We start from the raw sequence: 72,089 nt of genomic DNA on the forward strand, positions 1-72,089 counted from the left end.
GAAAACCACTTTCACCTGCCCTTTCGGTACCTTTTCTTATAGATGTATGCCTTTTGGCCTATGTAATGCACCTGCCACCTTTCAAAGATGTATGATGGCTATATTCTCTGACTTTTGTGAAAAGATTGTCGAGGTTTTCATGGATGACTTCTCCGTTTATGGGTCTTCCTTTGATGATTGCCTTAGCAACCTTGATCGAGTCTTACAGAGATGTAAAGACACCAATCTTGTCTTCAATTGGTAGAAGTGCCACTTTATGGTTAATGACGGCATCGTCTTAGGACATAAAATTTCTGAAAGAGGTATTGCAGTCGATAAGGCCATGATTGATGCAATCGAGAAAATGCCATACCCCACAGATATCAAAGGTATAAGAAGTTTCCTTGGTCATGCTGGTTTCTATAGAAGGTTCATTAAAGACTTCTCTAAGATTTCTAGGCCTCTTACCAATCTCTTTCAAAAGGATATTCCTTTTGTTTTTAACGAAGATTGTGAGGAAGCCTTCGAAAAACTTAAGAGGGCTTTGATAACTGCACCTATTGTTCAACCACCTGATTGGAACTTACATTTTGAGATCATGTGTGACGCTAGTGATTATGCTGTTGGTGCTGTTCTAGGACAAAGAGTTGATAAGAAGTTGAATGTTATTCACTACGCTAGTAAAACTCTAGACAGTGCCCAAAGAAACTATGCCACTACGGAGAAGGAATTTTTAGCAGTCGTGTTTGCATGTGAAAAGTTCAGGTCTTACATAGTTGATTCCAAAGTCACTATTCACACTGATCATGCTGCTATTAAGTAGCTCATGGAGAAGAAAGACGCTAAACCTAGACTTATAAGATGGGTTCTCTTGCTACAAGAATTTGATTTGCACGTTGTCGACAGGAAAAGTGCTGATAACCCAATAGCAGATAACTTGCCTAGGTTGCAGAACATTCTTGATGACCCACAACCTATTGATGATAGCTTTCCCGATGAGCAACTCAATGTCATCAATGCTTCACGTAGTGCACCGTGGTATGCTGATTATGCAAACTATATTGTTGCCAAATACATACCACCTAGTTTCACGTACCAGCAAAAGAAGAAATTCTTCTTTGACTTGAGACACTACTTTTGGGATGATCCTCACCTTTATAAGGAAGGAGTAGATGGTGTTATTAGATGTTGTGTACCTGAACATGAACAGGGACAGATCCTACAGAAGTGTCACTCCGAGGCCTACGGAGGACACCATGCGGGAGATAGAACTGCACACAAGGTATTGCAATCAGGTTTCTATTGGCCCACTCTCTTCAAGGATGCCCGTAAGTTTGTCTTGTCTTCTGACGAATGTCAAAGAATAGGTAATATTAGCAAACATCAGGAAACGCCTATGAACTATTCACTTGTCATTGAACCATTTGATGTCTGGGGCTTTGATTATATGGGACTTTTTCCAAAATCCAACGGGCATACTCACATCTTAGTTGCTGTTGATTACGTCACTAAGTGGGTAGAAGCTATCCCCACTAGTAGTGCTGATCACAACACCTCTATCAAGATGCTGAAAGAAGTTATCTTCCCTAGATATCTAATGACCGACGGTGGTTCACACTTCATTCATGGTGCTTTCCGTAAAATTCTTGCTAAGTACGATGTCAACCATAGAATTGCGTCTCCCTATCACCCTCATTCCAGTGGTCAAGTAGAGCTAAGCAACAGAGAGATTAAACTAATTCTGCAAAAGACTGTCAACAGGTCTAGAAAGAATTGGTCTAAGAAGCTCGATGATGCACTGTGGGCTTATAGAACTGCCTATAAGAATCCCATGAGCATGTCTCCGTACAAAATGGTGTACGGTAAAGCATGTCATTTACCTCTTGAGCTAGAGCATAAAGCTTATTGGGCAATCAAAGAGCTCAACTTTGATTCCAAACTTGCCAGTGAGAAGAGGTTGTTTGACATTAGCTCGCTTGATGAATGGAGAACTCAGGCATATGAGAATGCCAAATTGTTCAAAGAAAAGGTTAAGAGGTGGCATGATAAGAGGATACAAAAGTGTGAGTTCATTGTAGCTGATTATGTCTTGCTATATAACTCTCGTTTAAGATTCTTTGCAGGCAAGCTTCTCTCTAAATGGGAAGGTCCCTATGTTGCTGAGGAAGTATATCGTTCCGGTGCTATCAAGATCAACAACACGAAAGGTAATTGTCGGAGAGTTGTAAATGGGTAGAGAATCAAGCATTATATCTCAGGTACTCCCATAAATGTTGAAAGCAATATCATCAATACCATAACTCTGAAGGAATACCTAAGGGATGTTTATCAGCTTGTTTCAGACTACGAAAACGAAGAGGTATGTGTTTCGGTAAGAAAACAGAGTCCAAAACTTTTCCATTAAGATTTTTTCTCTGTTTTGGAATATTGGAAAAAATACATAAATTGGAAGTAGTCCGGAAAGTGCGCGAGGAGGCGACAAGCATGCACGGCGCGGGCCCACCCCCTGGCCGCGCCGTGAGGGCTTGTGGCCGCCTCGTGCGCCTCCCGGACTCCGTTTTCGTGCAAGGTACTCCTTCTGGTCTGAAAAAAATCATTATATATACTTCCGTTTGGTCTGACCCCTGCATCACGCAGATTTCCTCTGTTTTTCGTTTCGAGCCTGTTTTTGTTGCAGATCTAGATCGCCATGACTTCCCCAAAAGCTCCGGAGGACAAGATCTTAGAGAAGGTCATCAATCCCTACCTCACGGGAGTGCTGCAACACCCTCAATCTATCGAGATGCGTGAGGGGATGTTGCACATCCGTGATGCTGAGGGGCCCAAGAAGACCGGAAGCATGGAGACGAGGCTCGAAGCAATGGAGCAACAAGTCTTCAAGTGCCAAGGGATGGTGGAGCGTGGACTCAAGGCCAACCACATGATGATCACGGAGTTCACCAACAAGCACATGATTGATGCCAATGGAAGCATCTCTCCAGGCTCTATGACAGGATTGATCAACTCTAGGGCCAGATCTATGACCTGCAAAACCAAAACTGTGAGTATGAGTATATATTTAAATCAATACGGTTGGCTGCACATCTGAGGATTTCGGAGACTCATTCATCTTTCCATGATGGAGCACCTATGCCTTGGAAGACGGAGGATCAAACTCATGTTGCAAAAACTCCTCCACCATTGTCAGCAAAGGAAGACAACTGAGCATTGGTATGGACAATCCCCTTGGCTTGTGCCAAGCTTGGGGGAGTTCCCCGGTATAGTATCACCATCACATATTTTTCCTTTACCTTTGGTTTAGTTTTCCTTTTTCAGTTTTCTCTTTCTCTAGTAGAGTAAAAGTCTTAGTGTTTTAGTCTTGAGTTTGGCTTTGTGTCACCCCCGATGTATTCGAGCTCGTGAGCCATATAATAAAGAGTATCTTAGTTGAAGGGCTTTGCCTCCTTCCATGATCAAAAGAGTGAGAATAGAACAAAAGCATGAAAGATCATGTAATGATCTTATGGGAAGTGATGGCTTCACATATAAAAAGAATGAGGATTGAAACTTGTTGAGGGTAGGCAAACGTAGACCTTGGTCATTGTTGCAATTAATAGGAAGTGATAAAGACGGAGAGGTTCACATATAAATATATCATCTGTGACACTATCTATGATTGTGAACACTCACTAAACTATTGCATGCCTAGAAGTAGATGTTGGACAAGAAAGACAACGTAGTGAATCGTGTTTGCTTGGCTCTGAACAATGTTATATGTTTAGAGATCCCTTAGCATGTGACGATTGCTTCCACCTCACCTTAGCCAAACCTCCCACACTAAGTAGAGATACTACTTGTGCATCCATAAACCATCAACCCAGTTTTGCCATGAGAGTCCACCATACCTACCTATGGACTGAATAAGATCCCTCAAGTAAGTTATCATCGGTGCAAGCAATAAAAATTTCTCTCTAATATGTATGATCTATTAGTGTGTGGAAAATAAGCTTTATACGAACCTGTGATGAGGAAGACATAAAAGCAACAGACTGCATAATAAAGTTCTTTATCAAAGGGGGCAATATAAAGTGATGTTCCTCCGCACTAAGAGGACACGCATCCAAACCTCAAAAGCGCATGACAACCTCTGCTTCCCTCTACGAAGGGCCTATCTTGTACCTTTACGTTTTTGCCCTTGAAAGAGTCATGGTGATCTTCACCAATTCCGTATCTCGCCTTTATCTTGGCTACCGTCATATGCTTGGGAAAGATCTATATTCATATGTCAACTTGGAGGCAAGTATTCATGAATTATTATTGTTGACATTACCCTTGAGGTAAGCAGTTGGGAGGCAAAACTGTAAGCCCCTATCTTTCTCTGTGTCTAGCTGAAACTTTGATCTCATGAGTACCACGTGAGTTGTAGCAATTGTAGAGAACGAAAGAACGATTGAGTATGTGGATTTGCTTTACAAGCTCTTATTTGACTCTTTCTGGTGTTTTGATAAATTTCAATTGCTTCAATGACTATAGGCTATCGGTTGTTACTTCTCGGTAAGGTTCTTGATCCATGCTTTACTTTGTGAAGGAATTATCACTTTGAGATTATATGTTGGTATTCCTGTTCTGATCATGATCATGATGCATCCATGTTCGTATCTTGTTTTGTCGACACCTCTCTCCCTAAACATGTGGACATACTTATTGAGCTAGGCTTTCGCTTGAGACAAGCGAGGTCTAAGCTTGGGGGAGTTGATACGTCCATTCTGCATCATGTTTTCATGTTGATATTTATTGCTTCTTGGGCTGTTATTTCACTTCACGGTACTATACTTATGCCTTTTGTCTCTTATTTTGCAAGGTTTACATGAAGAGGGAGAATACCGGCAACTGGAATTCTAGCCTGAAAGTGGAGCAAGTTTGAGATACCTATTCTGCGCAACTCCAAACACCGTAAAAATCAACGAGGATTTTTTCCCGATTTATCAAAAATACTGGGCCGAAGAAGTACTAGAGGGGCGCCACGGGGTGGCCACAAGCCTGCACGGCGCGACCACCCCCCAGGCTGCGCCATGGGGGCTTGTGGGCACCCTGCTGGCCCACTTGCCCCCCTCTTTTGCTATATGGAGGGTTTCTTCCAGGAAAAAATGAGAGAGGAGCTTTTTCGTGGTTTCGCCGCCGCCACGAGGCGGAACTTGAGAAGAACCAATCTAGAGCTCGAGCAGGACGATCCTGCCGGGGAAACTTCCCTCCCGGAGGGGGAAATCGTTGCCATCATCATCACCAACACTCCTCTCATCGGAGGGGACTCATCACCATCAACATCTTCATCAGCACCATCTCCTCTCCAAACCCTAGTTCATCTCTTGTAACCAATCTCCGTCTCGCGACTCCGATTGGTACTTGTAAGGTTGCTAGTAGTGTTGATTACTCTTTGTAGTTGATGCTAGTTGGATTACTTGGTGGAAGATTTTATGTTCAGATCCTTGATGCTACTCATTACCTCTCTGGTCATGAATATGATTATGCTTTGTGAGTAGTTACTTTTGTTCCTGAGGACATGGAATAAGTCGTGCTAATAGTAGTCATGTGAATTTGTATTCGTTCGGTAATTTGATATGTTGTATGTTGTTTTTCCTCTAGTGGTGTTATGTGAACGTCGACTACATAACACTTCACCATTATTTGGGCCTAGAGGAAGGCATTGGGAAGTAGTAAGTACATGATGGGTTGCTAGAGTGACAGAAGCTTAAACCCTAGTTTATGTGTTGCTTCGTAAGGGGCTGATTTGGATCCACTAGTTTAATGCTATGGTTAGACTTTGTCTTAATTCTTATTTCGTAGTTGCGGATGCCTACGAGAGGGGTTAATCATAAGTGGGATGCTTGTCCAAGCAAGGGCAGTACCCAAGCGCCGGTCCACCCACATATCAAACTATCAAAGTAACGAACGTGAATCATATGAACATGATGAAAACTAGCATGGCAGAAATTCCCGTGTGTCCTGGGAGCGTTTTTCCTCCTATAAGACTTTGTCCAGGCTTGTCCCTTGCTACAAAATGGATTGGGCCACTTTGCTGCACCGTTGCTACTTTTGTTACTTGTTTCTTGCTACGAATCATATCACCACACAATCACTTGTTACCGACAATTTCAGTGCCTGCAGATTTTATCTTGCTGAAATCCACTTGTCAGATCCTTCTGCTACTCATTGCGTTCGACACTCTTACTTATCGAAAGGACTACGATTGATCCCCTATACTTGTGGGTCATCACAGGACGGCCTTGCTAGAGCTCTAGATTGGTTCTGCTCAAGTTCCGCCTCGTGGCGGCGGCGACTCTTCCCGAAAGCCTCTTTTTGATTTTTTTTTCTGGAACGAAACCCTCGATATAGCAAAAGATTAGCGCCGAAGGGGCAACAGGGGGCCCACAAGCCACCTAGGCCCGGCCAGGGGGGTAGGCCGGGCCTGACAGGCTTGTGGCCTCCTGGTGGCTCCTTTCCGATACTTCTTCCGCCTAGTATTTTTCATAAAATCCAAAATAATTCCTCGTTGATTTTCACGGCTTTTGGAGTTGTGCAGAATAGGTATCGCAAACTTGCTCCCTTTTCAGAGCAGAATTCCAGCTGCCACATTCTCCCTCTTCATGTAAACCTTATAAAATAAGAGAGAAAAGGCATAAGAATTGTACCGTAAAGTGTAATAACAGCCCACAAAGCGATAAATATCAACATAAAAGCATGATGCAAAATGGACGTATCAGACTCCTGCCTGCACGTACTACTATTACTCCACCCATCGACCGCTATCCAGCATGCATCTAGAGTATTAAGTAAAACGACGTAATGCTTGGAGAATGATGACATGATCTAGACAAAGTAAACTCAATCAATATGAATAAACCCCATCATTTTATCCTTAGTGGCAGCAACACAAAGAGGCAACTTGTCCTATTATGTCACTGGGATAAACTCACCAGGTTGAACCCACTATAATGTACCCCTCTCACTGAAGAAAGACCAAACTACTTGGCCAAACAAATTCAATATATTAGACAGAATTCCGAAGCTATGATGATCATGCAAATAAGAATCAGGAAACTCAGAAAAGACTCGGATATTATTCGTGAATAATATGAACACAAAACCACAATTCATTGAATCCCAACAAACACACCATACAAAAGAATTGCATCAGATATATCAAAGTGAAGATGCGATGATCGTTGCATTGAAGATCAAGAGAGAGAGATAGCTATCTAGATACTAACCACAGACTCGTAGGTCTGTGGTGAACTACTCACACATCATCATGAGGGCACCAAGGTTGATGAAGAGGCCCTCCGTGTTTGATCCCCCCTCTGACAGGGTGCTAGAACGAAGATCTAGATGGGGTTGTCGTGGAATAAAGACTTGTCACGGCGTAAAAAGTGTTTGGCATCTTTCTTTAGTGTTTATGGAATATTCGTGAATTTATAGTCCAAATAATGAGGCAAGAGGGGCCAGAGGGGAACGCCAAGGCATCAGGGTGCGACCACCCCCTGACCGCACCTTGGTGCCTTGTGGTCCCCACGTGTGGCTTCAAGTCTCCTCCCGAAGCTTGCAGGTCTTCTTTTGGTCCAGTAAAAATCATAAAATAGTTCCATGGCAATTGGACCTTGTTTGGTACTGAAAACCTGAAAAAAGAAAAACACGCTGAAAAGAGCAACTGGTACTGGGCACTCGGTTAATAGGTTAGTGCTAAAAAATAATATAAATTGGTGAATTATGACCAAAAAATATCATAGGATGGTAATGCAGGAACTTGGAACGATAAAAAATTATAGATATGTTGGAGATGTATCAAGCATCCCCAAGCTTAACTCCCGCTCGTCCACGAGTAGGTAAATGATAAAAAAAGAATTTTTGATGTAACAAACTATCCAAGATGTAATATTTTGCATGTATGCTCATTAAGAAACAATGAATTAACAAACATCAACATAGTAATAATTATAAGCACAAGCAACAAAATCATCAATCTTTCAGAGTATATGATCCTAAGAGAATGTTTACCCCCATTAATCTTTCATATTAGCAAAGCATGGCTTCATCTTCACCACATTAATCCAAATTTTAAGCACCATGGTGTCCAAGTCGTGGTAATTGGACTTTGTTTGGTACTGGAAACTTGAAAAAAGAAAAAACACGCAAAAAATGGCAACCGGCACTAGGCACTGGGTTAATAGGTTAGTGCTAAAAAATAATATAGATTGGTGAACTATGACCCAAAAAGTATCCTAGGATGACAATATAACATCATGGAACAATAAATAATGATGGATACTTTGGAGACTTATCACCTACCTATCATAACATTTCCATAGCCATTCTGAGATATACCACCATGCAAGTTCCATCGTTATATCACATGACTTGTGTGTTCATCATCATATTACTTTGCATGATCATTTAGCAAATATAGTATTGGTGGAAAAGCCATCGTTCATCATTATTTAGTTGTTACACTAGATCATTGCACATCCTAGTACACTGCCAGAGGCATTCATACAAAGTCATTTATTTCATCACCATTGAGTCGTTATATCGAGTTGTAAGAAGATAAAAGTGTGATGTGATCATTATTAGAGAACTTTTTAACTGAGGAAAGGATGATGGAGACTATGATTCCCCCACAAGTCGGGATGAGACTCCGGACAAAAAATGAGGAAAAAAAGAAAAAAAAGAAAAAAGAGAAAGAAAGAGAAAAATTAAATAAATGAGAGAAGGGGCGGTGCTATTACTTCCTTTTCCACACTTGTGCTTAGAAAGAGCACCATGTTCTTCATATATAGAGCCCCATGAGTTGTCATTTTTGTATGCTAGTGGAATTTTCATTATAGAACTTGGCTTGCATAATCCAATGGAGGGTTTCCTCAAATTCCGAGTTCTTCATGAGCAAGAAAGTTGGATTCACACCCACTTAGTTTTCGTTGAGCTTTCGTAAAGTTATGGCACTAGTGCATACGTTGCATGGGAATCCCTACTCCATAGCCCATTCATCCGCCTAGTTGATGCGAGACATTCTTTCCACTTCTACTCCTTTTAATCTCTACCATGATACTCTATTCCACCCATATGTTATATCCATGGTTCACGCTCATCTATTGAGTGAAGTTGAAAATGTTGAAGAGCGTTAGAAGTACGATCCAGTTGCTTGAATTACTACCGTGGTGTTCATCATTTGTACTTATGTGGTGAAGACGGAGCCATGCCATGCTAATATGATAAAATAAGTGGGGAGTAACAATCTTTTGGGATCACATATTTTGAAAGTTAATGATTGTGTTATTTATGTTTATGGATATCTCTGTTGATGTTTATTACTTCATCGTTTCTCAATGATCAAAACTGGAAAATATTACATGTTAGGTAGCATGACACATTAAAAATTCTTTTTTTATCATTTAGCTACTCGAGGATGAGCATAAATTAAGCTTGGGGATGCTGATATGTTTCGAACGTATCTATATATTTTAATTGTTCCATGCTATTATATTATCATTATTGGATACTTTGTATGCATTTATAGTTGTATTATATCATTTTGGGAACTAACATATTAACCCAATGCCTAGTGCTAGTTACTATTTTCTGCGTGTTTTTGGTTTTTGAGGAAATGAGTAACAAATGAAGTCCAATTGCAACAAAACTTTTTAACATATTTTCTGGATAAAAATAAGACGTGGAAGCTTCAGGGGGAGGCGAGGCACCACACGAGGTGGTGCCAAGCCAACAGGGTGTCCCAAGAGGGTAGGCGCTCCCTATTGGCTTAGGGCCACCTCATCACGTGAGATGAGCTGGTTTCAATGGTGAACATCTTCATGTTGATCATATCTACTATATGACTCATGTTGGACCATTAGGTCTCTTGTGTTCCGAGTCCATGTCTGTACATGCTAGGCTCGTCAAGTTTAACCCGAGTGTTCCGCATGTGCAAAACTGTCTTGCACCCGTTGTATGTGAACGTAGAGTCTATCACACCTGATCATCACGTGGTGTCTCGAAACGATGAACTTTCGCAATGGTGCACACTCGGGGAGAACAAAATTTTATCTTGAAATTTTAGTGAGGGATCACCTTATAATGCTACCTCGTCCTAAGAAAAACAAGGTGCATAAAAAGGATTAACATCTCATGCAAATCATAAGTGACATGATATGGCCATGAACTTGGGCTTTTTGATCTCCATCTTCAAAGGACCGGCATGATCTCCATTGTCACCGGCACAACACCATGATATCCATCATCGTGTTGCCATCAAGTTTATCGCACCAACCATGCTTGTACTACTATTGCTACCATTTAGCGATAAAGTAAAGCATTACATAGCACTCAATGATTGACAGGCAGGTGTACAATAATTAAAGACAACCCTATGGCTTCTGCCGGTTGCCGTAGAGTCAATATGCAAGTCGATATTAACTATTACAACATGATCATCTCATACATCAAATATATATCATCATGTATTTGGCCATATCACATCACAACATACCGTGCAAAAACAAGTTATACGTCCTCTATTTTGTTGTTGCATGTTTTACGTGGCTGCTATGGGTATCTAGTAAGAACGTTTCTTACCTATGCAAAACCACAACGGTGCTACGCAATTTTCTATTTAACATTCTACAAGTACCACCCCTGTCGAATCCAATTAAACTAAAGTGAGAGAGACAGACACCCGTCAGCCATCTTTATGCAACAAGTAGCATGTCAGTCCATGGAACCGGTCTCTCGTACGTGGACAAGGAAGGTTGATCCGGGCCGCTTCATCCTACAATACCGCTGAATCAAGAAAACACTAAGGAGTGAAGCAATTTTAATATCAACACCCACAAACTCCTTTGTGTTCTACTCGTGATGTCATCTACGCATAGACCTAGCTCATGATGCCACTGTTGGGGAATGTTGCATGGGAAACAAAAAATTTCCTACGCTCACCAAGATCTATCTATGGATACTAACATCTACAAGAGGGGTAGTGCATCTACATACCCTTGTAGATCACTAAGAGGAAGCGTATATAACGTGGTTGATGTAGTTGAATGTCTTCGTGATCCAAATTGCAATCCGTCCCACGATCCCATCACGATCCGTCCCGGTCTAGTGTCGAACAGACGACACCTCCGCATTCAGTACACGTACAACTTGATGATATTCTCCACCTCCTTGATCCAACAAGCAGGGTTGGAGAGGTAGATGAGTTCTCCGTTAGCATGATGGCATGACGGTGGTGATGGTGTAGCTATCCCGGCAGGGCTTCGCCAAGCACTGCTGGAATATCTAGAGGAGGAGACAATCTAGAGGGAGAGAGAGGCTTGATGACGAGTTGATGGATATACTTCTCGCCCCTCGTTGGTTACCCCAAGTGGAAGGTGGAGATATAGTCAGCAGCAAGTTTCCCTTACACGGAGACTGTAAGGTTTATCGAACAAGGAGGACTCCAAGGATCAACAAGTAGGTGTCCACTACTTTGGTGCTAGCAGAAGACGTGGACCTGCACACACAACAAATAAATTTGCTCCCAACGAGTACATAGAGGTTGTCAATCTCTCCGTCCTTGTAGTTTGCAAAGGATCAAAACACAAGCGGGAAAGTGACAGTGATTGCAACGGAAAAGTAAATGAAAGCAGTAAATGATGGAGGTGTAAGCAATGGTGGTGATATGGACCGGAGTCACATGATGTTCACTAGTGATGTCTCTCTCCAAAAAGACGATAAACAACTATGCTTGGTGATGACGAGATGATGTATATACTTCTCGCTCCTCGTTGGTTACACCAAGTGGAATATTGAGATGTAGTCAGCAGCAAGTTTTCCCTAACACGGAAACTGTAAGGTTTATCGAACCAGAAGGACTCCTAGGATCAACAAGTACATCTCTCTTGTCCAGGTCAGCACAAGACATGGACCTTCACACACAACAAATAACTTTGCTCCCAACAAGTACAGAGAGGTTGTCAATCTCTCCGTCCTTGTAGTTTGCAAAGGATCAAAACACAAGCGGCAAAGTAATAGTGATTGCAACGGAAGAGTAAATGAAAGCGGTAAATGATGGAGGTGTAAACAATGATGGTGATATGGACCGGAGGCACATGATGTTCACTAGTGATGTCCCTCTCCCGAAAGACGATAAACAACTATGCTTGGGTAAACAAATCACAGTTGGGCAATTGACATAATTATGAACGCACTGCAATGCTAATTATGCTACTTGATAGTTAGAGGTTCAATAGTAATGGGCAGTACGCCAAGACAAGTAGACCGTTTATTCATCAGATCTACTTACTAATCATCCACCTTGAGATATCTATCCAGAACATCTCGCCGGTATTAAGTTGCGAGCCCCACCCAAAGCGTAAAATCAAAGAAACGGACAACTGCATTATCGAATTATGCGTAAGGTAAACAATCCTTGCAACTGTGGTCACAAGCACCGTTGTTTTCTCCCTGGGGGCAACAACACATCCCCTAGTCTCATGTTTCTGTCACTCAAGCTAGACATCGAGGGGGATGAACCCCCAATCATGCATAACGTTCCCTCTTGGAGTTACAATCTACTACTCGGCCAAAGCAATAAATAGCAATGGGGAACATGCATGAATCACTAAGGAACATAATATAAAAGGATAATCAAATATATAACTCATAACAATCTGAACATCATCTCATAATCCATTGGATCCCAACAAACCGAGCATAGCAATAGTAAGAGAATTACATAGATGCCTTGATCATGTAGGGCAGCTCACAAGGACTAACCATTGAAGCAGACGATTGGAGAGAAGACATCACATAGCTACTGGTCATGGACCCATGGTCCAACGAGGACTACTCACGACACGTCCGGGAAGCGTCCATGGCGGTGGAGAAGCTCCGGGAGGTCAATCCTCCCTCCCGCAAGGTGCCGAGAAGGGGTCTCATAATGCTCCCGATCTCGGAAGCGCTGCGGCGGTGGAACGATGGATAAATTCGTGATTCTGGAAGTTGTGGAAGGGTTTCCTCGCGGAGGAGTAAATATAGGCCAAAGGAGGGCACCGGAGGGTAGGCCGCGCCAGCAGGTCGCCTCGACGGCCTCTGGCCCATCTTCGGTGATCTGGAAGCTTCCGTTACGCTAATTTTTTATATATTTTTCCTGGAATTTTTCGGGCTTCGGAAAATTGGGTAAAAGCCCCTGCAAAATAGACATCAGCAGGCAGAAACTCGCACTGGGTGCACCGAGTTAGTATGTTAGTCCAAATATGTGTAAAATGATATAAAAGTGTAGCAAAACATATAACATTGTCACCCAAAAGATCATGGAACAAGCAGAAATTATAAATACGTTTGGGACGTATCAACATCCCCAAGCATAACTTTTGCTCGTCCTCGAGTAGATAAATGATAACATAATAATTTCTATGGTGACATGCTAACACACATATAAGAACATCAAAGTAAAGCACGTAAGATATGCAATTCAAGTGAAGACAATAACAAGCAAGAGTTTATATCTAGTATTGAGTTTAGCAAAGTAAGAACTTAAAGGTGCAAGAGCTCTTGCTGTCTGTGACTCGAATGTCTCCAAATGGTGTTTGCGTGCAAGAAGTGGGAGATGGGTTGAGATCATAAAATAGTTTTTAATTGAGAACTCAATCTACTTAAATTTCACACTTGGTATCCTTCGGAATCTTATTTTGACTCATCCCTAGACCACTAGTCAGGCACAAGTCAAAATGATGCTCTCCCTTTCGACTTTGAGCACTCATGCAATGGATGAGCGTAAGGAAGATATGTTGGCACTTAGGATGGCAAATAGAATAATGATGGGGAAGGAAGACAAAAAGGTGTGAAAGGCTCACATCAATGAGGACAACCATAGGCGAGATAAAGCCAAATGATAGATATGATGTGAGGAGTAGGGATTTCCATTTAACGGATGCACATATGAGCTAAGGTAAGCTCTCCAATGGAACTAGTGGGGGTGCATCCAACTTGTTTGATCATGAAGACCTAGAGCTCATTTGAGGAGGCTCAATATTGGAATATGCAAACCAAGTTCTATAGTGTAAGGGTCCCCACATAGTTATGCATGAATGATAATCTCTATGTAGTACAAATATAGCAATGGAGTACGAGTGTGGATCTTTCAAAGGAATAGTATTGTTGCCACTTCTCTTTTTTTTCTCTTTTTTGTGTCCTCTTTGGATCTTTCTTTTTACCTCTCATTTGTCCTCTTTGGGATCTTCTGTTTTGTCCTCTTTGGGATCTTTTCCTCACTTAAGGGCAACACTCTATGTTCTACATGAATAAAAATAAGATCATCACACTTTATAAGAAGTACTCAACATAAAGACAAGTGAAAACTATCATCATGTATGCAAATGTATGCCTCTGCCAGTGTAGCAGGATATGCAATGATACTAGCACGTCATGTAGCAGTAATAAGGGCAAGGCCCGACTATCATGCTGCTCTACGATCAAGCAAAAGCATGTATGACATGAAGATCAAGTCATGAGACGGTGGATGTTGCATGGCAATGTATATCGGAAAGGCTATGGAAATGCCTTAATAGGTAGGTATGGTGGCTGTTTTGAGGAAAGATATAATGAGGCTTATGTATTAGAGAGTGATACTCTCCAACGTATCTATAATTTTTGATGGTTTCATCCTATTATATTGTCAAACTTTGGATGTTTTGCATGCTTTTTATTTATTTTCTGGGACTAACTTATTAACTCAGTGCCAAGTGCATGTTCCTATTTTTCCATGTTTTTGACCCCTTTCAAAGGTGATATTGAAACGGAGTCCAAACGGAAGAAAATCCTGGAAAAGATTTTTTCTGGAATGGAAGAAGATCGGAGAACTTGGGAGCCAAGCCAGAAGAGCCCTAGGGGCCCCACAAGCCCCCACCCCCCGCGACCAGGGGTGCGCCATCGAGGCTTGTGGGCCCCCTTGAGGTCCCCTGACCTAGATATTGCGCCTATATATTCCCAAATATTCCCAAGACAATCAAGAGACGATCACAATCAATTTTCCGCCGCCAGAAGCTTCTATCTCCGCAAGATCCCATTTGGGGCACGTCCTGGTGCCCTACCGGAGGGGGATTCGGATATGGAGGGCTTCTTCATCAACACCATGACCTCTCCGATGATGCGTGAGTAGTTCACCATAGACCTACGGGTCCATAGCTAGTAGCTACATGGCTTCTTATCTCTATTGGATCTTCAATACAAAGTTCTCCATGATCTTCATGGAGATCTATCCGCTGTAATCTTCTTTTGCGGTGTGTTTGTCGAGATCCGATGAATTGTGGATTTATGATCAGATTATCTATGGATCTTATTTGAGTTTCTTCTGATCTCTCTTATGCATGATTACATATCCTTGTAATTCTCTTCGAGTTGTGGGTTTTGTTTGGCCAACTAGATCTATGATTCTTGCAATGGGAGAAGTGCTTGGTTTTGGGTTCATACCGTGCAGTGACCTCACCCAGTGACCGAAGGGGTAGCGAGGCACGCATCATGTTGTTGCCATCAAGGGTAAAAAGATGGGGTTTTCATCATTGGTTTGAGATTATCCCTCTACATCATGTCATCTTGCTTAAAGCGTTACTCTGTTCGTCATGAACTCAATACACTAGATGCATGCTGGATTGCGGTCGATGTATGGAGTAATAGTAGTAGATGCAGAAAGTATCGGTCTACTTGTCTCAGACGTGATGCCTATATGCATGATCATTGCCTTAGATATCGTCATGACTTTGCGTGGTTCTATCAATTGCTCGACAGTAATTTGTTCACCCACCGTGATATTTGCTATTATGAGAGAAGCCTCTAGTGAACACTATGGCCCCCAGGGTCTACTCCAGACCATATTTTCAGCGTTACACTTTTACTTCGTTGCACTTTTCGCCTTCAGATCTCAATTTGCAAACAATCTTGAAGGGATTGACAACCCCTTTGAAGGGTTGGGTGCAAGCTTGTTTGTGTTTGCGCACATAGTTTGGACTTGACGAGGCCCTCCTTCTGGATCGATACCTTGGTTCTCAAACTGAGGGAAATACTTACTGCTCCTATGCTGCATCACCCTTTCCTCTTCAAGGGAAAAACCGACGCAAATCAGAGAAGTAACAAGAAGAATTCCTACGCGCCAGGGAAGGACTTTTGTTGCTGCAGCACAAGAATTTCTGGCGCCGTTGCTGGGGAGGAAGATCAAGTCAAGAACTCATCCAAGTAGGTGTCGCAAACTCATCTCTTGCATTTACTTTATTTGCCAGTTGCCTCTCGTTTTCCTCTCCCCCACTTCACCAATTTGCCTTTTTCGTTCGCCTTTTCATTTGCCTTTTTTCTCGCCTGCTTTTTGTTTGCTTGTGTGCTTGCTTGCTTTCTGAAGTCACCATGAACGAAAACACCAAACTTTGTGACTTCTCGAATACTAATAATAATGATTTTATTAGTACTCCGATTGCTCCCGCCACTAGTGCGGAGTCATACGAAATCAATGCCGCTTTGCTGAATCTTGTTATGAAAGAGCAATTCTCTGGCCTTCCTAGTGAAGATGTCGCATCCCATCACAATACCTTCATTGAGCTTTGCGATATGCAAAAGAAAAAAGATGTGGATAATGACGTGATTAAATGGAAGCTTTTTCCTTTCTCGTTGCAAGATCGCGCAAAAACATGGTTTTCTTCTTTGCCCAAAAATAGTATCGATTCTTGGGATAAGTGCAAAGATGGTTATATATCCAAGTATTTTCCGCTAGCTAAGATCATCTCTCTCCGTAATGATATCATGAATTTCAAGCAACTTGATCATGAACATGTTGCACAAGCTTGGGAGAGAATGAAATTAATGATTAGAAATTGTCCCGCTCATGGCTTGAGTCTTTGGATGATTATCCAAATCTTTTACGCTGGCTTGAATTTTGCTTCTAGAAATATCTTGGACTCCACCTCAGGTGGAACGTTCATGGAAATCACGTTAGGAGAAGCCACAAAGCTCTTAGACAACATCATGACAAACTACTCTCAGTGGCACACTGAAAGGTCACCTACTAGTAAGAAGGTACACGCTATAGAAGAAATTAACTCGTTGAGTGCTAAGATGGATGAGTTAATGAATTTGGTTGCTAGTAGAAGTGCTCCTTTGGATCCTAATGATATATCTTTGTCTTCTTTGATTGAGAGTAGCAACGCTAGCTTGGACGTTAATTTTGTTGGTAGGAATAACTTTGGCAACAACAACGCTTTTAGAGGAAACTATGTTCCTAGGCCTTTTCCTAGTAAATCCTCTAATAACTTTGGCAACTCCTACAACAATACTCATGGAAATTACAATAGATTACCCTCTGATCTAGAGAGTAATATCAAAGAGTTCATCAACTCTGAAAAGATTTTCAATGCGTCCATAGAGGAAAAACTACTCAAAATTGACGATTTGGCTAAAAGCGTTGATAGGATTTCTTGTGTTGTTGATGCTTTGAAAGTTAGATGTTCTCCTACCAAAATCAGCATGGATGAAACTTTGAAAGCTATGCGTGTTTCCATGATTGAGAGCCAAGAAAGAACCGCCCAAATTCGTGCTAGACATGAATGGCTTAAAAAGGCATGTTCTCGTGATGAGAATCACGAAGATCTTAAAGTGATTGGTGTGACTCCCATTCAATCTTTGTTTTCTTGTGTCAAACCTAATTATTATGGGGCTGGATATGAATCCACTTTGGTTGAAAAGTGCCCCAAGGATTCGGAGTCCATCTATCTTGATGCTAAAAGCATTAAAAGTGGAGTAGAAGACGTTAAAACTTTGAGTAGTAATGAAATTACTACCGGGGATTTCAAGGAATTCAATTACGATAGTTGCTCCTTGATTGAATGCATTTCTTTGATGCAATCCATGTTGAACTCTCCACACGCTTATAGCCAAAACAAATCCTTTACCGATCATATTGTCGAAGCTATGATAAAAGCTCTTGAAGAGAAACTTGAATTTGAAGTTTCATGATGAGTGGGAACCTACCATCAAAATCAAAATTAAAAACTATGAGTGCAATGCTTTGTGTGATTTGGGTTCTAGTGTTTCTGCGATTCCAAAGTCTTTATGTGATGTTCTGGGTTTTAATGAGATTGAAGAGTATTCTCTTAATTTGCATCTTGCTGATACTACTATCAAGAAACCCATGGGAAGGATCAATGATATTCTTATTATTGCAAATAGGAACTATGTACCCGTGGATTTCATTGTGCTTGACATTGATTGCAATCCTAGATGCCCTATTATTCTTGGTACACCTTTCCTAAGGACTATTGGTGATATCATCGATATGAAGGAAGGGAATATTAGATTTCAATTTCCTTTAAGGAAGGGCATGGAACACTTTCCTAGAAAGAAAATAAGATTGCCTTATGAATCCATGATGAGGGCCACTTATGGTTTGAGCACCAAAGACGACGATACGTGATTCTATCGCTCATATGCCTAGCTAAGGGCGTTAAACAATAGCGCTTGTTGGGAGGCAACCCAATGAATTTATCTTTTTCTTTATATTTTTTTGCATCCACACTTTCATAATTCTGTTGTGATTGTGTTTTTTTGTCTTTCTTTTTGTGTTTGATCCAAGCAAAACCTTTATGACTAGTCTTGGTAATGGTTGCTCGATCCTGCTGGAAAAAGACAAAAACTTTTTGTTCACGACATGATTTTTCATTTTTATTCAGAAAGATATTTTGAGTTGATTCTTTTTTATGCTGATGGATATGCTTTGTCCCCAGACCTTCGTAATTTTTCAGATTTTTTGAGGTAACATAAGTATACGAAGTATACAGATTTCTACAGACTGGTCTGTTTTTGACAGATTTTGTTTTTGTTGACTTGGTTGCTTGTTTTGATGAAACTATGGTTAGTATCGGGGGTACTAGCCATGGAAAAGTGAGAATACAGTATCCCATCATCAATATAGATGAAATTCAAGTTTGCTACAGTACCAAAAAGAAGTGGTAGTTTGTTTTCTTGTACTAATGTTATCACAAGTTTCTGTTTAAGTTTTGTGTTGTGAAGTTTTCAAGTTTTGGGTGATGTTCTCATGGACAAAGATATAAGGAGTGGAAAGAGCTCAAGCTTGGGTATTCCCAAGGCATCCCAAGCTAAATTCAAGGACACCAAAAAGCCTAAGCTTGGGGATGCCCCGGGAAGGCATCCCCTCTTTCATCTTCAATCCATCGATAACATTACTTGGAGCTATATTTTTATTCACCACATGATATGTGTTTTGCTTGGAGCATATTGTATCTTAGGAGCCTTTTCTTTTTGTTGTGTCACAATCATCCTTGATGCACACCTTTTTGAGAGAGAGAGACATGCACTCATCGTGATTTTGCTTGAATGCTCATAGTGCTTCACTTATATCTTTTGAGCTAGATACTTTTGCTCTAGTGCTTCACTCATATCTTTTGAGCTAGATACTTTTGCTCTTTTGCTTCACTTATATCTTTAGAGCATGGCGGTGTGTGATTTGGTAGTTGGCTTATGCTATGAAAGTAGTCCCAAATGTGCTAGGTACCCAAAGAGGATGCAAAAACCTCCATCTTCATGTGCATTGAGTAGAAAGAGAAGTTTCGATTCGTCTCAATTAGTTTTGAGACGTGGATTCGGTAATATTAAGAGTTATGTTAGTAGGGTGTTCTGAATCTAGAAATACTTGTGTTGAAGTTAGTGATTCCCGTAGCATGCACGTATGGTGAACCTCTATGTTAGGAAGTCGGAGCATGATTGATCTATTGATTGTCATCCTTTGTGTTGAGGTTGGGATCGCGCGATGGTTTACACCTACCAACCCTTCCCCTCGGAGTATGCGTTTAGCACTTTGTTTTGATTGCTAATAAGAACTTTTGCAATAAGTTTGTGAGTTCTTCATGACTAATGTGAGCCCATGGTATAGATGCACTTGCACCTTCCACCATTGCTAGCCTCTCTAGTGCCATGCAATTCTCGCCGGTGCACAAACCCACCAAATTCCTTCCTCAAAACAGCCACCATACCTACCTACTATGGCATTCTCATAGCCATTCCGAGATATATTGCCATGCAACTCCCACCGTTCCGTCTCATGACTTGTGCCGTCACTCTCATATTGCAATTGCATGATCGTAAGATAGCTACAGAGATGTTTCAACGTCATACGCCATGCTAGATCGTTGCACATCCCGGTACACTGCCGGAGGCATTTCCTATGGAGTCATCATCATTGTGATCTTTGAGGTGTGAGTAAATAAAAGTGTGATGATCATCATTATTAGAGCATTGTCCCATGTGAGTAAATAAAAAAAAGAGGCCAAAGATCCCAAAAACAAAAAAAAGAGAAAAGAAAAGAAAAGAAAAAAAGAGGCCTAAGAGCCCAAATAAAAAAAGAGAAGGGACAATGCTACTATCTTTTTCCACACTTGTGCTTCATGATAGCACCATTTTCTTCATGATTGAGAGCTTCCTGCTTTGTCACTACCATATGCTAGTGGGAATCTTTGTTTTATAACTTGGCTTGTGTATTCCAATGATGGGCTTCCTCAAAATTGCCCTAGGTCTTCGTGAGCAAGCAAGTTGGATGCACACGCACTAGTTTTCCTCTTGAGATTTCACATACTTATAGCTCTAGTGCATCTCTTGTATGGCAATCCCTACTCATTCACATTGATATCTATTAATGGGCATCTCCATAGCCTATTGATATGCCGAGTCAATGTGACCATCTCCTCCTTTTTGTCTCACAACAACCACACTCTATTCCACCTATAGTGCTATATCCATAGCTCGCGCTCTTGTATTGCGTGATAGTTATAAAAGGTTTGAGAAAGTAAGACTGCGAAAACAATTACTTGGCCAATTCCGGGGTTGTGCATGATTTACATTAGTTGTGTGAGGATGATGGAGCATAGCCAGACTATATGATTTTGTAGGGATAACTTTCTTTGGCCTTGTTATTTAAAAAGTTCATGATTACTTTGCTAGTTTGCTTGAAGTATTACTATTTTCGTGTCAATTGCAAACTATTGTTTTGAATCTTACGGATCTGAACATTCATGTCACGTGAAAGAACTTGCAAAGGACAACTATGATAGGTAGCATTCCACATCAAAAATTCATTCTTTATCACTTCCCTACTCGAGGACGAGCAGGAGTTAAGCTTGGGGATGCTTGATACGTCTCCAACGTATCTATAATTTTTTATGGTTTCATGTTATTATCTTGTCAAACTTTGGATGTTTTGCATGCTTTTTATTTATTTTCTGGGACCAACTTATTAACTCAGTGCCAAGTGCCAGTTCCTGTTTTTCCATGTTTTTGACCCCTTTCAGAGGAGATTTTGAAATGGAGTCCAAACGGAAGAAAATCCCCGAAAAGATTTTTTTCTGGAACGGAAGAAGATCGGAGAACTTGGGAGCCAAGCCAGAAGAGCCCCAGGGGCCTCACAAGCCCCCACCCCGCGGCCAGGGGGCCGCGCAATACAGGCTTGTGAGCCCCCTGACCTAGATCTTGCTCCTATATATTCCCAAATATTCCCAAAAAATCAAGAGACGATCACAATCACTTTTCCGCCGCCGCAAGCTTCTGTCTCCACAAGATCCCATCTGGGGCACGTCCTGGTGTCCTACCGGAGGGGGGATTCGGATACGGAGGGCTTCTTCATCAACACCATGACCTCTCCGATGATGCGTGAGTAGTTCACCATAGACCTATGGGTCCATAGCTAGTAGCTAGATGGCTTCTTCTTCTCTCTTGGATCTTCAATACAAAGTTCTCCATGATCTTCATGGAGATCTATCCGATGTAATCTTCTTTTGTGGTGTGTTTGTCAAGATCCGAGGAATTGTGGATTTATGATCAGATTATCTATGAATCTTATTTGAGTTTCTTCTGATCTCTCTTATGCATGATTTCATATCCTTGTAATTCTCTTCGAGTTGTGGGTTTTGTTTGGCCAACTAGATCTATGATTCTTGCAATGGGAGAAGTGCTTGGTTTTGGGTTCATACCATGCGGTGACCTCACCCAGTGACAGAAGGGGTAACGAGGCACACATCATGTTGTTGCCATCAAGGGTAAAAAGATGGGGTTTGCATCATTGGTTTGAGATTATCCCTCTACATCATGTCTTCTTGCTTAAAGCGTTACTCTGCTCGTCATGAACTCAATACACTAGATGCATGCTGGATAGCGGTCAATGTGTGGACTAATAGTAGTAGATGCAGAAAGTATCGGTCTACTTGTCTCAGACGTGATGCCTATATGCATGATCATTGCCTTAGATATCGTCATGACTTTGCGCGGTTCTATCAATTGCTCGACAGTAATTTGTTCACCCACCGTAATAGCTATTATGAGAGAAGCCTCTAGTGAACACTATGGCCCCCAGGGTCTACTCCACACCATATTTTCAGCCTTACACTTTTACTTCGTTGCATTTTCCACCTTCAGATCTCACTTTGCAAACAATCTTGAAGGGATTGACAGCCCCTTTGAAGCGTTGGGTGCAAGCTTGTTTGTGTTTGCGCACGTACTTTGGACTTGACGAGGCCCTCCTTCTGGATCGATACCTTGGTTCTCAAACTGAGGGAAATACTTACTGCTCCTGTGCTGCATCACCCTTTCCTCTTCAAAGGAAAAACCGACACAAATCAGAGAAGTAACAAGAAGAATTCCTACGCGCCAGGGAAGGACTTTTGTTGCCGCAGCAGAGAGCGTATCATGTCATGGGTTTGGATGCACCGGAGGAGTTTGCACCAACTCTCAATGTGAGAAAGGGCAATGCACGGTACTGAAGAGGCTAGCAAAATATGGATGGTGGAAGTGCCAACAATCAAATACTCACATTAGTCTGAAGAACACATGCACTTATTATCGGTAACTATCTATCTAGTTAGGAAATTCACAAAGAGACAAGTACCCCGAGGAGGAGTGTTTGGGGGTTTCGTTATCCTTGCGCATCCTCGACTCATGGTAACGTGATGGTACTCTGTATATTCCAACGCCCCCAGAGGTTAGCGGTCAATTTAGTAGCTAGAGTTCTCAACTAATTTTTAGTTTTTGAAAAACACACGAATTTCCCAAAATATGACACCTATCACTAATGGGATCAAGCTCTTGGCACCAATAGTCCAAACATTACTCAAATCAATACCTCAAAACTATTGCAAGTTACTATTGTACTTAAATAGCAACCTCAATTACCTACTCATGCAAGACACACAACTCAGCGCAATGAGCCAACTCTCTAAACAAGATAAGCATGATAACTCAAGAGAGTTCCAAAAGCAACCTAAATAATAGCTCTTAAAAAGATAAGCATGAAAACTAAGAGCTAAGCATGACAGTAGCTATAGAAAGATGAAGAACACACAAAAACGATAAACATGAAAACCTATGTTGTGTTCTAGAGTGGAATGGAGCGTGTTTCTCTCCCAAACAAGGGAGCTAGGTTCTGACTTGTTATGAACAGCAAGCAAAACTAAAACAAACTAAAAAGTAAAGAGCGCGACGCTCCAAGCATATCACATAACATATGAAGTGATAAAAAAATATAGCATGGAGATGGACGAACAGATGATTGTTTATAGAGAAGGGGATGCATGGGGGCATCCCGAAGCTTAGACGCTTGAGTCTCCATTGAATATTTCTTGGGGTGCATGGGGGAATCCCCAAGCTTGAGCGCTTGACAATCCTGTATCTTCTTTCATCATCTCCCATCGCATACTTGAAAACTCCCTTCATAGGAAACTCATCATAAGCTGATTAGAGTGGTTAGTACCCTTAATAAAATAATTCATTACCTACTTGAAATAAATATTTTCATGAAAAACTACTGTTTCTCATGATTGCCAAAAGGTTTTTGCAAATAAAAAGTAAGCTTAGGAGTTGCAAAACAATGAAAACGCAAAACATGGCAGAATCTATGAAAAACAGAACAAGAGGTAGTAAATAATTTATTTGGGGCACTTCTTAAAATCAAATCAAAAAACTCAGAACAGATTCCACAAAGGCAATTATATAGAGAATTCTGTCAAAACATTTCAGATCAAAAAGATGATCGGATGATTTTTGGCGATTTTTTTCGTCAGGCAGACATAATCTATTTCTCGACAGCATATCACAACTTTTGGACTTTCTTGCAATCAGAGGCTATAACTTGGCACAAAGCTTAAAAACAAAGATACAATGATGTTGCGACAGTAGTAACAAGCATCAAGACCACTAAAATAGAAAGTAAAAACAAATTGGGTTGCCTCCCAACAAGCGCTTTCTTTTATGCCTTTGAGCTAGGCATAATGCAAGAAGATCAAGTATTACAACTCCAAAAGAATAACTTGCCCGAGTAACGGACTCATAAGGTAACTTAATCTTCTTTCTAGGGAAGTGTTCCATTCCCTTTTGAAGGGAGAATTTGAATTTAATGATTCCCTGTTTCATGTCAATGATAGCACCAACGGTGCGGAGAAAAGGACGTTCCAAAATAATTGGACATGAAGGATCACATTCAGCGTCCATAATAAAAAAATCAACGAGCACATAATTATCATTGACAATAATAAGCACATCATCAATTATCCCTAATGGTTTCTTTATGGAACAATCAACAAGACGAACACCACAAGAACATGGGTTATAAGGTTTCCAATCAAGCATAGCATCCATTCTTTTGGGCATAACGAAAGCACTAGCTCCAACATCACACAATGCAAAGCAAGAGATATTATTCAATTTAATTTTGACCATAGGATCCCAACCATCTTCTAGTTTTCTAGGAATAGAAGTCTCTAGATTGTTATTCTCCTCCCTAGATTTTATAAGAGCATTCGTATTATGCTTAGTGAAGGCAATATTAAGTGTACTAGTGTGGGGGTCTTTAGCCATTCTTTGCAAAAACGTGATCACTTCGGAAAGACTACAATTGTCAAAATCAAGGTTACTACCATTAATTAAAGTGGTAGTAATGTCATCTAAGCTCATTCTTTTAGTAGTCTCTAAATTCAAAGGACCTTCTTGTCCTATATTTGAGGTGTTAGCATCACCACTAATAGGTCCATTGGGACTAGGAGTGCGATGGGTGCTAAAAGTTTTGATATCCTCAACAACTTGTATAGTAGCAATGGTAGTGTGTGTAGGAAGGCTCTTAATTCTCTCTTCCTCTTCCTTTTTTCTATCCCATCTATTCGTAAGTTTGGCTAGCATTCTTATGTTCTCACTAATTTGGACTTATATATCATTCATGGGTGTAGTGTTCCTTTCCTCAAGTGGGGAAGTTCTAATTTTAAGCATCTCTACATCACGAGCTATGTTGTCCACCTTCAAAGAGAGACTATCTAATTTTTGTAGTTTCTCTTCTACACTCTTGTTGAAGGATTTTTGAGAAGTGATAAAGTCTTTAAGCATGCTCTCTAATTCAGAAGTGGAGTTTATGGTGCTAGGATAATTGTTGTTGTTCCCATAGTTGTTGGATGGGAACGGTCTTGGATTGCTACCAAAATTACTCCTATAAGAATTATTATTGAAGTTGTTCCTAGAGATAAAATTAACATCAACATGCTCTCTTTCTTGAGCAACCAAAGAATTTAAAGGAGCATCATGAGGATCAATAGGAGCTTGCTTAGTAAGTAGAGTCATGATCATGTCAACCTTATCATTAAGGGAGGAGATCTCCTCAACAGAATTTACCTTCCTACCTGTTGGAGCTGTCTCAGTGTGCCATTCAGAATAATTTGTCATCATCTCATCCAATAGCTTTGTGGCAGCACCAAGTGTAGTTGACATAAAGGTTCCTCCTGCGGCCGAGTCTAACAGATTCCACTAGGTAAAGTTCAATCCTGCATAGAAAATTTGGATAACCATCCAAGTAGTCAAACTATGTTTAGGGAAAATCTTAACAAGAGATTTCATACGTTCCCAAGCTTGAGCAACATGTTCATTATCGAGTTGTCTAAAATTCATAATGTTACTTCTTAACTGGATAATCTTAGCAGGCGGGTAATACTTCCCAATAAAAGCAAGTTTGCATTTATCCAAAGAATCTATGCTATTCCTAGGCGAAGATTGAAGCCACACTTTAGCTCCTCCTCTAAAGGAGAAAGGAAGAAGCTTAAGTTTAACAATATCACCATCTACTTCTTTATATTTTTGCATATCACAGAGCTCAACAAAAATTTTCAAGTGCAAAGCAACATCATTTCCAACACCGGAGAATTGATCTTTCATAACAAGGTTCAGTAAAGCAGGTTTAGTCTCATATGACGTGGCTCCAGTGGCGGGATCAGCAATAGGAGTGCAGATAAAGTCATTGTTTTTGTGACTAGTGAAGTCACACAACTTGGTGTTCTCAGTGGAACCCATAGCAGCGACAACAAGCAAGAACAAAGCAACTAAATTTTTTGTGGTTTTTGGTATAAGAATCTAAAGCAAAAACTAGAAAGCAAACTAACAAGACTAAAAAGCAAAGGTAAAGGATAGCGTGCAACTCCCCTATCTTGAAGACTGGAGTCCCCGGCAACGGCGCCCGAAAACTTTGCTTGATGACGAGATGATGTATCTACTTCTTGCTCCTTGTTGGTTACCCCAAGTGGAAGGTTGAGATGTAGTTAGCAACAAGTTTTCCCTCACACGGAAACTGTAAGGTCTATCGAACCAAAAGGACTCCTAGGATCAACAAGTAGTTGTGTCGTGTCCTGGTCAGCAGAAGACATGGACCTACACACATAACAAATAACTTTGCTCCCAACGAGTACAGAGAGGTTGTCAATCTGTTTGGACTTGTAGTTTGCAAAGGATCAAAACACAAGCGGGAAAGTAATAGTGATTGCAATAGAAAAGTAAATGAAAGCGGTAAATGATGGAGGTGTAAACAATGATGGTGACATGGCCGGAGTCACATGATGTTCACTAGTGACGCCTCTCTCCCAAAAGACGATAAACAACTATGCTTGGGTAAACAAATCATAGTTGGGCAATTGACAGAATTATGAACGCACCACAATGCTAATTATGCTACTTGATAGTTAGAGGTTCAATAGTAATGGGAAGTACGCCAAGACAAGTAGACCGTTTATGCATCAGCATCTACTTACTAATAATCCACCTTGAGATATCTATCCAGAACATCTCGCCGGTATTAAGTTGCGATCCCCACCCAAAGTGTAAACTCAAAGCAACGGACAACCGTTGTTTTCTCCCTCGTGGCAACATCACATCCCCCAGTCTCATGTTTCTATCACTCAAACTAGACATCGCGGGACATGAACCCACAATCATGCACAATGCTCCCTCTTTGAGTTACAATCTACTACTCGGCCAAAGCAATAAATAGCTACGGAGAACATGCATGAATCACTAAGGAACATAATATAAAAGGATAATCAAATATATAAATCATAACAATCTGAACATAATCTCATAATCCATCGGATCGCAACAAACCGAGCATAGCAATAGCACGAGAATTACATAGATGCCTTGATCATGTAGGGCAACTCACAAGGACTAACCATTGAAGCACAAGATTGGAGAGAAGACATCACATAGCTACTGGTCATGGACCAATGGTCCAAGGAGGACTATTCACAGCACATCCGGGAAGCGTCCATGGTGGTGGAGAAGCTCTCGGAGGTCAATCCTCCCTCCGGCAGGGTGCCGGGAAGGGGTCTCCTAACGCTCCCGATCTTGGAAGCGCTGCGGCGGCGGAATGATGGAGAAATTCGTGATTCTGGAAGTTGTGGAAGGGTATCCTCGCGGAGGACTAAATATAGGCCAAAGGAGGGCACCAGAGTTGGTGGGGCCCACCCAGGCGGCCTCCTGGAACGGCGAGGGGGTAGGCCGCGCCAGCAGGTCGCCTGGACGGCCCCTGGCCCCCCTCTAGCGCATCTTCAGTGATCTGGAAGCTTCCGTTATGCTGATTTTTTATATATTTTTCCTGGAATTTTTCGGGCTTCGGAAAATTGTGTAAAAGCCCCTGCAAAATAGACATCAGCAGACAGAAATTAGCACTGGGTGCACTGAATTAGTAGGTTAGTCCAAATATGTGTAAAACGATATAAAAGTGTAGCAAAACATATAACATTGTCACCCAAAAGATGATGGAACAAGCAGAAATTATAGATACATTTTGGTACGTATCACTTGGGTAAACAAATTACACATGGGCAATTGACAGAATTATAAGCGCACCGCAATCCTAATTATGCTACTTGAAAGTTAGAGGCTTAATAGTAATAGGAAGTATGCCAAGACAAGTAATCCGTTTATTCATCAACATCTACGTACTAATCATCCACCTTGAGATACCTATCCAGAACATCTCGCTGGTATTAAGTTGCGAGCCCCACCCAAAGTGTAAACTCAAAGCAACAGACAACTGCATTAACGAACTATGCGTAAGGTAAACAATCCTTGCAACCATGGTCACAAGCACCGTTGTTTTCTCCCTGGTGGCAAGAGCACATCCCCTAGTCTCATGTTTCTTTCACTCAAGCTAGACATCAGGGGGCATGAACCCACAATCATGCATAATGCTCCCTCTTGGAGTTACAATCTACTACTCGGTCGAAGCAGTAAAGAGAAACGGAGAACATGCATGAATCAATAAGGAACATAATATAAAAGGATGATCAAATATAGAAATCATAACAATCTGAACATAATCTCATAACCCATCGCTTCCCAGCAAACCGAGCATAGGAATAGCAGGAAAGTTACATAGATGCCTTGATCATACAGGGCAGCTCACAAGGGCTAATCATTGAAGCAGACTATTGGAGAGAAGACACCACATAGCTACTGGTCATGGACTCATGGTCCAAGGAGGACTAGTCACGACACGTCCGGGAAGCGTCCATGGCGGTGGAGAAGCTCCCAGAGGTCAATCCTCCCTCCGACAGGGTGCCGGGAAGAGGTCTCCTGACGCTCCCGATCTCGGAAGCGCTGTGGCGGCGGAACGATGGAGAAATTCATGATTCTGGATATGATGGAAGGGTTTCTGATCGGAGGGGTAAATGTAGGCCAAAGGAGGGCATCAGAGGAGGTGGGCCCCACCCAGGCGGCCCGTGGGCACGACCAGGGGCCATGCCGCACCGGGAGGTCGCCTGGGCAGTCCCTTGCGCCCCTCTGGCCCATCTTTGATGCTCCGGAAGCTTCCGTCATGCTGATTTTTATATATTTTTCTCAGGATTTTGGGGCTCTGGAAATTTGCATAAAAGCCCTTCAAAGAAGACATTAGCAGACATAAACTGGCACTGGATGCATTGAGTTAGTAGGTTAGTCCAAATATGTGTAAAAATATATAAAAGTGTAGCAAAACATATAACAATGTCACCCAAAAGATCATGGAAGAAGCAGAAATTATAGATACTTTTGGGACATATCAACATCCCCAAGCTTAATTCCTGCTCGTCCTCGAGTAGGTAAATGATAACACAATAATTTTTGTGGTGACATGCTAACACACATATAAGAACTTCAAAGTAAAGCAAGTAAGATATGCAATTCAAGTCAAGACAATAACAAGCAAGAGTCTATATCTAGCATTGAAATTAGCAAAGTAAGAACATAAAGGTGCAAGAGCTCTCGTTGTCCGTGACTCAAATGTCTCCAAATGGTGTTTGCGTGCAAGAAATGGTAGATGGGTTGAGAACATAAAATATTTTTTTAATTGAGAACTCAATCTACTAAACTTCACACTTGGTTTCCTTCGGAATCTTATTTTGACTCATCCCCAGACCACTAGTCAGGCACAAGTCAAAATGATCCTCTACCTTTTGACTTTGAGCACTCAAGCAATGGATGAGCGGAAACAAGATATGTTGGCACTTAGGATGGCAAAGAGAATAATGATGGGGAAGGAAGACAAAAATGGTGTGAAAGGCTCACATCAATGAGGACAACCATAGGAGAGAGAAAGCCAAATGATAGATATGATGTGAGGAGTAGGGATTGCCATGCAACCGATGCACATATGAGCTAAGGTAAGCTCTCCAATGGAACTAGTGGGGGTGCATCCAACTTGCTTGCTCATGAAGACCTAGAGCTCATTTGAGGAGGCTCGTCATTGGAATATACAAGCCAAGTTCAATAGTGTAAGGGTCCCCACATAGTTATGCATGAATGATAATCTCTATGGAGTACGAATATAACAATGGAGTACGAGTGTGGATCTTCCAAAAGGAATCTAATTGTTATATTTGTACTCCACATAGTTATGGCAAAAGCATGTATGACATGAAGATCAAGTCATGAGATGGTGGATGTTGCATGGCAATGTATCTCGGAAAGGCTATGGAAATGCCTTAATAGGTAGGTATGGTGGCTGTTTTGAGGAAAGATATAATGAGCCTTATGATGACAGAGCGTATCATGCTAAGGCTTTGGATGCACCGGACAAGTTTGCACCAACTCTCAAGATGAGAACAGGCAATGCACGGTACCGAAGAGGCTAGCAAAATATGGATGGTGGAAGTGCCAACAATCGAATACTCGCATTAGTCCAGAGAACTCATACATTTATTATTGGTAACTTTCTATCTAGTTAGGAAATTCACAAAGAGACAAGTACCCCGAGGAGGAGTGTTTGGCGGTTTGGTTATCCTTGCGCATCGTCAACCCATGTTATCGTGAGGGTACTCTATATAGTCCAACCCCTCGAGAGGTTAACGATCAATCTAGTAGCTAGAGTTCTCAACTAATTTTTAGCTTTTGAAAAACACACGGATTTCCCAAAATATGACACCTATCACTAATAGGCTCAAGCTCTTGGCACCAATAGTCCAAACATTACTCAAATCAATACCTCAAAACTATTGCAAGTTACTACTATACTTAAATAGCAACCTCAGTTACCTACTCATGCAAGACACACAACGCAGTGCAACAAGCCAACTCTCTAAACAAGATAAGCATGATAACTCAAGAGAGTTCCAGAAGCAACCTAAATAAAAGCTCTTAAAAAGATATACCATGAAAACTAAGAGGTAAGCATGACAACAACTATGTAAAGATAGAGAACACACAAAAAGAATAAGCATGAAAACCTATGTTGTGTTCTAGAGTGGAATGGAGCGTGTTTCTCTCCCAAAAAAGAAGCCTAGGTTCCGACTTGTTATGAACAACAAGAAAAACTAAAACAAACTAAAAAGTAAAGAGCGGGACGCTCCAAGCATAGCACATAACATATGAAGTGATAAAAACATAGCATGGAGATGGATGAACTAATGATTGTTGATAGAGAAAGGGATGCACAGGGGCATCCCCAAGATTAGACGCTTGAGTCTCCTTGAATATTTCTTGGGGGTGCATGGGGGCATCCGATCTACTTTCATCATCTTCCATCGCATACTTGAAAACTCCCTTCATACGAAACTCATCATAAGCTGATTAGAGTGGTTAGTACCCATGACAAAATAATTCATTACCTACTGGAAATAAATATTTTCATGAAAATATATTGTTTCTCATGATTGCCAAAAAGTTTTTCCAAAAGAAAAGCAAGCTTAAGATTTGCAAAATGATGAAAATGCAAAACGTGGCAGAATCTTTGAAAAACAGAACAACGGGTAGTAACTAAATTTTTTGGGGCACTTCTGCAACTCAAATTAAAAAACTCAGAACATCCGCGAGAAATACAATTATATAGAGCATACTGTAAAACAAAATCAGATCAAACGGATGATCTGGTGATTTTTGGCGAATGTTTCCGTCAAGTAGACAGAATCTGTTTCTGGACAGCATGTCACAACTTTTGAACTTTCTTGCAATCGGAGGCTAAAACTTGGCACAATGCTTGAAAATAAAGATACAATGATGTTGCTACAGGTGTAACAAGCATCAAGACCACTAAAATTGAAAGTAAAAACAAATTGGGTTGCCTCCCAACAAGCGCTTTCTTTTATGCCTTTGAGATAGGCATGATGCAAAACGATCAAGTATTATCAACTCCATAAGAATAACTTGCCTGAATAACGGACTCATAAGGTAACTTAATCTTCTTTCGAGGGAAGTGTCCCATTGCCTTTTTAAGGAATCTAATGGTCCCTTCTTTCATGTCAATGATTGCACCAACGGTGCAGAGAAAAGGACGTCCCAAAATAATTGGACATGACGGATCACACTCAATGTCCATAATAAAAAAAATCACAGGGCACATAATTATCATTGAAAACAATAAGAACATCATCAATTATCCCTAAATGTTTCTTGATGGAAGAATCAACAAGACGAACAACAAAAGATCATTGACCAAAAGGTTTCAAATCAAGCATATCATACATTGTTTAGGGCATAACGGAGGCACTAGCTCCAACAGCACATAAGGCAAAGCAAGAAATATTATTCAATTTAATCTTGACAATAGGATCCCAACCATATTCTAGTTTTCTAGGAATAGAAAACTCTAACTTGAGCTTCTCCTCCCTAGCTTTGATAAGAGCATTAGTAATATGCTCGGTGAAGGCAATATTGAGTGTACTAGTCTGGGGGTCTTTAGCCATTCTGTGCAAAAAGATGATAACTTCGGAAATACTACAATTGTCAAAATCAAGATTACTACCATTAATTAAAGTGGTGGTAATGTCATCTAAGCTCATTTTTTGAGTCTCTAAATTCAAAGGACATTCTTGTCCTATAGTTGAGGTATTAGCATCACCATTAATAGGTCCATTGAGACTATGGGTGTGATGGGTGCTAAAAGTTTTGAGATCCTCAACAACTTGTATAGTAGCAATGGAAGTATGTGTAGGAAGGCTCTTAATCCTATCTTCCTCTTATATTTATCTAGCCCATCTATCTTGAAGTTTTGCTATGATTCTTATAGTATCATTAATTTGGACTTGGATAGCATTCATGGGTGTGGTGTTCCTTTCCTCAAGGGGGAAGTTCTAATTTTAAGCATCTCTACATCATGAGCTATCTTGTCTACCTTCAAAGAGAGACTATCTAATTTTTCTAATTTCTCTTTTACACTGTTGTTGAAGGCTTTTTGAGAAGTGATAAAGTCTTTAAGCATGCTCTCTAATTCAGAAGTGGAGTTTTTGGTGCTAGGATAATTGTAGTTGGTCCATAGTTATTGGATGGGAACGGTCTAGGATTGCTACGAAAATTACTCATATAAGCATTATTATTGAAGTTGTTCCTAGAGATAAAATTAACATCAACTTGCTCTCTTTCTTGAGCAACCAAAGAATGTAAAAGAATAACACGAGGATCAGTAGGAGCTTGCTTAGTAAGTAAAGTCATGATCATGTCAACCTTATCATTAAGGGAGGAGATCTCCTCAACAGAGTTTACCTTCCTACTTGTTGGAGCTCTCTCGGTGTGCCATTGTGAATAATTTGTCATCATCTCATCCAATAGCTTTGTGGCAGCACCAAGTGTACTTGACATAAAGGTTCCTCCCGCGACCGAGTCTAACAGATTCCGTGAGGTAAAGTTCAATCCTGCATAGAAAGTTTGTATAACCATCCAAGTAGTCAAACCATGTGTAGGGTAATTCTTAACAAGAGATTTCGTACGTTCCCAAGCTTGAGCAACGTGTTCATTATCGAGTTGCCTAAAATTCATAATGTTACTTCTTAACTGGATAATCTTAACAGGCGGGTAATACTTCCCAATAAAACTATCTTTGGACTTATCCCAAGAATTTATGCTATTCCTAGGCAAATATTGATGCCACACTTTAGCTCCTCCTATCAAGGAGAAAGGAAAAAAGCTTAAGTTCAACAATATCACCATCTACTTCTTTATATTTTTTCATATCACAAAGCTCAACAAAATTATTCAATTGCAAAGCAGCATCATCTCCAGCACCGGAGACTTGATCTTTCATAACAAGGTTCGGTAAGGCAGGTTTAATCTCATAGTAGTTAGCCCGAGTGGTGGGAGCAGCAAGAGGAGTGCAGATAAAGTCATTGTTGTTGTGACTAGTGAAGTCACACAACTTGGTGTTTGAAGTGGAACCCATAGCAGTAGGAACAAGCAAGAACAAAGCAACTAACTTTTTTGTGGTTTTTGGTATAAGACTCTAAAGAAAAATAGAAAGAAAACTAACAAGACTAAAAAGCAAAGGTAAAAGATAGCGTGCAACTCCCCTATCATGAAGACTGGAGTCCCTAGCAACGACGCCGGAAACTTGCTTGATGACGAGTTGATGGATATACTTCTCGCCCCTTGTTGGTTACCACAAGTGGAAGGTGGAGATGTAGTCAGCAGCAAGTTTCCCTTACACGGAGACTGTAAGGTTTATCGAAACAGGAGCACTCCAAGGATCAACAAGTAGGTGTCCGCTGCTCTGGCGCTAGCAGAAGACGTGGACCTGCACACACAAGAATAACTTTGCTCCCAACGAGTACAGAGAGGTTGTCAATTTCTCCTGCCTTGTAGTTTGCAAAGGATCAAAACACAAGCTTGAAAGTGATAGTGATTCCATCAAAAAAGTAAATGAAAGCAGTAAATGATGGAGGTGTAAGCAATGGTGGTGATATGGACCGGAGATACATGATGTTCACTAGTGATGTCTCTCTCCCAAAAGACGATAAACAATTATGCTTGGGTAAACATATTGCAGCTGGGCAATTGACAGAATTATAAACGCACCGCAATGCTAATTATGCTACTTGAAAGTTAGAGGCTCAATAGTAATGGGCAGTACGCCAAGACAAGCTGACCGTTTATTCATCAGCATCTACTTAAAAATCATCCACCTTGAGATATCTATCCAGAACATCTCGTTGGTATTAAGTTGCGAGCCCCACCCAAAGTGTAAACTCAAAGCAACATACAACTGCATTAACGAACTATGCGTAAGGTAAACATTCCTTGCAACCATGGTCACAAGCACCGTTATTTTCTCCCTAGTGGCAAGAGCACATCCCCTAGTCTCATGTTTCTGTCACTCAAGCTAGACATCATGGGGCATGACACACAATCATGCATAACGCTCCCTCTTGGAGTTACAATCTACTACTCGGCCAAAGCAATAAAGAGCAACGGAGAACATGCATGAATCACTAAAGAACATAATATAAAAGGATAATCAATCATCACAATCTGAACAAAATCTCATAAACCATCGGATCCCAGCAAACCGAGCATAGCAATAGCAGGAAAATTACATAGATGCCTTGATCATGTAGGGCAGCTCACAAGGGCTAATCATTGAGCACAATATTGGATATAAGACATCACATAGCTACTGCTCATGGACTCATGGTCCAAGGAGGACTACTCACGGCACGTCCGAGAAGTGTCCATGACGGTGGAGAAGCACCCGGAGGTCAATGCTCCCTCCGGCAGGGTGCCGGGAAGAGGTCTCCTAATGCTCCCGATCTCGGAAGCGCTACGGCGGCGGAATGATGGAGAAATTCGACATTCTGGATATGATGGAAGGGTTTCCGATCGTAGGGGTAAATATAGGCCAAAGGGGGCGTCAGAGGAGGTGGAACCCACCCAGGCGGCCTGTGGGTGCGGCCAGGGGCAAGGCCTCGCCGGGAGGTCGCCTTGGCAGCCCCTGGCTCCCCTCTGGCCAATCTTCGATGCTCCGAAAGCTTCCGTCACGCTGATTTTTATATTTTTTTTGTCAGGATTTTTGGGGCTCTGGAAATTTGGGTAAAATCCCCTAAAAAAAAGTCATCAGCGGACAGAAATTGGCACTGGGTGCACTGATTTAGTAGGTTAGTCCAAATATATGTAAAAAGATATAAACGTGTATCAAAACATATAATAATGTCACCCAAAAGATTATGGAGCAAGAATAAATTATAGATACGTTTGGGACGTATCAAGGCTGCACTGTGGCTTGTGTCATTGTAGCCCTCCTCTCCCTCACATATATATAGGACGCGGGGTGGAGGTCGGCGACCCATAGGGTTTCCCCTAGGGCTTGGGAGGAATCTAAGGTGACTTTCCCACCAAGTTTGGCGGCGCCACCCTTTGGGTCAACCCTCCACCAGCCCTTCGGCCACATAGCCCCTAGTGGGAGGGGCGCCCAGCCCACCAGGGGCTGGTGCACCTTGTAATGCCCCGGACACACCCGTCGGCGGTTGTTACTCCTGGCGGGATCTAGACTGGCCCCACATATCAATACTAGTCTTTTCTGCACACTTTGTCCTCACTCATGCGCACCCGGGATCTACTTCCCGTCGGTGAGTGATGACCCACAAGTGTAGGGGATCTATCATAGTCCTTTCGATAAGTAAGAGTGTCGAACCCAACGAGGAGCAGAAGAATATGACAAGCGGTTTTCAGTAAGGTATTCTCTGCAGACACTTATGATTAATCTCTCTCGCAAGAATCCGCAACTAGAAAAGAAGAATTAAGATAAATCTAACCATATCATGAAACATATGGATCCAAATCAGCCCCTTACGAAGCAACGCATAAACTAGAGTTTAAGCTTGTGTCACTCTAGCAACCCATCATCTACTTATTACTTCCCAATGCCTTCCCCTAGGCCCAAATAATGGTGAAGTGTCATATAGTCAATGTTCACATGACACCACTAGAGGATAGACAACATACATCTCATCAAAATATCGAACGAATATCAAATTCACATGATTACTTATAGAAAGACATATCCCATGTCCTCAAGAACAAACATAACTACTCACAAAGCATATTCATATTCATAATCAGAGGAGTATTAATAATCATTAAGGATCTAAACATATAATCTTCCACCAAGTAAACCAACTAACATCAACTACAAGGAGTAATCAACACTACTAGCAACCCGCAGGTACCAATCTGAGGTTTTGAGACAAAGATCGGATACAAGAGATATACTAGCGTTTGGAGAGGAGATGGTGTTGATGAATATGTTGATGGAGATTGACCCCCTCTCGATGAGAGGATCATTGGTGATGACGATGGCTTCGATTTCCCACTCCGAGAGGGAAGTTTCCCCGACAGAATAACTCCATTAGAGATCTAGATTGGTTCTGTCGAAGTTTCGCCTCGAGACGGCGGCGCTTCGCCCCGAAAGTTCTGATATGATTTTTTCTAGGTCAAAACCCTTCATATAGAAGAAGATGGGCACGTGAGGCCTGCCGGGGGGCCCACAAGTCACAGGGGCGCGGCCAGGGGGTAGGTCGCGCCCAACAGGCTTGTGACCTCCTGGTGGGTCCCCTCTGGTATTTATTTCGCCCAATATTTTTTATGTATTACAAAACAATTCTCCATAACTTTTCAGGACTTTTGGAGCTGTGCAACATAGGTCTCTGATATTTTCTCCTTTTCCGGTCCAGAATTCCTGGTGCCGGCATTCTCCCTCTTCATGAAAACCTTGTAAAATAAGAGAGAAAAGGCATAAGGATTGTACCATAATGTGTATTAACAGCCCAAAATGCAATAAATATCGATATAAAAGCATGATGCAAAATGGATGTATCAACTCCCCCAACCTTAGACCGCGCTTGTCTTGATGCGAAAGCCGAGGTCAATATGCCCGCATGTTTAGAGATAGACGTCTCGATAAAATAAAATACGGACATGAAGGCATCATGGTTATCTTTAGAACAACAACACATATTGAATATCTTATGCTAGAGTAACAATTCATTCACAAGATAAATTATGAATCAAGAACTCTATTGAGAACTAACAAACTATGATTTCAGTCATTGAAACAATTTCAATCTATCGCAATGTAGGAAAGAGTCAATATAAGATCTTTTAAAGCTAATCCACATACTCAATCATCTTATGGTCTTTCATAATTGCTAGCACTCACGCGGTACCTATGAGGTCAAAGCTTCAATCAGACATAGAGAAAGATAAGGGCTTATAGTTTTGCCTCCCAACTATTTACCTGAAGGGTAATGTCAACATTAATAACTCATGATCACCCACATCCGAGTGGATATATTTGTCTAGATCATTCCCCAACACATGACGCTTGCCAAAAGATAAAGGCGAAATAAAGGAAATGGTGAAGATCACCACGACTCTTGCATAAAGGTAAAAACTAGAAAGTAAAGGTAATAGATAGGCCCTTCGCAGAGGGAAGCAGAGGTTGTCATGCGCTTATATAGTTGGATGTGTAATCCCTTAATGTAAAAGAACGTCACTTTATATTGCCCCTTGTTATAAAGAACTTTATAATGCAGTATGTCGCTTTTATTTCTTCTATATCACAAGTTCGTATAAAGTTTATTTTCCTCACACTAATAAATCACACATATTTAGGGAGAAATTTTGATTGCTTGCATGAATGACACCTTACTTGAAGGATCTTACTCAATCCATAGGTAGGTATGGTGGACTCTCAAAGCAAAACTGGGTGAAAGGTGTTTGGATGCACAAGTAGTATCTCTACATGGTGCACAAGTAGTATCTCTACATGGAAGCAAGCGACACATGTTGAAGGATCTATAATCATATAACTTCTATTCGGGAATAAGCAAACATAACTCATTATGTTGTCTTCCTTGTCCAACATCAACTTCTTAACATATAATATTTTAATGAGTGTTCACAATCACAAAAGATGTCTAAGATAATATATTTATATGTGAATTATACGTCTCCAACATATCTATAATTTTTTATTATTACATGCTATTATATTATCTGTTTTGGATGTTTTATATAAATTAATATGTTGTTTTATTTTATTTATGGGACTAACCTATTAATCTAGAGCCTAGTGCCAGTTTCTGTTTTTTCCATGTTTTTCAGGATTGTAGATAAGGAATATTAAACAGAGTCCAAACGGAATAAAACCTCCGGAATGAGTTTTCATGGACCACAAGAAACCTAGAAGACTTGCAGTACGGGGCAGGACACCTGCTGGGAGGCCACAAGCCTGCAGGGCGTGCCCTAGGGGGGGGCCCTAGCTTGTGGGTCCCCTACAGGTCTCCTAACACTATTCTTCGGCCTATAAATTCCCAAATATTTGCCCATTGCTAAAAAGAGCCACGAAAATACTCTTCCGTCGCCGAGAGCCTTTGTTCCCGTGAGATCCAATCTGTGAGCCTTTTCCAGTAATCTGTTGGAGAGGGAATTGAGCACGCAGGGCATCTACATCAACTCCATTGCCCCTCCGATGATGTGTGAGTAGTTCACCACAGACCTACGGGTCCATAGCTAGTAGCTAGATGGCTTCTTCTCTCTCTTTGATCTTCAATACCATGTTCTTCATGATCTTCATGGAGATCTATTCGATGTAATACTCTTTTGCGGTGTGTTTGTCGAGATCCAATGAATTGTGAGTTATGTTCAGATTATCTATGAATATTATTTGAATCTCTTCTGAATTCTTATATGCATGATTTCATATCTTAGCAAGTCTCTTCAAGTTATTGGTTTGGTTTGGCCAACTAGATTGGTAATTCTTGCAATGGGAGAAGTGCTTAGTTTTGGGTTGAATCTTGTGGTGTCCTCACCCACTGACCCTTCCACCTTTGCTAGCCTCTGTAGTACCGCGCAACTCTCATCGGTAAATTAAACCCACCTTCCTCAAAACAGCAACCATATATTTTCCTCAAAATAACCACCATATCTACCTATTATGGCATTTTCATAGCCATTCCAAGATATATTGCCATGCAACACCACCGTCTCGTTTTTATGACACACACCATCACTTACATATTTCTTATAGAGTCATATTTTGTTCTAGATATCGAGTTGTAATCTATGAGTTGTAAGTAAATAAAAATGTGATGATTTGCAATTGTTACGATGAGAAAAGGATGCTGGAAGCTATGATTCCCTCATAAGTTAGGATGAGTCTCCAAACCTTACAAAAAATAAAAGAGACCAACAAAGCCCATAAAAAATAAAAGAGGCCAAAGAAGCCCACTCAAAAAAACAATGAGATAAAGAGAGAAGGGACAATGCTACTATCTTTTTCCACACTTGTGCTTCAAAGTAGCACCGTGTTCTTCATAGAGAGTCTCCTATTTTGTCACTTCCATGTAACTAGTGCAATTACATCTTTTGCACAACCACTTAGTTTTCCTTTTGAGCTTCCATACACTTATAGCTCTAGTGCATTTGTTGCATGGCAATCCCTACTCACTCACAATGATATCTATTGATGGGCATCTCCATAGCCCGTTGATATGCCTAGTTGATGTCAGACTATCTTTTCCTTTTTTTCAACCTCCACCATACTCTTTTCCACTTATAGTGCTATATCCATGGCTCACGCTCATGTATTGCGTGAGAGTTGAAAAGGTTCATGAACATAAAAAGTGTGAAAAAATTGCTTGATTTTCATCGGGGTTGTGTATGATTTAGATACTTTGTGTGGTGAAGATGGAGCATAGCCAGACCATATGGTTTTGTAGGGATAACTTTCTAAGACCATGTTATTTCGAAATAAAGCAATTGGCTTATTAGTATGCTTGAAGTATTATGGTTTTTATTTCAATATTAGAAGTTTTTTTGAATCTTATGGATCTGAATATTCATACCACAATAGAGAATATTACATGGATAAATATGTTAGGTAGCATTCCACATCAAAAATTCTGTTTTTATCATTTACCTACTCGAGGACGAGCAGGAATTAAGCTTGGGGGTGCTTGATACGTCTCCAGCATATCTATAATTCTTGATTGTTCCATGCTATTATATTACCTATTTTGGATGTTTTATATGCATTAATATGTTGTTTTATATTATTTTTGGGACTAACCTATTAATCGAGAGCCTAGTGTCAGTTTCTGTTTTTTCATGTTTTTGAGTATTTCACATAAGGAATATTAAACGGAGTCCAAACGGAATAAAATCTACGAAATGATTTTTCTTGGACCAGAAGAAACCCATAAGACTTGGATTAGGGGGAAGGACACCTGCCGGGAGGCCACAAGCGTGCATGCCGCGCCCTAGGGGGTGCGCCCCCTGGCTTGTGGGTCCCCTGCATGTTTCCTAACCCTATTCTTCGGCCTATAAATTCCCAAATATTCCCCCATCGCTAAAAAGAGCCACGCAAATACTTTTCCGCTGCCGAAAGCCTCTGTTCCCGTGAGATCCAATCTGGGAGCATTTTCCGGTAATCTGCCGGAAGGGAATTGATCACTGAGGGCATCTACATCAACTATACTACCCGTCCGATGGTGCGTGAGTAGGTCACCAGAGACCTACGGGTCCATGGCTAGTAGCTAGATGGCTTCTTCCCTCTCTTTGATCTTCAATACCATGTTAGTCATGATCTTCATGCAGATCTATTTGATGTAATACACTTTTGCTGTGTGTTTGTCGAGATCCGGTGAATTGTGAGTTTATGTTCAGATTATCTATGAATATTATTTGAATCTCTTTTGAGTTCTAATATGCATCATTTCATATCTTATCAAGTCTCTTCGAGATATTGGATTGGTTTGGCCAACTAGATTGGTAATTCTTGCAATGGGAGAAGTGCTTAGTTTTGGGTTCAATCTTGTGGTGTCGTCACCCAGTGACATAGTAGGGGTAGCGAACCACGTATTGTATTGTTGTGATCGAGGATAAAGAGATGGGGTTTTCATCATATTGCTTGACTTTGTCCCTCTACATCATGTCATCTTACTTAATGTGTTACTCTGTTCTTCATGAACTTAATACTCTAGATGCAGGCAGGAGTAGGTCGACGTGTGGAGTAATAGTAGTAGATGCATAATCGTTTCGCTCTACTTGACACAGACGTGATGCAAAATAATTGCCTTGGATATTTTCGTAATTATTCACTTCTCTATCAATTGCTCGACAGTGATTTGTTCAACCACAATATTATTTTCCTTTATGCAAGAAGCCTCTAGTGAAACCTATGGCCCCGAGGTCTATTTTCCATATTATACTTTCAGATCTACATACCAAAAATACCAAAAATATCTTTCTGTAATTTATTTAATTTTATTGTCAGAATCTTTTATATCTATCTCTATCAGATCTCATCCTTGCAAATAACTCTGAATGGATTGACAACCCCTTTTTAGCGTTGGGTGCAAGTGTTTGATTGTTTGTGTAGGTACTACGATTGGGGCCTTGCTTGTTCCTCCTACTGGATTGATACCTTGGTTCTCAACAAACTTAGGGAAATACTTATCTACTTTTCTGCATCACCCTTTCCTCTTCAAGGGAAAACGAACGCAAGCTCAAGAAGTAGCAGTGAACCTCTCTTTCTTTATTACTTCCTTTTAATTGAAAAAATGACCAACAGCTTTGTTCGTCAATTCACAACAAATTTCAATCGACATATTTTTTATATGTGAAGTTATCACTCCCCATAAGATCGTTATGTATACTCTTTTGCTTTTATTCTATACTTCTTTCTATTACTATTTCTCAAGATCATAACAAGCAAGCAAAGCCCTCAACTCAAAACTACTCTTTATTATATAACTCTCGGACTTGCTTACATAGGGGGAACATAAAGAAAAACTCAAAACAAGATCACACTAAAACTGTATTCTACTAGATCAATGTATAACCAAAAGGATCGAACGAAAAAAATGAAAAAAGTAAAAGGTGTGATGGTGATACGATACCGGGGCACCTCCCCCAAGCTTGGCACAAGCCAAGGGGAGTGCCCATACCCATGCGTTTAGTTGTGTTTCTTCGGAGGTGGTGATGTTGCAGTTCTTGGTGAGGTTTAAGGCTTGTCAAGTTTCCTCTTATGCATGAAATTCTGTACCCTCAGATCATCTACTTCGCGCTCGAGCCTTAGTATCTTTTGACATAATTCATTCTTGCTCTCCCATAGAAGACGAGAAGGGACAAATATAACCTTGGGTTTTCTCCTTGTATTTGGGAAGCTCGATTTCTTGAACACCACATGCATATCTTCGGGTCGAGGCAGGGGAATCTCCTCTTCGTCCGAGCTTTCTTCCACACACTTGCATATCTACAGTTCCCCCTCCGTGAACAATCCGTAAGGATTTATGTCCTCATAGATCTTGGGATTAGCAAGATAATGTGATACATAGTTATCTGCATCAGAATCTTGGTACGACATCTTACTCTAAATCTGCTGCAGAAACAACTCAAAACGAAAACAGGAGATATTGTTGTGATACGAAGGTCAAAACCTTGTGGAGATTATATAATGAATTTTTTCCGACCCAAAAGAGTATACCAGAAGAAAACGGAGTCTGAAGGGTACACGAGGTGGCCACAAGCCTGCAGAGCGCGCCCAGGAGGGTAGGCCGCGGCCCCTGGCTTGTCGCCTCCTCGTGCACTTTTCGGGTTGCTTTAAATTTTCCCAATTTTTTATATATTCCAAAACTGATAAAAATTGCCATTGGAAATGATTTGGGGTCAGTTTGCTTACTGTAACACATATCTATTCCTTGTCGGAGTCTGGAACATTCTGATAGGTCTCCCTTATGTACTCCTCGGAAGTTACGGTATTGATAATATTGGTTTCAACATTTATGGGAGAACCTGAGATATAATGTTTGATTCTTTTCCCATTTACCACCTTCGGATTTGTGCCTTCGGCGTTGTTGATCTTGATGGCACCGAAATGATATACTTCTTCGATAATATAGGGCCCTTCCCATTTAGAGCAAAGTTTTCCTACAAAAATTCTTAGACCAATTCTTTCTAGAACTATTAACGGTCTTTTGCAAGATCAATTTAATTTCTCTATTGCTTAATTTTACTTGACCACTAGACTGAGGATGATAAGGAGATGCAATTCTATGATTAACATCATACCTAGCAAGCAATTTACAGAAAGCACCATGAATAAAGTGTGAACCACAATCAGTCATTAATTATCTAGGGCTCCAAATCTAGGGAAAATAACTTCTTTAAGCATTTTAATAGAAGTGGTATGATCATCACTACTAGTTGGAATAGCTTCTATCCACTTAGTAACATAATCAACAGCAACTAGAATATGAGTATACCCGTTGGACTTTGGAAAAGGTCCCATATAATCAAAACCCCATACATCAAATGGTTCAATAACAAGAGAGTGGTTCATAGGCATTTGCTGACGACTACTAATATTATCAATTCTTTGACATTAATCACAAGACAAGACAAACTTACGAGCATCCTTGAAGAGAGTAGGCCCATAAAAACCAGATTGTAGTACCTTGTGTATAGCTCTATCTCCAGCGTGATGTCCTCCGTAGGCCTCAAAGTGACACTTGTGTAGGATCTGTCCCTATTCATGCTCGGGTACACAACTGTAACATCCCAATTTTCCTAATTGGGAATGTTTTACATTGTAGCTAAGCATATATGCATATTGATTTAAATAAAGTTTGCATTTGAATTCTTTCGACTTTTGCTTTCGCATTTCTATTTTTTTTTCTTTCTTCACACGAGAAGTGCCGGGAAATAATCTCTTGCACGCAAGAGAGAGCGGAGGAAAATGACCCTCCAAAATGTGAGGTATTTTTGAAATATTTTGAGCCAAGAAAGCCAAAGTTTTATCGTGAAAATAATTGCAAAAAGAAAATATAGCATAAGGGTTTTTTCTGAAAAAAAACATTTTTTTAGTTTTTATTTTTGCTTTGGAAAAATGTTAAACGTGTAGAGATTTTTTTTCTGAAAATTTTGGTATATAATACCCCTATATTTAGATTTTATTTTATTCCTTTTTTGTATTATTTACTTTCTGTTTTTAGTTAAATAGGAAAAAGGAAATATTTTTTTCTTTCTCTTCGCACCGGCGCCAGATAGGCCTGTGGGCCGAACCCCACCCCGCCGGATCCAAAATCTCTTCGGATCGGCTACCGATTCCCTAGTCACCTCTCCCCCCCCCTCACTGCCGCGTGGGACCCCCCTGACCGACCCCAGCCCGAGCCGGCCCCCTTCCTTCCTCCTTCCTTCCTTACCTTCCCGAGCCCGAGCCCCTTCCAAAGCTCGCCGGAGCCGATCCCCTCTCCCGGATCTCTCTCCCCTTCCCTTCCTCGAGCCCCCTAGCCCCCCTATGTAAAGCCCCTCCGCCACCGCAGCCCGTTCCCCACCTCTCCGCCCCAGCCCTCGCCCCACGCCGCCTCCCTCGCACTTCGCCGGAGCACGGCCGGAGCCGAAGCTCCCTGCCTCTCCTCTGCTCGCCTGGGGCATGCCATCGCCTCGCCTTCGTCATCAGAGGAGCCGGAGGAACACCGCCACCGCCTGGGCCCCTTTCCCAGCCGCCACGACCGCCGCAGCGATGCCCCCGAGCACCACCACCTCTCTGCTCGCCGGAGTTGAGCCCAGCCAACCCCGTGTGAGTTCATCCGCCACAACCTTTTTGAGCCATTAGATCTAGAACCGACGACGAAGATTAGAAGTTAGGTACCCTTTCGGTTTTCAGACAAAGACCGAGACGGTTTTACTTCACTTAAGTTTTAGCCGAGAGGGTTTTCTTAAGTTTCGGCCGTTTGTTAGATTTCCCGCAGCACTCACCCCCTTAACCAATCAGGGACTACCACGTATCGGTTAGAATCTGTTTTCTTTTTTCTGTTTAATTCCAAAACAGAAAAGTTTCAAGTTTGTTTTGATCATAGATTTTGTTCCCGAATTCCAATGGAGTTGAAACTTGTTCCAGTAGATCACAATTTTTCTGTAGTTTCGAAAAACATATAATTTGTCTATGTTTGAAGTTCTCAAATTTGAATTAGATCAGATTTAGTTTAAACCTTGTTTTGCTTATTCCAGGAGTTTAAAAAATGATTTTGATTTCATTCTTCTTGCTACTGCTTCCTAGTGATTATATATTACTGTGGTATAAGTTTCAAAACAATTTAAATATTTTTACTTGGGGTTTTAACAGAAACAAGTTTCTGCCCTAGTGACGTGTAGTGAATTCTTTCACTTAGGCCATAGCAACTATTTACTTGTGATGTTATTTTTACTTGTTGTTTGATTATAGTGCTTACGGTGTGCATTTGTTTGTACCGGTAGATCACCCGGAGTGCGAAGCTTGTTACTTAGAAGCGCTCGATCAAGACAACTATCATCAAGGCAAGTCATTTTGATCATACTATTTCCTATGTTTTTTGATGCATGGTAGTTTCACCTTTCTTTGCCCAATTGCATGTTGCTTAGGTACTTGGAAATTTTAGTATAGGTTGTAGTATCTTGTGGTAGGCACACAACAACCCCGATACTTGGCCCCGGGACGACAAATTTCTTATTGCTATGCTTGAGTAGACAGGATTTTGGTTGAGTGCATAACACGAGTGATGCGAGGTTGATTAAATAATCAAGACCGGTTAAGACAAGATTTTCAAGACCTCGGATGCAACGCAACTCTGGGTGAAGGACGGTTGATTGGCTCCCTGGAGAAACCAGTGGATGACCCGGGATGCTGGAGACGGCCATGACATCTTGCGGAAAGCTTCACCCAGGCTCGAAGAGACGGACGGAGGCTTCAAGACCCAAGGCTTACCTGCACAGCCACAAGTCATTATGGGCTCTGGCTTGGTTGGACAACGCGGCGACTCTGGACAGGTGGTGCTAGCAGATGTAGAAGAACGGTAGGAATGGATGGGCACCGACAGGGATTCAGAGGGACCCGTTGAAAGACCATGTTTTGATCATCCGGTCTTCAAACACCCGGAAGTGCGAGGACATACTAGGAGGCGATCAAATCTTGTGGGGAACGTGTGCAAAACTCTGCAGAGTGCCCAACCTAATCGATTAGCCGTGTCCACGGTCATGGACAACTTGAGCCGAAGGCATTGAAATTCCCCTGAACTCTCAACACAACTTAATAATGATGTGGGTATTAACAACAACTCGGGTACGAGAATTGGTTGGCGGAACCATCTCGTTAACAACAAACAATGTAGTAATATTTTGCTTCCAGCCCCTCTTGTTGTAGGAGAAAATTGGCTTTATGCAAAACTTATAGCCCCACCTGCCAAATATGCATGTAGAGATAGTTGATTATTATTTTACCCCTCTCTTTGATGACTTGCCGGCATATTCCATATGCTGACCTACACGGCTGCAACGTATCCTGTTGCAGGGTACTTTTTCGACCAGGAGTGAGGCTACGATCTACGCTCAGCGACATGCCCTGGAGTCGGATGGACTCGTCTACCTGATGCTTCCGCTAGTCTTCGTTAGATATCCCATGAGATGGCCTTCAGCCACTTTATTGTAATCCATTATTGTAATAAAGTACTCGTTATGAGATTTCGATTAATAAAGCTGTGTGATTGAACTATTGATATATACATTGATGTACTGAGTGTGTACCAGCATGATCTTGGGATGGTACGGAAACACCAGAGGCTTGACTCGTCTTGAGTCGGGTCGCTACAACAACGTCTAATAATACTATCTACTCCTTCTTTATAAAGGTGCGGATTGTCCCAAAAGTAATGTCTTAAATCATACAAGAACTTTATCTTTTGTTGGCATGTGAAACTAGCCGGTATAAATTTACCAACAATGTAGTTAGCATAATCAGCATACCAAGGAGCACTGCACGAAGCTTTTATGACAGCTAATTGTTCATCAAGGAAGCTATCATTAATAGGTAGTGGGTCATCAAGAACAAGTTATCTGCTATGGGGTTATGAGTGTCGTTTCTATCAATAATATGCAGATCAAATTCTTGTAGCAGAAGAACCCATCTAATAAGTCTAGGTTTAGCATCTTTCTTTTCCATAAGGTACTTAATAGCAGCGTGATCAGTGTGAACAATTACTTTGGAATCAACAATATAAGGTCTAAACTTATCGCAAGCAAACACAACTGCTAAAAATTCCTTTTCAGTGGTATCGTAGTTTCTTTGAGCACTGTCTAGAGTTTTACTAGCGTAATGGATGACTTTTAATTTCTTATCAACTCTTTGCCCTAGAGCAGCACCAACAGCATAATCACTGGCATCACACATAATTTCAAAGGGTAGGTTCCAATCAGGTGGTTGAACAACAGGTGCAGTGATCACGGCTCTCTTATGAATTTCAAATGCTTCTACACAATTATGATAAAAACGAATGGAACATCCTTTTGCAAAAGATTAGTGAGAGGCTTAGAAATCTTAGAGAAGTCTTTAATGAATCTCCTATTGAAACGAGCATGACGAAGTAAACTTATTATACCTTTAATACCGGTTGGATGCAACATTTTTTCAATAACATCAACTTTAGCTTTGTCAACTTCGATACCTTTTTCGGAGATTTTGTATCCCAAGACAATGCCTTCATTAACCGTAAAGTGGAACTTCTCCCAATTCAAGACAAGATTAGTTTCTTCACATCTCTACAAAACTCGATCAAGGTTGCTCAAGCAATCATCAAAAGAAGTTTCGTAAACAGAAAATTCATTCATGAAGACCTCGACAATCGTTTCACAAAATTCAAAGAATATAGACATCATACATCTTTAAAAGGTAGCAGGTGCATTGCATAAACCAAAAGGCATACGTATATAAGCAAAGGTACCGAAAGGGCAAGTAGAAGTGGTCTTCTCTTGATCCTCTTTGGACACATGTATTTGAGAGAAACTAGAATAACCGTCTAGAAAGCAAAAATGTGTATGTTTGGATAGTCTTTCTAGCATTTGATCAATAAAAGGTAGCGGGCAATGATCTTTCCTAGTAGCCTTATTTAATTTCCTAAAATCAATTACCATTCTATATCATGTAACAATTCTTTGCGGGATCAATTCATCTTTATCATTAGGAACAATGCTCCTTTTTTACGGACACAATGAACGGGATAACCCATCTACTATCAGCAGTAGGATAAATTATACCTACCCCCAGAAGCTTTAGTATTTAATTTCTTACCACTTCCTTCATTTTAGGATTTAATCGTCGTTGGTGATCAACAACTAGTTTAACATCATGCTCCATATTGATTTTGTGCTTACATAGAGTGGGACTAATGCCCTTAAGATCATCAAGAGTATATCCAATAGCAGCGCGGTGCTTCCTCAAAGTTTTCAATAATCTCTTTTCTTCATGCTCTCAAAGGTTAGCACTAATAATAACAGGTTATATCTCCTTTTCATCAAAATAAACGTACTTCAGAGTATCAAATAATTGTTTAAGCTCAAACATGGGATCACCCTTGGGTGGAGGAGGATCCCCAAGTATTTCAACGGGAAGGTTGTGTTTCAAAATAGGCTGCCGATCGAAGAAAATCTTATCTATTTCATTCCTCTCATTCATATGCATATCATTTTCATGGTCTAACAAATATTGTTCTAAGGGATCAATAGGAGGCACATCGATAGAAGCGAGACCAATAATTTCATCTTTACTAGGCAATTCTTTGTCATGTGGTTGTCTACTAAATTTATAGAAACTGAACTCATGAGACGCATCCCCAAAACTTACAGTAACCGTTTCTTTCCCACAATCAATCCTAGAATTAACAGTATTCAAGAAGGGTCTACCGAATATAATGGGACAAAAATCATATTGTGGGGAACCAAGAACAAGAAAATCAGTAGGATACTTTATTTTCCCACACAAGACTTCAACATATCTAACCATCCCAATTGGTGCAATAGTATCTCTATTAGCAAGCTTGATGGTAACATCAATTTCTTCTAATTCAGCTGGTGCAATATCGTTCATAATTTCTTGGTAAAAGGTAAAGGGAATTGTACTCACACTAGCACCCACATCACATAAGCCATGATAACAATGATCTCCAATTTTAATAGAAATAACAGGCACACCAACAACATGTCTATGTTTACCTTTAGTATCAGGTCTAACAATTCTAGCAGCTTCATCACAGAAAAAATGACATGCCCATCAATATTATCGACCAATAGATCTTTAACCATATAAATATTAGGTTCAACTTTATTTTGTTCAGGAGGTATAGGTGTTCTAACACAACTCTTACGGACCACAGTTGACGCTTTCCATGATCCTTTATTCTAACAGGAAAGGGTGGTTTCTCAATATAAGCAGTAGGAATAACAGGATCAACATTATAAATAAAAATTTATTCTTCAACTTTAATAAGTTAGACCACTTTAAATTCAATGGGAGGATGATATTCAAACCACTTCTCCTTGGAGATATCAACATGAGTAGGAAAAGATTCACAGAATGAAGCAACTACCTCAGAGTCAAGTCCATATTTAGTGCTAAAATCACGAAAAGCATCGGTGTCTATAAAGGATTTAACACAATCAAACTTAAGGCTTATACCTGACTCATTACCTTCGTCGAGTTCCCAATCTTCAGAGTTGCATTTAATTTTTTTCCAATAAGTCCCATTTGAATTCAATAACTTTCTTCATAAAGGAACCAACACAAGAAGTATCGAGCATGGATTAATCATTACAAGAGAGCCGAGCATAAAAATTCTGAATAATAATTTCTCTCACGAGCTCATGATTGGGGCATGAATATAACATTGACTTAACCCTCACCCAAGCTTGAGCGAATCTTTGTCCTTTACAAGGCCAAAAATTATAAATATAATTCTGATCATGATGAACCAGATGCATAGGATAAAACTTCTCATGAAATTCCAATTTCAATCGGTTGTAGTTCCATGATCCAATATCATCACATAGCCTATACCAGGTCTTTCAAAGATAAAGGAAAGACCTTCTTCTTGATATCATCCTCGGATAGACCTGCAAGCTTAAATAATCCACAAACTTCATCCACATAGATTAGATGCAAATCATGATGTAGTGTTCCATCTCCTGCATAAGGATTAGCTACTAGTTTTTCTATCATACCCGAAGGAATTTCATAATAAATATTTTCAGTAGGTGTAGAAGGTTGAGGAGCATCTCTTTGTGCTTCCGGTCGGGGTGAAGATACCCCGAACAAGCCCCTCAAAGGATTATTTTCCATAGTGACAAGTGATAGTAAATTTCAGCACAATATATAAAATTTTCCTTACCAAGTTCCACTCACCAAAGACGCTTCACTCCCCGGCAACATTGCCAGAAAAGAGTCTTGATAACCCACAAGTGTAGGCGATCTATTGTAGTCCTTTCGATAAGTAAGAGTGTTGAACCCAACGAGGAGCAGAAGGAAAAGACAAGCGGTTTTCAGTAAGGTATTCTCTGCAAGCGCTGAAATTATCGCGGTAAGAGATAGTTTTGTGATAAGGTAATTTGTAATGGGTAGAAAATGTAACAAAGGTGCAACAAGGTGTCCCAGCCCTTTTTGTAGCAAAGGACAAGCCTGGAAAAACTCTTATATAAAGAAAAGTGCTCCCGAGGACACATGGGAATTTTGTCAAGCTAGTTTTCATCATGCTCATATGATTCGCGTTTGTTACTTTGATAATTTAGTATGTTGGTGGACCGTTGCTTGGGTGTTGTCCTTACTTGGACAAACCTCCCACTTATGATTAACCTCTCTCGCAAGCATCCGCAACTACGAAAGAAAATTAAGATAAATCTAACCATAGCATGAAACATATGTATCCAAATCAGACCCTTACGAAGCAGTGCATAAACTAGGGTTTAAGCTTCTGTCACTCTAGCAACCCATAATGTGTATTAACAACCCATAATGCAATAAATATCCATATAAAAGCATGATGCAAAATGGACGTATCAGTCACCCATCCTAGAACTACTCCAAGTCGAGCATGCTTCATCTGGGAGTTCTATTCGAATAGGCTCGGGGATCAACTTCCCGATCGGTCACCCATCCTAGAACTACCCCAAGCCGAGCATGGTTAACCTGGGAGTTCTATTCGAATGGGCTCCCGGAAAAGAAGGAATTATTTATTGATATGAGTACTGTATCTGTAACACCCAAGATGCGGTCGTATCCTCATTTTGGCACGAGGGCTTCAACAGGGATAGAAACGCATCTCCTCATTTCGCAAGAATGGATATCGTTACAAGTACATGTACTGAAAAGATGAGTATAATGAGTTGGCTTACAGTCGCCACAAGCTACATCAGAGTCACATCAGTACAATACATACAATCATCATGAAGAACAGAAGGGTCCGTCTACGGACGAAAACAAACGATAAAATAACGATGTCCGTCCTTGCTATCCCAGGCTGCCGGCTTGGAACCCATCCTAGATCGATGAAGAAGAAGAAGAAGAAGAAACTCCAAATCAACAATCAACGCGTAGGCATCAAGTAACCCTTTAGATGTACCTACAACTGGTGTTGTAGTAACCTGTGAGCCATGGGGACTCAGCAATCTCATTTCCGAAGGTATCAAGACTAGCAAAGCTTAATGGGTGAGGTATGGTTAAGTGGTTAGGCTGCATCAAGCGACTAAGCATTATTTTAGGTGGCTAACTTACGGGTACAAGAATAAAGGGGGGGATGATTTACACATAGCGGACGTGAACTACCGATGATCAATGAATGATCCTGAACACCTACTTACATCAGACATAACCCCACCGTTTCCTCGATCGAAGAAGGAGCTCACGACACAGACAGTCACAGTTACGCACATAGTTGGCAAGTTTTAGTTAAGTTGACTTCAAGTTATCCAGAACCGGATGTTAAACAAAGTTTCGACGTTGCCACATAACCGTGGGCACGGCTTTCCAAAGATTTAGCCCTGCACGGGTGCTCCAACTAGTCCATTACAAATTACCACAAGCCGCATAGAAATCCTTGATCACGAAACTCGCGACCTCGTCGGACTCCTTAGTGGAAAACCTAAACTCTGAGATAACCCAAAGCATCACCGGAATCCCGATGCACAAGATATTTCATCAAAGGTAAACCTAATCCGGCATGGCCGCCCGACGTGTCGACGAACCCGATAGGAGCCGAGTATCTCGTTCTCAAGACACGACTGGATGGGAAAGCCTACGAGTAAAACGAAACCTCGAGTTGCCCCGTGGTGGCCCCGTAGTCTGCCCTTTTTGGACCCACACTCATGAGGAGCACTGGCCCGGGGGTTGATTAAGTTTCCTCGGGTTAATTACTCCCTATGTGGTTCATTAGTTATTAGGCAAATGTAGTTCTAAAGTTGGGCCTTGCCAGACCAGTTTTAAACTAAAACGAATTATCAAGGGGGTCCCCATAACAACCCCGATCGTGTTATGAGCGCTCGATTATGGAATATAACACCGGTAGCCGAAACCAAGGGGGCAAAGGTGGAACAAAACTCCAGGCTAGAAAGGCCGAGCCTTCCACCTTTTACCAAGTATATATGTGCATTAACTTAAATATCATTAATATGGTGATATAACAAGGAACCGATGTTACCACATGGAAGCAACTGCACCTGCAACTACAAACGCTAACACATGGTTAAGAAAACGGTAACATAGCTAGTCAGTGGTTTGTTAGGTGGTGATCAGATTGAAGGTTTCCCTGGCAATGTTGAGAGGCTGACATTTAACAGGTGGTAGGCAACAAGACATAGTGATAGAAACGAAACAACTAGCATGGCAGTGATAGTAATGGTATCTAGGGAAATGATCATCTTGCCTGAGATCCCGCTTGGAAGTAGATCGACTCCGTGAAGCAGACGAATCAACGTAGTCGAACAAATCCACACATTCCGACACGCTTCGGAACTCTATCGAGACGAAGCAAACCGGAAACAAGCATCAACACACGAGAATCACCGCACACATGCACGATGTGATGCACACCCTAATATGATGCATGATTAGTTTAAGTTATGCAAGAGACGGCAATTCACATCATGAAAACACTACACCTTAAGTGAAGTTCAATATGCAGCGAGTTGCATATTGACGAAACTCCACATATAAATATTTAGTTCATTCTCTATTAGGTACACAACATTTTAAAATGTTGTTAAACATGGCAAGGGGTGAAGCGCAAATTAAACTACCTATCTAGACATTTTAAATGAGGTCGGAAACGACATATAGCATCTCCGAAATGACCCCACGCGTTAAATTATAATTCTTTCCAGATTTTTCCTAATCACATTTTAAGTTTGTTAAACAGAGAAACAAAGTGGAGCATGTGATTCTACATGTCATTCTACTCGATTTACATACATAGATCATCTCCAACGGAGCTACGGATCAAAGGTTACGGGTAAAACGGTATTAGCACGACACAACACGCAAAACGAAGCAACCAGCAACCTTACCTGTTTTAATCATGCATGAAAGTTGGAAAATATTAATCTACGCGAAATCTTAGTCAACTTACATATTTAAATCACTCTGATCCTACACACGGCTTGAAAACTACGCGCGTTTGAAAATATGCCATTTTCCTAAAAATATAATAATTCCCAGATTATTCTAAAATATCTACGGGCCGAAACTAGATCTGGCCCAAAACAAGACATGGGTGAAATTCACTAAACGACGCCCAGGGCGCACAATAGAGGGCTTGGGGGGAGGACCCTCACCTAATGGGCTTGGCCCAGGGTGACGGAGGGAAGGCAGGTCGAGGCGTGGCCAGAACTAGGCCACGGAGGAGTCGAGCCACGGTTGAAGATGGGCTGAACCAAGCCGGTCCACGCGAGCGACCGAGGCAGCCCAGCCGGCCTCGCTGCCGATCCAATCTGGATCGAGGGGAGGCTCTGGCAGCGGTTCCAGCAAGGGCGGCCTGCGGCGCTGGTTCACGATGGCAGGGCTTCGGCAGACAATCGATTCCAGCGACCTGTGACGCGGCGGCGGCAACGGAAGCTGAGTTGAGCTGAGCGGAGGGGCACCCGCGATAGAGAGGGATAGAGATGGTCATGGGGAAGAGAGAGATCTCGGGAAGAAGAGAAGAAGTTGCGGTGGCACACCCTGCTCGCCGCCAGTGGCTCGGGGCAGGGCTTCTTCGGCGAGCGCGTCACGGCTGCGGCAGGGGCTGGTCGACGCTGGTGGCTGGGGCTCCGGCTGGAGAGGAGCTCGGGTAGGAGCTGCTTGCTCCGATGGGGAGGCTGGGAGGCACAGCTCAGGCAGGCAGCGACGGATTCGGGCCCGGCAGGCCTTGGTTGGGATCGGGCGGGCCCGTGGCGGCTAGGAGGAAGAGGCTGGTGGCTAGAGGGTTGGTGGGGCGCGGATCCGAAGGCGAATGCTAGGGTTTCCAGATTTGGCATGGGAGGGGTCTATTTAAAAAAATGGAGGCTAGGGTTAGCTGTTTTCGCCCCGGTTACAACCGTGTGATCAGAATCGAACGGTCTCTCTTGCAGGGCGTGCTAGGTGGGCTATGTAGAGTAGCTAGGCGGAGGTGAGAGGGGAAATAGGCGACCCGGCAACGATATTTTAAAACCCAAAAACGTTCGACGACAAACCGAAGACGGTGCCGCTACGGTCGACCATTCGGGTATCAGACAGACTCCGATTGCGTCGAAAATTGGTAGGCGGCCTACCTATATCTAAATAAGACCGCACGCCAAGTTTCAACCCGCACTTTTAAAAACAATATATAGCGATGCTGCGGGCGTGTGTGTGGTGTGGTTGGTCTCGAAACGGTCAATGACGAACACGGAGAGAACTGGCAACTATTAATGGATGCAAGTTTTGCAAACTGGTGGCAACGGAGTGCCGATGCAATGCAGATGATGCGATAGATGCGATGATGACTGTGTCAAACAAATGAACCACACGATGAGAACGAAATAAAAGGGGAATCTTCTGGAGCGTCGGTCTCGGGCTGTCACAACTGTCCTACACTACAAGAGGATCTTGACCCGAGATCCAAGATTGAAGAGGGGAAGAGGATGATAAGGCAAGAGGTAATACTTAGTCGTTTCTTTGAGAAACGAGTGAAACCAATGATCGTTGAAGGTTGCAAAGAGATGAAGACTGATATGAGAAACAAGGAAGAATTCAATCAAAATTTTGGCAGCACTTCGGTAGGAAAAGGGGACAAAATTGATAAGATGGAAATATCTTGACAAGATTCACAACAAACCAACTAAATTGATAAGCAAGGAAAGAGCATGAAAGAAGACACAACAGTCCGGTTAAAAGAATAAGAAAGGAAAGAACATGATCTTGATAGAACAGGATGATAGATTGAAGAGAGCAACATCACCACAACTCCGGAACAAGAGAATAGAAACTAGATCTTTGAGAAGAGAATAGAGAAGAAAATGACAACTTCTATCACAATTGAATTTGACAAGCACCCTTGCAAGAAGAATTGGGCGAAGTTGTTGGCAAACCAACAACTGAAAGAACAAGCTTGTAGTTAACTTGTGAAAACCATCTCAAAAATTATGAGGTGACAACCAGCCACTAATAGAAACAAGGATTGATTGGATGCAACAAGATAGAGGATATATTGAGAACCCGTAACAATGATAATCACCATAATAGCAATAACCCTTAGAAAAAAGCTTTAGGTGAAATCTAAACGAAGATAGCTCAATGAAGAAACCATGGGTCAAAACATCTCACGATCAAGGATTTGGTGGGTTTACATATTTAATACTTGAATCAACTTTTCTTTGAGACTCCTCCACTAACAAGAACGATATAACACCACCTCAAAGGATAAGGGAAATAAAATATGAAGGAGTTGGGAAAAATAATTGATATCATGAGACACTCCAAAAGAAGAATTGAAATCACTATGAAACAAGAATAAGAATTATGTTATGCTTATCCTTCATCAAGTTAAATTGATGACAAGCAATCGATTTCGCATAACACTTATTCTTCTTCAAAGGATTGAGGAGAGATATAGATATGCACCACTTGAAGAAAAATTGAAGGAATCACCGGTAAGAATTCACAATGAATGGGAATACCAAGAATGAATGAAGATACATGGGAACGAAGAGATCATGATGAACATGAAGATTAGAACAAACGGGGATATAAGAAATGAATGGAGAACATAAGAATGAAGAGATCTTGAGCCGCCTAACAGAAAACTTGAATGAGGCACCAGAAAAATTGAGAGACGAATGAAGAGACAACAATTGAGAAGAATTTGAGGATGAAAGCTGAAAGCTGAGAATGAACAAATCTTCTGAAATGATGGCCTTCGGAGGATCGAGGAAACAAAAAAAATTCTAAAATGCACCGGATGGCAAGAAAGGAATTTCTCATGATCGAGAACAATTCAAGATGATAACACAAGCTGAAATGATGATGATTCAAAAGAATGGACAAGATTTGAGAGAAACACTCCTTCAGTCTTCCAAGCTGCAAATGATGAGGAGAACATCACCAAGAATAACTAAGACACTCTGAAATAAGAAGAATAAAAGGTTGAGCCAAATATGAGAATTAATTAAAATTGATCCTGAAGAAGGAATATGACCGATGATATTCATACTTACGTCATAGTTGAAAAGAATTAGAGATCTCCGGAAAAGATTAGAAGAGCCACAAAAGATCTTGGGAAAACCTGTGGGTTATGATCCCACTCAAGAAGAACCACCGTTGAAAAGATTGCTTAGAAAGAGAGAGATTGCACCGGTACAAATGAAAACTTGATGAGGTTGGGACCCTCGAACTAATTGAAAGGATTGAAAACAAGAAACTTCTGAGATAACTTCAACACCCCAGATAGAATAAGGAGAGGTAAAAAACAAGAAAGACTTGATAAGAATTTTCAACATGGCAAATAATTGAAAGAATGAAAAGGATATGATGAACACGGATAACTTGAATTGAATTCACCGAAGAAGAAAACAAGAATGAAGAATGATGAACTCGCAACTCTTGAGAATCTTCACACGAATCACCGGAAACAATACGGAAGGAAAGAGAGCGGAAGCATTGATGAAAAGAAAGGCATTGGATGATAATTGAATCACTGAAGAAAAGGGTGGGAGGGCGGGGAAAACAAAGACAACTTGGGACGGATGAGATGAACTCCGGAACAAATAAAAGATAGATCTTACAAATCTTGAAAAGATAAAATTGACTTGAAGAGACGCACACCGGTTGAAAGGGAATTGACATGCCGACTCTGGTTGAAAAGAATTGATAAAACAATTTGATTGAGCAAAAGAATTTGCATTCCCATAAAAATATGAGAACCACTCTTGGAAATATATGAAATCACCATTTGACATCGAAGCAACTCAAATTACCATAATCCAACAAAACAAAGGATGAGGCTTACAAAACAAGCGAGAACAAATTCATGACAGAGATTTCGTCTGATATTTTTGTGGATAGATTCGCACGGGCTCGATCCTATAGTAGCCATCATGTACAAGGTGGTGCACACGACAGACGAAGCGTCCCCGAGTCGTAGCAAGCTACAAGGACTCTTTAAGACACAACGAGAACCACTGTAAAATGACCGTGAACAAACGAATCCACTAGATGTCGAACCCCAACCTCACATCATGCATCTGTTGGAAGATTGTCGTATAAGTAACTACTTGAATTCTCACGTAAGAACTCCCAAAAAATTTGGTCATGCAATCGGGTCCACGGATACAAGGAGTAAAATTTCACTCAAATCCTAGCATCTAACCCGTCCAATGTATCACATCCATCAACACATAACCAGAGATCTCGGAAACTCATCTATCTCAGATCCTCGTAATCACAATGATACTAAGTATGGCGATACATCCGGATCTATCTGCACCAGTACTGGGGAAGCCGGACACCTCTCGCCACTACTAGTATTGAAGAAATTCGAACATCCTCCGTGCTAAGATACCAAGAAATCTGAATGATAGTAATGTGCTCAAGAATCCCCTGGAGCTCAACTCCCCGGAAGAAATCAAGTCAGACAGGAGGCACCAAGACAGAACACCGTCACATCGACATCATATAGATTCCAAAAATATCCGCGTGATCCTAATTTTTTTTTGAGTGAGAAGAGGAGTAGAATTAAAGTTCCTAAGTCGTGAACCTCACCAGAGCATAGATGAGGAGAAAAAAGAAACCTACTCTCCGATATAACTAAGACTAAAAATACTTTTTTTCACTAGACTCGACTCGGCCAAGTTCGATCAATCAAGGGGGCTCCTAGGTCGGTACTGCTCTGATAGCAACTTGTAATGCCCAAGATGCGGTCCTATCCTCATTTTCACGCGAGGGCCTCGACAGCGATAGAAACGCATCTCGTTGTTTTGCAAGAATGGATATCGTTACAAGTACATGTACTGAAAAGATGAGTATAATGAGTTGGCTTACACTCGCCACAAGCTACATCAGAGTCACATCAGTACAATACATACAATCATCATGAAGAAGAGCAGGGTCTGTCTACGGACAAAATCAAACGATAAAATAACGACGTCAATCCTTGCTATCCCAGGCTGCCGGCCTGGAACCCATCCTAGATCGATGATGAAGAAGAAGAAGAAACTCCAAATGAACAAGCAACGCGCTCGCGTCAAGTAACCCTTTACCTATACCTGCAACTGGTGTTATAGTAATTTGTGAGCCATGGGGACTCAGCAATCTCATTTCCAAAGGTATCAAGACTAGCAAAGCTTAATGGGTGAGGTATAGTTAAGTGGTGAGGCTGCAACAAGCGACTAAGCATTATTTGAGGTGGCTAACTTACTAGTACAAGAATAAAGAGGGGATGATCTACGCATAGCGGACGTGAACTACTGGTGATCAATGAATGATCCTGAACACCTACTTACGTGAGACATAACCCCACCGTGTCCTTGATCGGAGAAGGAGCTCACGACAGAGACAATCACTGTTACGCACACAGTTGGCAAGTTTTAGTTAAGTTCACTTCAAGTTATGTAGAACCGAATGTTAAACAAAGTTTCCACGTTGCCACATAACTGCGGGCACGGATTTCTGAAAGATTTAACCCTGCAGGGGTGCTCCAACTAGTCCATCACAAATTACCACAAGCCGCGTAGAAATCCTCGATCACGAAACTCCTGACCTCCTCAGACTCCTTAGTGGAAAACCTCAACTCTGAGATAACCCAAAGCATCAGCGGAATCCCGATGCACAATATATTTCATCAAAGGTAAAACTAATCCATCAAGGCCGCCCGATGTGTCGATGAACCCGATAGGAGCCATGTATCTCGTTCTCAGGACACGACCGGATGGGAAAGCCTACGGGTAAAACCAAACCTCGAGTTACCCCGTGGTGGCCGTGCAGTCTGCCCTTTTTGGACCAACACTCATGAGGAGCACTCGCCCGGGGGTTGATTAAGTTTCCTCGGGTTAATTACTCCCTATGTGGTTCATTATTTATTAGGAATATGTAGTACCAAATTTGGGCCTCGCCAGACCAGTTTTAAACTAAAACGAATTATCAAGGGGGTCCCCATAACAACCTCGATCGTGTTATGAGCGCTCGATTATGGAATATAACACCGGTAGCCAAAACTAAGGGGGCAAAGGTGGAACAAAACACCAGGCTAGAAAGGCTGAGCCTTCAACCTTTTACCAAGTATATAGGTGCATTAACTTAAATATTATTAAATATGGTGATATAACAAGGAACCCATGTTACCACATGGAAGCAACTGCACCTGCAACTAGCAACACTAACACATGGTTAAGCAAGCGGTAACATAGGCAATCAGTGGTTTGCTAGGTGGTGAATAGGTTGAAGGTTTCCATGGCAATGTTGAGAGGCTGACATTTAATAGGTGGTAGGCAACGAGACATAGCGATAGAAACGAAACAACTAGCATGGCAATGATAATAATGGTATCTAGGGAAATGATCATCTTGCCTGAGATCCCTCTTGGAAGAAGATCGACTCCATGAAGCAGACAAACCAACGTAGTCGAACGGATCATCACATTCCAACACGCTTCAAAACTCTATCGAGACGAAGCAAACCGGAAACAAGCATCAACACACAAGAATCATCGCACACATGCACGATATGATGCACGCCCTAATATGATGCATGATCAGTTTAAATTATGCAAGACATGGCAATTCACATCATGCAAACACTACACCTTAAGTGAAGTTCAATATGCAGCGAGTTGCATATTGACGGAACTCCACATATAAATATTTAGTTCATTCTCCATTAGTTACACGACATTTTGAAATGTTGTTAAACATGGCAAGGGGTGAAGCGCAAATTAAACTACCTATCTAGACATTTTAAATGAGGCCGGAAATGACATATAGCATCTTCGAAATGACCCCACGCGTTAAATTCTAATTCTGTCCAGATTTGTCCTAATCACATTTTAGGTTTGTTAAACAGCAAAACAAAGTGGATCATGTTATTCTACATGTCGTTCTACTCGATCTACATATATAAATCATCTCAAACGGAGCTACGGATCAAAAGTTACGGGTAAAACGGTATTAGCACGGCACGACACGCAAAACGAAGCAACCAGCAACCTTAACAGTTTTAATCATGCATGAGAGTTGGAAAATATTAATCTATGCCAAATTCTAGTCAAGTTACATATTTAAATCACTCCGATCCGACACACGGATTGAAAACTACGCGCGTTTGAAAATATGCCATTTTCGTGAAAATAGAATAATTCGTAGATTATTCTAAAATATCTATGGGCCGAAACTAGATCTGGCCCAAAACAGGACATGGGCGAAATTCACTAAACGATGCCCAGGGCGCACAATAGAGGGCTCGCGGGGGAGGACTCACCTAGTGGGCTCGACCCAGGGCAACGGAGGGAAGGCAGGTCGAGGTGTTGCCAGAACTGGGCCACGGAGGAGTCGGGTCGCGGCTGAAGCTGGGTCGAACCAAGCTGGTCCACGCGGGCGACCGAGGCAGCCTAGCCGGCCTCGCTGCCGATCCAATCTGGAACGAGGGGAGGCACTGGCGGCGGTTCCATCAAGGGCGGCCTATGGCGCAGGTTCACGAAGGCGGGGCTCCAGGCGGCGACCGATTCCGGCGACCTGCGAGGCGGCGGCGACAATGGAAGTTGAGTTGAGTTCAGCGGCAGGGCACCTACGATTGAGAGGGACAGAGACGGTCACGGGGAAGAGAAAGAGCTCGGGAAGAAGAAAAGAAGTTGCGGCGACAGACCCTGCTCGCCGGCGGTGGCTCGGGGCAGGGCTTCTCCGGCGAGTGCGTCACGGCTGCGGCAGGGGTTGGTCGACACTGGTGGCTGGGGCTCCGGCTGGAGAGGAACTCGGGCAGGAGCTGCTTGCTCCGATGGGGAGGCCGGGAGGCGTAGCTCGGGCATGTGGCGGCGGATCCGGGCCCGGCGGGCCTCAGTTGAGATCGAGCGGGCCCATGTCGGCTGGGAGGAGGAGGATGGCGGCTAGAGGGTTGGTGGGGCGCGGATCCCAAGCCGAATGCTAGGGTTTCCAGATTTGGCATGGGAGGTGATGGGGTTATAGTCCTAGGGTAGGGTCATAGGCCTGCCCTATAAGTCCTACCCAAGGACTACCCTTCATAAGGGATAAGACCCTTAGTCAGTTCCGACTGAATTAAGGACTTCCCATCATCTAGTCGGTAACGAATCCTCGACCATCCAGTCGGAGACAAGCATTCGGAGTGTATCAAACTAACCGACTGGATTCCACTCTGTGCATTGTAACCCCCCTCGAGGGAAACGGTCGTACGTTTCCATGTGCCTTTATTAGCATTTAAGACATACGTTACCTGTAACGTAGGCATTTATTCGCCACTACTCCACCCCTGCGCACCGAACCGTTGTGGAGGGCAGCACACTCTATATAAGCCGCCCTCCCCCACTAGTGCAGGGGTTAGCAATTCACTGTAATCCATATTCCACTCGACAACAAGCTCCCAGAGCACTGAGACGTAGGGCTATTACCTCCACCGTAGAGGGGCCTGAACTCATACAACCTCGGCGTAGCTAAGGCTCTGCCCAACCTTTCGTACCCTACACATCTACTGTCAGACTTATACCCACGACAGTTGGCGCCCACCGTGGGGAAGGCGTCTAAGCGACTTCTGGCGAGTTTGCAACTACATCGTTTCGTCATGTCGTCCGGTGGAGATTCGAGCATGGGTCACGAGATCCTCTTCGGCGCTCTCTCCTTCATCGTCGACGATTCGGCATGGCTTCGGGACGCCCCTCTCGACATCGAGGCGCTTCCTCGCCGCGGGGCTACGCACTTCGGTGCCGGCGCCCGCAGCATTATTCTTGTCCAGCAGTCGGCTCCGGTGTCGACCTACGCCGCCGTCGCGCGCCACAACAAGCGGTCTCGCCGTCCGCGGCTCCAGCGTTGGGTGCAACACGCCCAGGCGCGCCAGAACGCGTCTTCACAAGTGGCGGTCCTACAGTCGGTTGTGGTTGCCCCGCCGTCCCAGCGCTCGGACTCGGTTCCGACTGAGTTTCCTTCCGAGTACTTGGGTCGCTGGCCTGCAGCAGAAGTACACATGGCCAACTCCCATGAAAGTCCCTGCCAAACTGGCCGCAACGAGCACGCGATCAGCGAAACGTCTGGCGCTCACCGTCCACCTCGCCGTTCTGCCAGTCGGCACACTCGGCGGAGCAACGTCGAGTTGTTCCGCACGCCCATCCTCAACTTGGATGTCGCTGCCAAGATAGACGATTCCCTTCAGCCGACTGATTCAAAGGCTGGCAGGGGGATCGAGCAAATCCGCGCCGTGCTGCACACGGCGTAGCAACAAAACTCGGCGGTCTCCCAGTCGCACAACAGGATCCACAATAGTTCTGTTCATGCGAACACGCATCGGTCAGTTCACAGCCCTGGTTCTTATCAGCAACCCAGGGGAGGCAGCCGTTCCATGAATCCCGAAGATCGTCGCCGTTCACGCACCCCTCCGCGGGGTGGGCCCTACGGGCCCCGACATCACGATGATCGGCGTTCAGTCGGTGACACTTACGAGCCAAGGCCCGACGCGAGAGGGCATATCACCCAGCGGAGGGTCGACAAGGGCCGAGCACACCGCGATGGTCACGATCTTGACCGTCCGAGTGGAAGCAGGACCATCGTTTCTGGTCCCGAGTGTTTCAGTCGAGCCATCTGTTCGGCTGACATCCCTCCCAACTTTCGATTGGCGACGGGGATCAGCAAGTTTACAGGAGAGTCCAAGCCAGAAACGTGGCTGGATGATTACCGAGTGGCAGTCCAGATCGGAGGAGGGGACGACCACGTCGCCATGAAGCACCTCCCTCTGATGCTCGACGGCTCGGAGCGAGCGTGGCTGAACCAGTTGGCCCCCTCAAGCATCTACAGCTGGCCAGATCTGGCCCGAGTGTTCATCAGGACCTTCGAAGGGACGTGCAAGCGCCCTGCAGCCCTCGTGGAGCTCCAGCACTGTGTCCAGAAGCAGAATGAGCCCCTGCGCAATTTCATTCAGCGTTGGACGACCCTCTACCACACGGTGGAGAACGTCACAGAGCATCAAGCAGTCTGCGCCTTCAAGGCAGGCGTGCGGTACAGGGATCTGTACCTGAAGTTCGGCCGAACAGGCGACATCTCCATGAGCAAGATGATGGAGATAGCGGCACGCTATGCAAATGGCGAAGAAGAGGACCGCATCCGAAGCGGCAAGCACAAAACAGTCACCGACGGAGATGGGAATAACACTCGGAAGCAGAAGCAGAAAGCTCCGTCCACTCCGCAGGCAGAAGCTGCAGCTGTTACCAACGCCAAGTTCAAGGGCAAGGGGAAGGCTCAGTTCACCCCCAAGAAGAAGCAGTTCAATAACCCCATCCTGGACCAGCCATGTTAGGTTCATACGAACATGGATGAAGAGGGCAACGCCATATACCCGAAGCATACCACTCGGCAATGTCGCCTCCTGATCCAGGGGTTCGGCGAAGGGCAACCGAGTGAAAAGGACAATGAACAGGATGAGGAGGATAAGGAGGATCCGTTCCCCCAAGTCCATGCAACACTGATGATTTTTGCTGACATTGAGAGCAAGAGTCGACTGAAGCTGGTGAACAGGGAGATGAACATGGCCATCCCTACCAACCCCAAGTTCCTCAAATGGTCTCAGACTGCGATCACCTTTGACCAGTCGGATCATCAAGCACACGTACCCACCCCAGGGAGACAGGCTCTGGTCGTCGACCTGGTGGTGGAAGGAGTCCGACTGCGCAAAGTCCTCATGGACGGCGACAGTGGCTTGAACATCATGTACGCCGACACTCTCAAGGGGATGGGTATTCCGATGTCCAAACTCAGCGAGAGCAGCATGCAGTTCCATGGAGTCGTCCCTGGACGAAAGGCCAAGTCACTCGGCCAGATCGCGTTGGACGTCGTTTTCGGCTCCGACAAGAACTTCCGCAAGGAAAAGCTGATGTTCGAGGTGGTGGACTTCCAGAGCGCGTACCACGCAATTCTGGGCCGCCCGGCGTATGCACGTTTCATGGCCCGTCCATGTTACGTGTACCTGAAGCTAAAGATGCCAGGCCCGAAAGGTGTGATCACTATCACACGCAATCGACAGCGGGCCGAAGAGTGTCTGCAGTAGGGGTCAATGATCGCTGATCAGCAGATGGCTGTCCTCGAGCTTGACAAGTACAAGAAAACAATCGACCCCGCTAACTTGATGCGTGCGAAGAAGCCAGCTTCGGAGTCTGCATTCCAGTCGGCGGAAGAGACGAAGAAGGTCAGCATCCACCCGACGGACGACACCGCTGCCCCGACGAACATCTCCACCACCCTAGATGCTAAATAGGAAGCCGAGCTCACCCAATTCCTCCGTGAGAACTGGGACATCTTCGCATGGAAGCCCTCTGACATGTCAGGTGTACCCAGGGAGTTGGTTGAGCACCGACTTCATGTGGATCCCACCGCTCGGCCTGTCCGAGAACGCCTGCGTCGGTCCGCCGCGCACAAGAGGAAGGCAATCGGAGAAGAAGTGGCCAAGCTTTTGGCAGCCAACTTCATTCGCGAGGTGCACCACTCCGAGTGGCTCGCCAATGTTGTCATGGTGCCCAAGAAGACAAGTCGCTCCGAATGTTCATCGACTCCAAGCATCTCGATAAGGTCTAGCCAAAAGACCATTTTCCGCTCCCCCGCATCGATCAAATTGTCGATTCGACTACGGGTTGCGAGCGTTTGTCATTTCTTGATGCCTACTCGGGCTATCATCAGATCCGTCTGTATGGCCCCGATGAATTAAAAACAGCCTTCATCACCCCATTTGGGTGCTTCTGCTACATCACTATGCCATTCGGTTTGAAGAACGCAGGAGCTACCTTTATGCGCATGATCCAAAAATGCCTCCTCGACCAGATCGGTCGGAATGTGGAGGCGTATATGGATGATATCGTAGTCAAGTCACGCAAAGGTTCCGACTTGCTGACTGACTTGGCAGAAACATTCGCCAACCTTCGTAGGTACGATATCAAGCTCAACCCCTCCAAGTGTTCATTCGGCGTTCCCAGCGGGAAGTTACTCGGTTTCTTCGTTTCCGAACGAGGGATCGATGTCAACCCCGAAAAGATCGGGACCATCGTCCGAATGGAGCGGCCGGTCAGAATACACGATGTTCAACGGCTCACAGGTTGCCTAGCGGCATTGAGCAGGTTTATGAGTCGACTCGGCGAGAAAGCACTTCCTCTGTACCGACTCATGAAGAAATCAGATACTTTCGAGTGGACAGACGAAGCCCAAGTTGCATTCGACGACCTCAAAGTCCTACTTTCCACCCAGCCGGTTCTTACTGCTCCGCTCAGTAAAGAGCCCCTTCTTCTGTACATCGCGGCTACAAATCAAGTTGTCAGCACTGTTCTCACAGTCGAACGAGAAGAAGAAGGCAAAGCATACAAAGTTCAGTGGCCAGTGTATTACGTCTCCGAAGTCCTGAATCCTTCCAAGTAGAGGTATCCCCACTATCAAAAACTTATCTACTGGATTTACATGACTGCGAAGAAGGTGGCTCATTATTTCCAAGACCACTCGGTGTCTGTCGTTTCTGATGCTCCGTTGTCGGAAATCCTCCACAATCGGGACGCATCAGGCCGAGTGGCGAAGTGGGCAATGGAGATGTTATACCGCGACATCCAGTTCGAGGCCAAGAAAGCTATAAAGTCTCAAGCTCTGGCTAACTTCATAGCAGAATGGGTAGAACAGCAGCAACCGACCCACATCTACTAGGCTCATTGGACAATGTTCTTCGATGGGTCCAAGATGTTGAATGGCTCCGGCGCTGGCGTTGTGATCGTATCGCCTAAGGGCGACAAACTCAAGTATGTGCTGCAAATACACTTTGATTCCTCCAAAAATGAGGCAGAGTTTGAAGCTCTCCTTTATGGACTGCGCATGGCCATCGCACTCGGCGTCCGTCGCCTGATGGTCTATGGCGATTCGGATTTGGTGGTTAATAAAGTGATGAAAGAGTGGGACGTCAGGAACCCCACCATGACCACATACTGCAATGCAGTCAGGAAGCTCGAGAAGAAGTTTGAAGGTCTAGAACTCCACCATGTTCCGCGACTGAAGAAAGCAGCCGATGAGTTGGCAAAACTCGGATCCACTCGGAGACCAGTCCCAAGTGACGTCTGCCTCGAGCACCTCCACCTTCCCTCAGTTAAAGAAGATCCTTTCACAGAGGAACCAGTACAACCAAAGAGCTCGACAGATCCGACTGAAGTCGACGTACCTGCTGTGGTTGATCTGATCATGGAAATTCTTGCTGTCATCCCCGATTGGACTGTGCGGATCATTGCATACATCCTGAAGCAGGAATTACCAGAAGACGAAGTCCAAGCCAGGCAGATCGTCCGCAGGTCAAAGTCGTTCACTGTCATTGATGGCCAGTTGTACAAGGAAAGCGTTTCAGGCGTTCTTCAATGATGCATCTCCCCAGAGGAGGGACAGTTAATCCTGGAAGAAATTCACTCGGGAACCTGCGGTCATCACGCCTCTTCAAGAGCAATCGTTGCCAAAGCATTCAGAGTTGGCTTCTTCTGGCTGGAGGCGAACGAAATGGCTAAAGATATGGTCGACCGATGTGAAGGTTGTCAGTTTTACTCCAACAAGTCCCACAAGCCAACGTCTGCGTTGAAGACAATCCCTCTTGTTTGGCCGTTTGCAGTATGGGGATTAGATACAGTCGGTCCATTCAGGACAGGCCAAGGGGGATACACACATCTGTTGGTGGCAGTCGACAAGTTCACAAAATGGATTGAAGCCAAGCCCATCAAGAAGCTCGACGCCCTAACAGCCATCAAGTTTGTCAGGGACATCTTCTCCAGATTCGGGGTACCTCACAGCATAATCACAGACAACAGGACAAACTTTGACTCGGACAGATTCAAAGGTTTCTGTGCAAGCCAAGGTATCCGAGTGGATTTTGCGTCTGTGGCGCATCCTCAAACAAACGGACAAGCAGAGCGGGCGAATGGACTTATTCTGCATGGTTTGAAACCCTGACTCCTACAAGAGGTGGGACATGCCGCTGGCGCATGGGTCACCGAGCTACCTTCAGTGCTTTGGGGTCTCTGCACAACCCCGAATAGATCTACAGGGCGATCACCGTTCTTCCTCGTTTACGTAGCAGAAGCGGTCCTTCCGAGTGACTTGCTCCACAATGCTCCACGAGTCGAACTCTTCTCCGAAGCTGAAGCTGAACAAGCAAGGCAAGACGGAGTGGACCTTCTAGAGGAGGAGCGCGAGATGGCACTGACTCGCTCAACCATTTATCAGCAAGATCTACGGCGCTTTCATGCGCGACACATCAGGAGTCGTACATTCCAAGCAGGCGACCTGGTGCTCCGAGTGGATCAGCAAAGACCTCACAAGTTGGCTCCCGCCTGGGAAGGACCCTTCATCATCTCCAAGGTGCTGAACAACGGAGCATACAGACTCTACAACATCGACAGGGAAACAGACGAGCCGCGAGCATGCAACGGAGATCTCCTGAAGCGCTTCTACACGTGACCATCGACTGAAGCAATGTAAAGAACAAGTATTGGTAAAATAATACAAAGCAGATTGAGTTTTTGCAGATTCAAAATTCTTCCGCGGTCGCAGACTCCGGTCTCAAAAAAAAACTTAGCTGCGATCAAGAATCGCCTAAGTACTAACTTTCTCCGAGTGTGCACTAAACGTCGCACTCGGGGACTTAGCTGCGATCAAGAATCGCCTAAGTACTTACTTTCTCCGAGTGTGCACTAAACGTCGCACTCGGGGACTTAGCTGCGATCAAGAATCGCCTAAGTACTAACTTTCTCCGAGTGTGCACTAAACGTCGCACTCAGGGACTTAGCTGCGATCAAGAATCGCCTATGTACTAACTTTCTCCGAGTGTGCACTAAAACGTCGCACTCGGGGACTTAGCTGCGATCAAGAATCGCCTAAGTACTAACTTTCTCTGAGTGTGCACTAAACGTCGCACTCGGGGACTTAGCTGCGATCAAGAATCGCCTAAGTACTAACTTTCTCAGAGTGTGCACTAAACGTCGCACTCGGGGACTTAGCTGCGATCAAGAATCGCCTAAGTACGAACTTTCTCCGAGTGTGCACTAAATGTCGCACTCGGGGACTTAGCTGCGATCAGGAATCGCCTAAGTACTAACTTTCTTCGAGTGTGCACTAAACATCGCACTCGGGGACTTAGCTGCGATCAAGAATCGCCTAAGTACTAACTTTCTCCGAGTGTGCACTAAACGTCGCACTCGGGGACTTGGCTACGATCAAGAATCGCTTAAGTACAGACTTTCTCCGAGTGTGCACTTCACGTCGCACTCAGGGACTTAGCTGCGATCAAGAATCACCTAAGTACAAATTTTCTCCGAGCGTGCACTAACCGTCGCACTTGAGGACTTGACTACGATCAAGAATCGCTTAAATAGAAAGCTTCCTTCGACTGTATCCTACAGATACACTCGGAGGCTCAGCAGACCCTCACTGAAGCTCATGTGGATGTCAAGACTACTGACAATTACATGAGTAGCAGACCCTCATTGAGGCTCATGTAGATGTCAAGACCACTGACAATTACATGAGTAGCAGAACCTCATTGAGGCTCATGTAGATGTCAAGACCACTGACAATTACATGAGTAACAACTCGCTCCGAGTATGACTTGACAGTCACACTCGAAGACTTGGCCGCGATCACGAATCGCCGAAGTACTCAAATGCCTTTGACTGTATCCTACAGATACACTCGGGGACTCAACAGACCCTCAGTGAGGCTCATGTAGATGTCAAGACCACTGACAATTACATGAGTAGCAGAACCTCATTGAGGCTCATGTGGATGTCAAGTCCACTGACAATTACGTGAGTAACAACTCGCTCCGAGTACGACCTCACAGTCGCACTCAAGGACTTAGCCGCGATCATGAATCGCCTAAGTACTCTATTTCCTTCGAGTGTATCCTACAGATCCACTTGGAGACTCAGCAGACCCTGAGTGAGGCTCATGCAGATGTCAAGACAACTGACAATTACATGCTCCGCCTGTTTGCCATTGGCTTCACCAAGAAACGCCAAACAAAAACACAAGCCAAAATCGTATCAACAACTCTTTGGTAAAAGAAGAGCAAAAGGTTCGATTCAAATTCAAAGTTCACCTAAGGATAGTTGGCTCGGTGTAGATCAAGCTTATCCACGCCGAACCAAGAATGTGACGGCCAAGATTAGTGGCCAAGGTTTATTACAACCAACACTCGGCATACCGAGGTAAAAGTTTTCTCAAGCGTCGTCAGGACTGACGCTGGGACTGGCAGGCTCTACGTATGTGTCGAGGTCGATCCCGTCGGCGATGCGGGTGGCGCTCTCAAGGAAGGTCTCCATGAAGTCTTCGAATCGAAGCTTTTTCGTGTTGGCGACCTGCAACGCCTTCAGCTTCTCTTCGCGCACCTCCTTGCAATGCACTCGGACTAGAGACACAGCGACATCCGCACCATAGCGAGCCGCAGACTTCTTCCATGACTGCACTCGGTTCGGGACCTCCTCCAGCCGAGTCATCAAGCCTTCCATCTCGTGCCGAGACTCGTCTTCAGGCCAAAGCTCCTTGTCGATTCGGCCAACGACTTCACTCAGTCGACCGATGAAAGGTCCAACTTTGCCCAGGCGAATGTGCGCTCGGAGCATATCTCGATTGGCGTCCTCGCCGAGTGGAATGTTCTCAAGCATCGACCGCTCAACGTCAGCTGCTTCAACCTCAGCGTCCATGCAAAAATCTGCAAAGACAGGACGAGCAAACAGTCAGCACAGAATGAAATGCACAGTCCACAAGCACTCGGAAAAACAAAACTTACCACCAAGAAGCGCTATCATCTTCCGGGCCCAATCACTGACGTAATTTTCCTATGCTATGCACCGCCTGTTCAGCACTTTCATCTGCCCCATCAGCTCCGTCCTTTGTTTCCCCATTTTCTCCACCTCAGCAGTCAAAGCCTTGTTTGCTTTATGGGCCTGCTCCAAGGACTTTTCTCGTTCCGCTAGAACATCCTTCATACCAGCCATTGCAACCATTGTTGCATCCAGCTCGCCAGCAAACTGAACCTTTTCAGCCCTCAGAGTCTCGTACGCTGTCCCCATCTCGCAAGTTTTCTGCAAGTCAGCGCCAAGAGACGGTTAGACAAATTCAACAATAAAAAATCTAAGTTCTTCAGACCCCTGCCAACGCAAGCAGTCGACGGCGGTCTCGGGGACTACACCCAGTGGGTTCACTAAGAGTGACCCCACTGGCATGAAACTCAAACAGGTCCGCCCTATTGAGCTACATGACAACACCTAAGCCTATGAGGCTACTACTACCCGACCTGAGTAAAATTACTCTCGGGGACTCATCCAGTCGGTGCGCTACGAGTGCCCCAACTGTTAACATTCAAACAGATTAATTTTTGATTTGATCAAGTTAAAGAAAATGTGTATAAAGACAACTGCCGGTGCAAGCACTCGACAGAAGTCTCGGGGACTACACCCACTGGGTTCACTATGAGGGAACCCATTGCACAAAATCATATGATATCCGAGCACACCCAGTGGGTTACAAGAGGAAAGTAAATACTTACTAGCCCACTTACTCGTATATCGTCCTGCAGTTCCAAGCTTCGCTTGTACAAGGACGCGATGGAGTCGTACGCCTTCTTGGCCTCTCCCGCCATCAGCTCCGCCTGCACCATGGCCCCCTTGGCAGCTCACACCTGATCTTCTAGGAGGCGCTGGACTTTGTACTCGACAGTCGACGGGCCTAGCATCGTAGGAGGCTCCTTGGGCATCCCAAGGCCTGCTCCAGTCGGTTCAGCAACAATCAGCGCCATTTCAGTCGACGGCATCACCTCAGTCGGCGGCGCGTCCACGGCGAGAGTAGTAACCGGCGGAACAGCCTCAAGGACATGCACCGCAGCTTGCTCAGACCTCCCCTGGTCGCCCTCCTCCACAAAAATCACCCCTGAGAGAAACCCGACCGAACGGCGTGAGGCCACAGGAAAAAGGCAAGACCAAAGACAGAATTGGTGACGCAATAAAATAGGCTCTCGGAGTCACTACGACGCA

This window comes from Hordeum vulgare, chromosome 5H (genome assembly GCF_904849725.1).
Source record: "Hordeum vulgare subsp. vulgare chromosome 5H, MorexV3_pseudomolecules_assembly, whole genome shotgun sequence".
NCBI classification, from domain to species: Eukaryota; Viridiplantae; Streptophyta; class Magnoliopsida; order Poales; family Poaceae; genus Hordeum; species Hordeum vulgare.